This window comes from Schistocerca americana, chromosome 11 (genome assembly GCF_021461395.2).
Source record: "Schistocerca americana isolate TAMUIC-IGC-003095 chromosome 11, iqSchAmer2.1, whole genome shotgun sequence".
Classification (NCBI taxonomy): Eukaryota; Metazoa; Arthropoda; class Insecta; order Orthoptera; family Acrididae; genus Schistocerca; species Schistocerca americana.
Window position 1 is genome coordinate 97,400,274 of NC_060129.1, and position 72,089 is coordinate 97,472,362.

The window sequence follows — 72,089 nt, forward strand, 5'->3', positions numbered from 1 at the left end:
GTATCAAGAGAATTCTATCAAGATCATGGAATATCAATTCGTATACAATTAACTGACTCTTTAACCGGATGGTAAATATGTTGGAACGCTATGCATTGCACTGCAAGAACTAAGAGATGCTTTGCGCCCCTTGATTCTTTCTCATGTGAGTGACCTTGGCAAGGGCAGTAGGGGATATTTACATCATAGCAAGCAAGAGTGGGAGAACGGGCGTTAGTTAACTGCAACTATGGTATGAACACTGCATTTGGCTAATAGCTCGTCAAAATAAGTCGCTTTTGTTTCATTCGTAGTCTGCGTATAAAAGTCATACTCCTCAAGAACAAACTATCGCTCCTGGAAAGTGTGTGACATTGCAGTTCATACCACCTGGAACCACCAGATGAATTCAACCTCCACATGTTTGTCTTTTCTGTGCATACAAATTATTGCACTATCTGCATCAACGCCTTAAAGGACAGCCAGTTTCACGGTAAGCTGTTTCGCATTCGGTTGCACGCCATCACTTTCCATCAGTTCTCGTCACCATGTTACTCCAATGTGATTTCTGTATGCATTCTTCAAGAGTGGATGCCTTGCACGCTTCGTAGCTGCCAAGGAGCTCGTCTTTGATCTCGATGGTGGGAATCTTTGTGATCATTGAGACGCGCCATTTTTATTCGGTTTCCATGGTCCAAGTTAATGGTTTGTTTCTAACATTTCTTGGATGTCGACGATGTCCATTTTGTGAGGTGTAATACATGCACCCCATAGAAGGTTGATCTCTGCGCATCCCAGACTCTCGTTTTCTGTGGACATGGTGCGTCATCACCAGTTAATATTTTTCTGGTCATAATTTTCACTTTCGAATAAGCCTTACTAAAGACTGTTCCTGCGACGTCGGACTTAACAGTTTCCTTGTAAGTCATCTAACAGAGAAGGTTAAGAAGCGTGGGGAATCTATTGGACATAAGAATGCTTTTTTAGCATTATCAGTCGTTGGAAAAACACAAATTATGCAACATCCTAGCTGTCAGGCAAAATACAGAAAGACAGAACGGCCATATAAGACAAACTCGCTATGTTCTTTCCAAGATAAAGTTCTGCAGTGAGTCTGAACTTGCGCTACGTGTACGTGATGAAACAGTACAATCTAACAGTCCTAGAATACTTAGGGAACGGGTAACCTTCACTTCCGCGTCAGCTGCGGATGTGAAAGAGCACGTGAACAATTCTGCTGTCTTTTAGGTGCACCCAGGGGTATACACAAGAATTTATTGGACTGTACGTTACATGTGTGTCAGGACGAAGACAGATTTTGTGTCTCTGTTAGCAGATGAAACATCTGATGTAGCTTCTAAATTTCAGTTACTGGTAGTATTTCGTTTTCTGTTATCTGCTGAAGAGCCGGTTGAAAGATTTTGCATGTTTTCAAATCAATCGCTTATCAGTGGTACCTCCTTGGCTGATTCAATTAAAGATGTATTCGCCCATGTTGTCCAAGAAACGAAAGAAAACGTAATATCTGAAATTTATGATGGCGCCAGCGTCATGCGTGACCATCATACAGAAATCCAATCAACTGTAATATAAGGACATAATTTCGTGTATTACGTACATTGTTATGAACACTCACTGAACTTAATTTTTGCGCAAGTGACAAGTCGAAACAAAAAAATGAAACTGTTTTTCAGAACTACTGCGGAGGTAGCAATACTTTTCTGTCATTCACCTCGAAAAGTGGCTGTTCCAGATGCAGTTGTGAAACAAAGAATCCCACATGGATCAGCTATTACATAGAACTTTAAATCGTGGAAAGTGCTCACAGTTAATGTGAATAGGGAGGACACTCCAGAATGTCTTAAACACGTTGAAGATACCAGCAGCCAGACAACAAATGTAAATCAAACATGTCGTCTAAGGATAAAACTCTATAACACAAAAATTTGCTTTCGGTTAGGGATATCTTATAAAAATAAATAGCTGACAAACCCAGCAATGTACAGCTATTCATTTGGCAATTTTCTATGAGAAATGAAAACAAAAATTGAACTGCGTTTTTCTGTAATATCGAAAAAAATTCATTTATATGTATTCATGAAAACACTTAAAATTACGAAACGAAATATGCATAATTTCCAGAAGTGTAAGCACAGCTTATTTTCATGTCTGGACCGCGATTCTGTAAACGTCTGCATAGACTCTTCACAGCCCTACAGGTGGCTGTTTTCGCCTACAGCCGTTTGCGCTTCGCAGCTGAAAGATGATGAAAGCTCTGCCAGGTATCGGGGACTTCTCTTGAGTGGACTCGACTCTGTGTGTGTCTCAGCTCTAACGAATAAATGTATTAAAAATTCATACATGACGCCACATCTCCTGGTCCCTGCGTCATGCAATGACACGACTTTGCAGGTACATTCGCTGGTGTACGACGGTACTGTGTGCAGAATGTGCTGCGAACAGAGGTGGTAGGGGAGAAGCAGTAAATTTAGACGTCATGCACTATGAGGCAATCTGTCGTGCATCTCACTGTTTACGACGTTATGTGTCCTGAACTATGATAGGTGAGTAGTTATTAGCCCCACAGCAATTCATTTTTGGCGGTAAGAGATGTGTGTAGGAAGTTTGGTTGAAATCGGTTCAGGAGGGGATGTGGTACATCTGCAAACCACACACACACACACACACACACACACACACACACACACACACACACATCCATTTTTATAATATGTATGTATGCCCTACGTGAACATCTAGTACAGCCAATTCCAAAAATATACCACTGGTCGCGTCTCAATAAAGCAAGCAGCAGCATCATTCCGAAACGAAATTTTTAAAATTAGAGACAATGTTAATGATATCACAGAAGAAACAGAGGTTTGAATTCTGCAGCCACTTGTTGCCCTCTAATTTACTCAAACACCGCTTCTTTCTTTCATTGAAAAATTAGTGTCCTGAAAATGTGCTATCTGCTGTTACGCAGTCCTATCAATTTTTTAAGTAAAGCTGAGTTAAAAACAGAGCTACAGACCATTTATTCTCGAAATAGGTTTCAAGAAAAAAAGGAGCCCTTATAAAGTTTGTCATTGAAAATATTCTGCAAGAACCTTTTGGCGACGTCAGGAATCTGCTGAAATTAGCGGCTGCTGTCCCATGAGAAGCTGTGAAGCCGAGACGTGTTTCCGCACGTTGTCGCGGATCAAACAGTTTCTTAGAAGTACCAGAGATGAAGATAGGCTGTCTCATCTTTCCATGCTATCTATTGCAAAGAAAACGATTCACAGGTTTCCAAATTTCAACGACAGAGTCATAGATCCATCACGAAAAAGGAAAGGAGGATGGTCTTTTTCTATACGTCTACAGGCGATTCAACCCTACGAACGTTGTCAGGCTCATTCTAAGGTAATTTTAGAATTACAAAAATATTTTACTTAATTTAGGAAATTAAACAGTACAGTGAAGGAAGTGAACTCCGTCCCAGCCACTTCAGGCATCAGCCACCGATGTCTGTGCTGTACCGCTAGGGATACGTCCTCTGCACCGCGATGACACAACGGCGAATGTTAATTTCTGAAACGCAGAATGCAGCCCACCATTTTCTCTTATCACTCGGAACTTTCCACTCCTCATTGTGCTTAGCAACGATCGAAATTTTGTTCTTAGTTTGTATTTCATTTTCTTTCTTAGCGATGTATCGCTGTACGTTAAGTAGTTAAGATCCGTTTGACATCACTATATTCATTGTGAATAGTTTTTTATTGTAATATCAATGTCCACGATTATGTAGAATACAGAACTATGGAAAATACGTAAAGGGTGCTATTATGACGAGGTACAGCAGAAATTATGCAAGAAGGTGCTTTGGTTTTAAAGAATCTACTCGTTGTATTTCACAACATCTTACTTCTATCTATTCTCACACATATGAAAAACGTTTTGGGCTCAATTCACAAATATAGATGCTTATTTTACCGTCTTTCCAAATCGTACTTTATGGTATTTTTCACATGCAAAAGGTTATTACAAAGTACATTGACCGAAAAGGGTGAAAATGAAGTGCAATTTGTCCCCAAGGCGGTCCTTCACTGGCAGGGAGAAAACGTATAACCTTTGATAAGAGCATATCAAAGCCAAGGCGCCTGTGCGTGAGTGAAAACTGCCCTGTGCATAACGTCTTGTCAGTCTGTACTGCACGAAAAAGCACTTACTTTTATCAAGACAGTAGTTCCATCGCAACAAATCTTCAGCGGGGCTGAATTGATAGATTCTGCCAGAGTCTTTAACATTGTTGAGGTGCCAGGAGACGTTATCCAGCACCGATGTCCTGTTTGCTGCAAGCAGAGCTGCCACTGTGGCAATTACGCCCGCCGGCTGCATTGTCCGCTATCGACACTGGGGAGCAAACAGAAGCAGTGCGCGCCGCAGGGAGCGCGCGCTCAATATGACGGCGGGCGCAGCGGAAGTCTGCCGCAGGACGGCCAAACCACGGGAAGCGTGGCGTGACGCCTCTCATCCGGATGACCGCCGTATTCCTGTCTGCCTGGTGAGAGTAAAACAAAGGTGGTAGCTGCCCCCCCAAACGAAGTGTTGTAGGCATTGTGCTGTTCCTAATCTATAAAAACGATTTAGGAGGCAATCTGAGCAGCCATTGTTTGCAGATGATGCTCTCTTTTACCATCTAGTAAAGTCATCAGAAGATCAAAGCAATAGCAAAATGATTTAGAGAATTTATCGGTGTGGTACGCAAAGAGGCAATTGAACATTAATTTTTTTAAATTAAATTTGTGGTAAGAACTTGTGCGATCAAACTGCTGATGTCATCGGTCCCTAAGTTTACAAACTACTTAACCCAACTTAAACTTACTTATGATAAGGACAACACACACATCAATGCCCGAGGGAGGACTCGAACCTCCGACAGGGGGAGCCGCGCGAACCGTGACAAGATGCCACAGACCGTGCAGCAACCCCGCGCGGCAGTGGCAGCTGATTCTAAACAATGAAAAGTCTTGTGTCACCCACATACGAACTAGAAGGACTCCGTTATATTTCTTTTGCTCGATGAGTCACACAAATTCAAAGGGAGCCATTTCAGCTAATGCCAAGGGATTAGAATTAGGGCCAACTTAAATAGGAACGATCAAACAGAAAGTCTTGAGTGGAAGACGAGCCAAAGTCTGTGTTTTGTTTGCAGGACACGTAGAAGATGCAACAAGTCCACTAAAGAGACTGTCAGCTAGGGGTGCTAGAAGCACGCTCCGTCACACACCGCTTGCTGGCATGCTGAGCATTGTTGTAGATGTACATGAACATCTCCCTATACTCGCAATAAGTCACATTATGGTGCATGGCGGAAGCTGCCTTCCACCACTAGTAGTCATTTCCTCTCCTGTTACGCTCTTAAATACGGCAAGGGAAAAACGACTGTATATTTGCCCCCACGGACACCCTAATTTCTCTGTATTAGTGCTTCTTGCGCCAAATGGACGTTGATGCCCGTGAAATCATTCTGCAGTCAGCTACGAATATCGGTTCTCTAATTTTTTTCTGCAGTGTTCCTCGAAAATAACATTGTCTTCCTTACAGGGGTCCCTATTTGGGTTCACAAACCATCTCTACAACATGTGAGTGTTGTTGGAATCTACAGGTAACAAATCTAGCTGCACACCTCTCAATTGCTTCGATGTCTTTCTGTAATAGGACCTGGTGCGAATCCAAAACACTCAAGAATGGGTTGTACTATTGTCCTGTATTCTGTCTTCTACAGATTAACCCTACGTTTCTAAAATTCTCCCACTCGAAGTCGTGCATTCACCTTCTCTGCTCCATTCTTAAATGCTAATTCCATTTCATATCGCTTTGCAACCTTACACACAGATATTTCATCGATGTGACTGCTAATGCTGTATTCCACTATTTCTACGCTTAGATCCAACTACCATTCATCTCACCATCTAGAAATTTTGTGTAAGTCAACTTGTACCGTCCCACAGTCACTCAAGAATTACATCTCCCCGTACACCACAGCATCATCAGTTAATCCCGTCTGTCAGATTATGTTCTGCAGCACGCCATGCTCTCTCGAGTGCAATGTAAGAGGTTCTGTTATTAAGAAATTTTTCTACCACTCACAATTCTAGAAACCTATTGTATACGGTCGTCCATTCGTTAAGACTGTGCTGAGCCACCTTAGCACTTAATCACTGTGGACTGCGAGCCAAATCGCTGCCTCAGGATCTGTCAGTACTTTTCTTCCGGTGTCGTATTACAGCAGACGTGCGCTCACCCTTCCCTCCCCACCCCAATCCCCCTCCATTCCCCTCCGCCACACTGCTCTCGCCCCATTAAGGATCGCTTCAGGTCTGTATACAGTAGTGAAAAGAACGTTGCGAAGTGCTATCATGAGGGATGGGCCAAAAACCAAATATATTCGATTACACCTATGTGTTTTTTCAGCAGGGTAACAAACTCCAGCTGAATTGTATCAGCAGGCCACAGACTACCTTCCAGATTTATCAGACCTGCAGTCTTTCTATTCAAAATGGTTCAAATGGCTCTGGGTACTATGGGACTTAACATCTGAGGTCATCAATCCCCTAGAACTTAAAATCACTGAAACCTAACTAACCTAAGGAGATCACACACATCCATGCCCGAGGCAGGATTCGAACCTGCGACCGTAGCGGCCGCGCGATTCCAGACTGAAGCAATTATTCAAAAACAGTCTTAATAGCATTTATTATTATTATATCGCCAATCGGTTTCAAGCTGACGTAGGGGTCATCTTCTGGGCGTCTACACTGTGAAATTATAGATATCCGTCAGAAAGACTCCATTATACAACAACTGAAATTACGTAAATTTTAACACGTTACCCATTGGTCGACTGCTGGTGGTGTCACTCCTGTCTACATAACTGAGGGAACTATGCGAGACTAACCCTTCGTATGGGCTTAAATAGCGTGCTGAGGTCACGTGAATAGATGGTAACACCCCCAGCGGCGACCAACGGCAATAAATACAGTTTATTATATGTAAATACTAGTCACCTTGGTTTAACATAAATGTGACAGTAAATAACAGAAAACGGAACCATTGCATTTAAAAAGAGTTACAATTATACTGTTAATCATAAAATAATAACATATGTTCAGTAGTCAACTCGTAAAATTCGTAAAACTATATTACATTATGTGCCATAATATAAAGTAAAACAATTTATGACACACAAAAACTGGTGTCGTCTTGTATTATAATATATCTATTCGTAGATGTGCGTAGAAAACATTTGAGTCAATTACTAAAACGGCTAATACGGATGGACTACAGAGCCCTCTACTCTTTGTGGTGAGGACGCCGTTGCCATGGATTACAAAGCGTATATCAGGCGCCCTCTAGTCTGTGCAGCGAGGACGCCGTCGTCATGGTAGCAGCTCTGAGCACTATGGGACTCAACTGCTGTGGTCATTAGTCCATGGTAGCAGCGGGTGTGCATATATGGTGTTATCTTCGCCCTGGTCACGGCGTCCGTTGCCATGGTAGAGGTATGTCATGGCTCTTCATTCACAGAGAAGTTGTCACCTATTTGAGATTATGGAAATATCGACAATCAAGGATAACCTAAAAAATCTAAAGATAGGATAAAAGTTTATGGTACGTTTGTAGTACCGATCAAAGGAATGAAATTATTGAAATAATAAAAGGAAAAGTATCATCATTGTGTACAAATACTATTTTAGAATAGCTCGAAATTTTTTTTATCGTGGCTCTATTTTTTCTTTCAGCATCGCTGCCGGATTCCGTTTATTATGTATAAAAATTTCCAGGCTCTTTAGAATATCCTTCATAGGTCCATTTTGAGTTACATGCAGTATCTCCAGATTATCCCTTATATTGATTTCTGCATATTGATTTTTCCATATCTAAATGCTGTCCACAGAGTGATTTATTACGTGCTGTTCCAGTAGTATGTTCTTTAAATCTGGTATTAAAACTTCTCCCTGTTTGCCCGATGTAAATTTTGCTACAGTCTTTACAAGTCAATTTATAAATTCCAGATTTAGGAAGCATCTTGTTTTTAACATTTCCTATACTATGCCTAAGACTATTAGCTAGAACCGCTGGGCCACAGCAGCCGGCAGTCTTACTATTATTATACTCAGATATCAGAGCTTCCTCAACTCACCAAGTCTCGGTTAAGTTGTAGAAGTGTATCGCTTTTCACCAACACATATAATTTGAGTGTTAGTCTATCTAAACCCGTGAATGTAGATCCAGAACCCGGCAGTGACTTTGGGACGGCTGTAGAAGTAGAAAACTTTCGAAGTGTTTTTGGCACGAAAGGACTATCTGTGTAGCATGAGGGAGTATTCAGAGAAGTAGATGACAACAGAGTGTGGTGCATTTAAATCACCAACCGACATTGAAATGTATGGGAGGAGAGTTTCAATAGTGGATATATAATAGGAACCTATGATTGAATTAACTTCAGGGGATATGCGAATTTAAATAAAACATTTGGGTGCTTTATAATACGTGTTAGCGACTGCTGCAGACGGGCTAACATGCTGGTATCTGAATGTGGGAGGAGCAGGTTATAACTTCATGTATTCTCCCTGTGCCAGGAGAGGCCATTAGTATCAAGTCCACTGAAGCAGAGTTTAGGGATGGTATATCTACTCATATATGTGCTACTTTCTGGACTGAACACTGTACAAGCTGAATTTAACGCTAATATAAAGCAATTTCCCGGAAAACAATGCTCAACACAACGAGTATGGAATGTATAAATGTAAATAAAGAAAATACAAAATAAATTGTTCTCTCTGTCCCACCGCATCCCAGTCCTCACCATTGTACTGCACATAAACATGCGATGAGCCAGTGATTACTCGGAAGTCTCCAGCACTGTGCGCGAGACGTCTCTGTGGGGCACGTGTCGGCCAGGCAGTGCTGTGGCGAGCTGCCGCCGCGGGCCCCACGTGGCCACTGGCTGGGAGGGGAGCCGCCAGCCCGCCTCCACAGGAGACCTGCAGAGGCGGGGCCGCAGCCAGCAGCCAGCAGCCAGCAGCCAGCCCACCACCCAGCCAGCCAGCCAGCCACGGCCTCCACAGCAGTGCTGGCGCCGCAGCTGGTGAGGGCAGCCAGAGGGGTGGCACGCCACAGAGAGTGGCCGGCAGCAGTCAACCCTTTGATGTTAATAATGAATTATATATAGTTACTGTAACTCAGGGGTAATGTTTTGCGAAGCTGCTGTGACTGTACATAATTTCTTTAGTTCCTATTGTTTTACCTCGAAGTTTACTTTATGCTGATATGTAAGGTGTCTATTTTTGAAGAAAAGACATGTGTAATGCAGCACACTGTAAATAACTAGCCACATCTTACAATATTCATTTAAGGAAATCCTTCTTTTTCGTCATTTACTTCTGGCTAGGCATTTGTAGTGATTAGGTTCTTTTCTATGAAATAACAATGATATTGTTAAGAATCTATTTTTGTAAAAAAAAAAGATCGATGTGTATTTTTTACTATATTCAATTTCTATACCGTTTAAGCCAGCCGGTGTGGCCGAACGGTTCTGGCGCTTCAGTCTGAAACCGCGCGACCGCTATGGTCGCAGGTTCGAGTCCTGCCTCACGCATGGATGTGTGTGATGTCCTTAGGTTAGTTAGGTTTAGGTAGTTCTAAGTTCTAGGGGACTGACGTCTTCAGATGTTAAGTCCCATAGTGCTCAGAGCGATTTGAACCATTTATACCATTTAATCACATATGTAATTTCACATTTAATTCCATATACATTTTTAAATTAATAAACTATCTGCTTTTTCCGTTTAATTATGTGCCATATTTGCATTTAATTCCATGTGCAAATTGAAAACTAATAATAAGCACTCTGTTTTGCCAGTCAACCACTTTTTCGTTTCTAATTCGTTTTTGCCTGTACATAATATGCGTAGGTGAAAAAAGAACCACACATATACACATGCACACATGTAGGCACTGAAGAGTAAAAGAAATTGGTTCATGTGCCACAGACTTGACTAATGTCTGAAGTAGTGCTGGAGGGAGCTGACACCTTCAATCCTGCAGGACTGTCCGTAAATCCGTAAGAGAACCAGAGGGTGGACATCTCTTCTGAACAGCACGTTGCAAGGCGTCCTAGATATGCTCAATAATGGTCACGTCTGGGGAGTTTGGTGGCTAGCGGCAGTTTTTAAATTCAAAAGAAAGTTCCTGGAGTTACTCTGTAATAATTCTGGACATGTGGGTTGCCGCATTGCCCCGCTGGAATTGCCCGAATCAGTCGGACTTTACAATGGTCATGAATGGATGCAGATGATGAAACAGGATGCTTATGTACGTGTCATCTATCAGAATTGTATATAGACATATCAGGAGTCCCATGTCACTGCAACTGAAAACGCCCCACACCATTACTGAGCCTCCAGCCCCTTGAACGGTCGGTCCCCTGCTGACATGTATTCATAAGGTTGTCTCCATACCCTTAAATAGTCTTGTTTGAGGCACAGCTCAATGTCCTAACGGATTATCAGATGAAATTATATAACTTTTGGCGCCAGAGGTAACTCCATGTTAATGTCTCGTTTGCAATCTGTGTCTAGAAATAGGGCATGGAAAATCGCGGAAGTAGTTACAATGAAGAAAGTCCGATAGATCTACTTGCTTCCTGGATGTTCTGTAAAAAGCCTTTGAAAAGCTGGATGGCGCCAGAAGTCGTCTCACCGGCTTCTGAGCGGTACAAACTACTGGCAGCTCGCTTTCCGTGCAGGGAAGGCCACTAAGAATGCCGCAAATGCAGTACAACAACTTGTCTGTGCAGCCGCGTGAAAACACGTAGTGGGCGGCCGAGTGGGTGCCTCGGAGGCTGACGGCAGCTGACGGTGGCGGCCGGCGCTGTCCTCTCAGGCAGTGGGGGCTGAGCGCTCACTGCCGAGGTAGCCGCCACGGCTGCGGCATCGTGCTAAGCGTCCTGGAAAACAGGCGCGAGTGACTGCAGCAAAGGCTGCATTTTCTTCCTTTTCCGAGCCTGCATTTGCACAGCCAGGGTCCGCCGTCTGATAATTTTCTGCGGACCTCGGTGCTCTACTCGGTGCACTCGGCCCCCGCCTCACCGCGGCGTCTGGCTGCGCTGCTGACGTCACGGGCAGCGTTGCCCGTGCACTGCCGCGTGGAGGTCTTTTGTCATTTTTTGTGTAAGATACAGCTGTAATCACTTCTCGAAATTATAATACATCAAATTTCCAAATCGAAAATTATAAAATTTTTAACTTTTGAGAAGAGAGAAAAAGCAAAGTGGGAATGATTGGTAGTTGTGGCCTCAACAGCGCTGGTGAGGAACGCGGTCTCAGATCGTGTCCTCGAGCCCGACTTCCCTGGGCGGCGCCTCCCATTATTAGTTTATCACATGAGATATTTTGCAAAATGTCACGAGACCAGTCATCTCTGGCATAGCTGTTCTAATGTCTAAATGTAGTCCTGGGAAGATAGAAAAGACGATAGAAAGAAGCACAGAATGTGGCAAGGTATCCAGAATTACTTACCCTCCAAGGTCAGCTTGATGGTATTACTTGCAGTAATAAACATCCACCAGTTTACCCATTGCTCACAAGCCACACTGCAGAATGTAGTTCATGTTCTCGAATTGGACTGATCACACAGCAATACACAAACTTTGCCACATCCAACAACTCCCACTTGTTCCACAGGGTGTAAATAAACCAAAGAGTGTGGCTGAGGCTAAGGTTCAAAGATGTTGCATTTGGATGGAGCTTATCTTTCGTCAATAGCATTCTAGAAAACTGCACACTGATGACGCTAAAAATAAAGAGTGTGTCAAAAAGGACTTTGTAGCTTTGGAAATACAGAACTATACTGGCGTATCTTGCAGAGTCGATTGACGTGTTATTTTGTAGTAAAGAACCTCAAGTTTCTTATAAAAGTGTCATTTCGTTTCGATTCGAATACCAATTATGATGTGGGACACATCCCACTGGTACTCAATTTCCCCTTCCCACATTCCTTGCGGCAAATCGGGCGAAACTTGAGCAACAGCAGCGTAGATTAAATTTTTCAGGTCGGCCGAATTGTTTGCTACGGGAGGAACATACGCGCGGTCTTTAATGAAACCACAGGACAGTTATTCCAGAGTTCGTTTCATGGTACCAGGACACACAGCGGGCACGCTCCACACCAGTGAAAGCAGCCATCTTAACTGTGCACAACGGTGCCGTTGCTGCTGGTGGAATGGGGCACTGATGGACTGAAGTACATGCAGGTTGTTTGCTGCATAATCATACACCTACCGATTCTATAATTTATCTCAATACACTTCTATATCATTCTACAGTTGCAAATACCTTTTTGATTCGCCCTGTACATCTCTATTTGGATTACGTTCATTATAATTAAAGTCACATCTATTGGATTACCTGGCACAGAGAGAGTCTTGTAGAAGACTCTCTATAGCTTTAAATGATGAAGTGTTCTGATTCGAAAACTTTATTTGCCGAAATCGCAATTGACCGTACAGTGATGACTGGTTTCGGCAAATTTGAACTGCCATTTTTTAAATATTCTTCCTTAATACTTATTAATTATAACCTAGACGTCTGAGCTTGTAATCCCACACCCTATATGAGTTGCAAACCACATCAGTAGTAGAGCTATAACAAGCCTACAGGGCTTCCACGGACATTTCTTTGTGAAGTTATCTATTATAACTACAAGTTACTCGTGATTTAATGTGTATGGCGAGCGTGGACTAGAGGTGGAAGATGGACGCTGATGATCTCATAGTATAGAATTATTGTCTGCAAATGTTGCCGCTCTTGGTTGCTAATACACTGCCAGAAAAAAATGGTGCTTTTGGAGGTTAATAGGTCACTCAAGATTTATTGTTGCAATGGTGCATATGCAGTACGTGAAGTGGTAACACATACGGACGAATAGCACACACGGTTGGACGAACCAGGCATCGACCCAACCTGAGACATCCATATTAGCAAGTAGCGTAGCCACTACGGGCGGCAACACAGGCGCTGACTCTCTCATAGTGTCGATAGTATGGGTGGCGAATACAGCCCTGGGATACGTGATGTCACGTAGTTGTGTAAGAGTCCTCGCTTGACACGTCGCACCTGTCACTTGTCGTCCCATCATAGCCCACACCTGCTGCACTGGAGAGGAGTCCAGAGATCTTGCCAGCCAGGGAAGTTGCCACACGTCTTGCAGGGCCATTGAGTTTGATGAGCACTATGTGGACGAGCATTATCCTCTTGGAACAATGCAATATCTTTCTGTTACAAGAAAGGCAAAAGAACAGCTTTAACAACATTGTGCATGTCCTCTCCAGGAACGGCACAGGTGAACAGTAAGGCCAGTGTGATTCGGAAGAGCACACTCTTTGAGGTAGCACTCACCAGCTCTCCTTCGTATGCACAAACGACCGTCACTTGGATGCAGGCAGTATCTGCTGGCGTCGCTGAAGACCAGGGCGCGCCATTCCTTCTTCCAGGTGAAGGAAGCCCTGGCGGCACCAGTCGATGCTGTGGTGTGTGTGGGGGGGGGGGGGGGGGGGAGTGGAGAGGAGCTAGAAGTGTGGGTTCCCACAGTCTCTCACTGCTAATAGGTGGTTCACAACAGTTTGTGTTGAGGTGTCTGGTCTCACGAGCTCTGTTACCTGTGCTGCGGTAGCTGTACGCCCTGTCGCCGCTGCCCCTGAATAAGACGATTCTGGCGGGCGTCAGGGCTGCGTGGGCGTGCAGGAGCTCGTCTGTGAGTGCGAGAGTGATCACGTGACCACTGACACCAGAACGACTGGCGCAGCACGTTCAACTTATGAAGCTGATCTGTGGAAGGACGACAATTTGACCCCTTCCAGATCTACTAATATATGAAATAGTTATGAACATGATTAGGGATAATTTGAGTTTTGTGAAAAGAATATAAGATTTTTGGTTGGTTAATATTACGAAACATCCTGGTCTGGTAAAAAAAAAAGCAAGAGATTGTCAACAGACATTCAGGCAGAAATTATCTAGCTAACGTGTAGTTAGATTCAAGGCTGACTGTAGAGGAAATATTTGGACTCCACAACGAAAATATTTGACCTTGATTTGTCCTATGAACATTGTAATGAAAATATTCGTTTTGATTACTTGAAGAGCATTAGTCTGTCCTTTCTGTCTTTCATAGGTACTGAACTCGGTGTTGAGTAAGTTTCATCAAGTGAACAGCGTCGATACAATCTTGCAAAGTTTAAAAGTACGCGGCGGAAGGGCATTTATGTCTGACTGATTCTAAGTTCCAAAAGGAAAGTAATGATAGCTGTTCAGATATTTAGTCCGAATACGGGGTTAATGCCTCAATTCAGTATTATTTTCACCTTATTTCCTTACTGTATTAGTGAAGGAAGCAGTACAGAAAACGAAAAATGGAATTCAGAATTTCCATCGTTGTGCAGGAGCAGTGAATTGGAAGGTGCTGCACACTTTTGAATCGGCACCTTCCAAAACGCGGAATCCGTCGTCCTTGCCATGGCGCCACTGCGCTCTCTGCCATGTAGACCTAAATCTATGGCCGGCCGGTGTCGCCGAGCGGCTCTAGGCGCTTCAGTCTGGAACTGCGCGACTGCTGCGGTCGCAGGTTCGAATCCTGCCTCGGGCATGGATGTGTGTGATGTCCTTAGGTTAGTTAGGTTTAAGTAGTTCTAAGTTCTAGGGCACTGATGACCTCAAATGTTAAGTGCCATAGTGCTCAGAGCGATTTTGAACCTAAATGTATGGCGTGACACGCTTTGTCACTTACATGATGTGAGTCTCACCATGGGCTTCATGCCAAACACCAACAAATAATCTAAAATAAATTTCGTCTGTTCCGAATAGCTACACTTATTGGTAACCGCTTCATTAGGTTTTAACTGTATATCTACAGATATAAATAACTGATTTATAAATTTTATATAAGAATATAAGGAGAAGATTAAATCGATTAAGTAGACATATAGATATCAGAGTAGCAAATTTTACCTGTTGATTATCAGTGCAACGGAGAATACAGAGAATCTGTGGTACCCTCATGTCGTTTATGTACGAAGTAAAATATTCGACAATGTACACTAAGTTACTCCAATGCCTCCTCCACCTGCACTGTTTGGCGAAAAGACCCTCGCCGCCGTGGGGTGGCGTGCGTGCCTCAGTGATGCACACAGCCGTACTGCAGATCCAACAACGTGGAAGGGGCGTCTATGCAGGAGCCAGACCAACATATGTTTCCCGTAGAGGGGCAGCAGCTTATACAGAATAATGCTGAAGGTAAGATGGGTAAATTCAGTTCTTAACGAAAAGTTACATAATCGAATGGATGAAATATATAGAAGGAATCGACTGACAGCAAACGCCTTCAAGTATCAAGGAATCGTTAGTCAGGTAATGGAACAAAGTGTGCGGTAGTACAGAAAAAACAAAGAAGCTAAGCAGTGAATGGTTGGAGGTATCAGGAATTCTTTACGTCATTAGCTACAATTGAAAACACTACTAACAGATATTAGCATCCATAGGTTTAATATTGATTCGCAGGGCAATTTCAGACACCTTGCCCATGATATCCACTCCTTTAGATTACGAACGACTGTGCAAAGAGTGTTACTAAAATTATGGTCAACGTTTTGCTTCGAGATAGAGATTTTCTTCGGTCAGTCCTAAACTATTCTACCTGTGTTCTTCAGAAGTACAGTGCAATGTTCTTTCGGACATGTATGCATTTACGCACGCTTGCATGTCCGAAGGAACAACGCATCGTATTTCTGAACAACACAGGCACTGCAGCATCGCATTTATCCGCCGATACCGGGCAAGCGACTGTCAGTTAACATGTCTCCCCTGTACGGGGATATACACAACGTGTGTACGAGTGCAGGGATGGCAGACACACGGTTGAAGACATAGCCAAGTCAGGGTCCAGTGATGAAGAAAAGCAAGTGAATTTACGCTAATGGGAATGGTTTTATGCGCCATTTCGTCACATAAGTGTTTGATGTCAATTAAATAGGTGGTAGAACACTGGTATTTTTTCCTGTATTGGTTGATGAGTCAAACTTTACATTTTCTTTTCATTTCTTTCCCTGTTCCACTTTCTCCTCAGCGTGAATGTGGCGTTCCACGTTCGTTCGTTCAGATGACAACAGCAGACAGTAGAGCGGTCTACAGTCTGCATTTCGATAGAAGCACAACACAGCGACAAAGAAAAGAAGAGGGAATTATCTTCTCACTGCGTGATAACACAATGACTACTGCAGCGCTGAAAATTAATACGTCGCATAGGGTGAGAACAGTAACAAGTGCTAGTGTTCTGTCTATTTTATATGTTCATATTGTAACGATTGTTATCGGGTCTGTCTTTGTGACCGCCATTTGTGTTGTGTGTACATGTGTGACCGGTGGTAACATTTATGCTTCAGGTTTCACCATGCAAATTTAATGTGTGTAATGTATCGTCAAGAAATGTAAGTAGGACGTAAGTGTGTAATAAAATTTGATAGCAAGCTTTCTACAGCATAAACACAGTATGGTAGCAGTGGATGGATTATAATATTTGGGATCAATCTTTGAGATAAATTATCTTCTAACGCAATTCAAGAGTTCAGGACTCCTCATTCGGCGTTCATCTGAATGCGCTATTAGCCTAAAAATGTTGGCCGGGGAGTCTAGGTATGCCTGTAGATGTTGGTCTATTGAATTTCCTGTTAAAACGTGTCCGTTGAATTTTATATTGCTGTTAGACATTTCGGGGCTCAGATTCTACAGAAGCAGCGTCGCACTACCACATTTTTGTTAATGTGACGTGGAGGACTGACTTTATGGCAGCTGGTGAGCAGTCATCGCAGCAGTCTTCTTGAAAGACGGTGTTGCTTCGTCTTAGCCTTCCAGTTCTACGGTGGCGGTGGCGTCCTTGTGGTAGCACGCTGTGCATGGCCTTCTGTTCGCCGATGAGCGTCAATTTCGTAATGGATTTAGAGTCACTGACCAGGGCAGTCGCTTTCCTGCAGTAGACACGCTACAAGATAGATTCACCTGCTACGGTCACGAATCGAACTGGCTTGAAAAACTATAAGCATCTCCAACCTTATCTGGTGAGACTGCCTTTTTGGGTGATATTCCCTTGCATTCAGCCTCCTCCTACTTGCCAAGGGCAAAGTCAAACACACTATGTTCAGCACAGTGTAGATGAAGAGTTCGTGTGGAACCACTTGCGTTCTACCATTTCATGAGTACTGCATACTGGAAGTGTCTGCGCCCGCGCGGTGTAGCGACATACTTGCCAATATGTTGAGCCTTGCATTTTGTCGTCAAGGTATCGGTTGAGTTAGCCAGTCCTTGTTGTATTCTCGTCATGGCCCGTTTCCAGGTATATTAATTCACAGTTTATCAAATCTTTTGACATTATTGGTCTCGTTTCAATTTAAAGAAATAAGAAAAACGTCTGGAAACGGAGAGTGACAGTACCATGTCCAGTACCACTGCATTAAAGACACATAAAGTGTATCAACAGGAAATGTGGCATGTAACTGAAAAAGTGTCATGACTGTCTCTGCATTGCCAAAATATTTCAAACTAATCCGCCAAACTAAGAGACTGCTTATCCAGTGAAAGGGTAATGTTCTAGGAGTCGGTGTGTTGAACGTTAGAAGACTCAAAAATGAAATCCTAAGGCTCAGTACAGATATAGTGCGGGTGAGTGAAGTGACTTAGAGCCTTGGCATCCGACACTCAGCCAGCACCGTCTCTCTTCAAGCCCAGAAAAAGTTCTGTAAGGGTCTATGTAAACAACAACAACAAAAACCAAAGGCCAGACACGTGGAGAAAGAGAGGAGAGACTGCTCCTCTAGACTGGAGACAACCTAAAGAAGAACTACCTCCCGGTGATAATGAGAGCTGGTGTACCTGGAAGTCCCTCAACAGATTACGAGCTGGTGTTGGGCGGCGTAAAGAAACTCTTGAAAAATGGGGATACGCTAGAGGACCCTCACCTTGTGAGTGTGGAGAGGAGGAGATGATGTCTGCGAAACTGACGTCTGTACCCATCATCATGCACTGAAAAAGATTTTATGCTGGCCAATTCTAACGCTTTGGGCGAAGACAATTTAATTCATGTCTGTTATTCCATACTTAAGTATATTTTTCATTTATATACAATTACTTCTAACAGTATGCTAACTGTAATGCTTTGAACGTAGCTGACTTTTGGGCAAAAGCAAATTAGTTATACATCTCTTTGTCCTCTTCATGTTTACATGTTAATGTCCATGGTCTACGTATTTGTTTCATAACTATAAATTTCTGTTAATTCCCTTGTAATTCGTGCCCTTAACACGAACAAAAAAGTGAAGTGAAATGGAAGGAAAACAAGGGTTTACGGTCTGGCGAGTGTAGCAGTAGAGAAGTTGTATAACGGGTTATGAATAGGAAGACAGGCCACGGAGTGAGCTAGTGTGAATAGTTATTGATATGGTTTTCCTCGTCAGAATCGGCAGCAAACCAATACCTACGACGATAGTTCAGGTTAACTCGCCGATGTCGCAAGCAGAGGACGAAGATATAGAGCAAGTATGTGAATGTATTGAATGGGTAATTAAGTATGGAAGGGAGGTAAAAATCTAATAGTCATGAGGAACAGGTGAAAGGTAGCTACACTGAGCCACTGCGCCAGAGATTGCGCCTAAGAGTATTATTAAGCCGCCTCCACGGTGCTTGTCGAGAGTTCGTAGAAGACAGTGCTTGTCGAGAGCTCGTAGTAGTCAGTGCCTGTTAAGAACTCGTGGCAGTCAGTGCTTGTCGAGAGCTCGTAGAAGTCAGTGCTTGGAGAGAGCTCGTAGTAGTCAGTGCCTGTCGAGGTCTCGTGGTAGTCTGTGGTGAGATGTTGTGGCAGAGAGTGTTTGTTGAGATGTGTTATTAGGCAGTGCTTGCTGAGATGTGATAGTAGAGAGTTAGTGTGAGATATAATGTAAGGATTAGAGTGATTTTCATCAATATAAATGAGGTAATTAAATCCGTTTCTTTTTATTTCAGTATCCTAAGTAATGCGTCATTACAGGTTCAGTCAACAAAGCATCTGGCTTGTGTTCTTGTATTAGAGTGTAATTCTGCTTTTATTACGCGATTATAGTATTTGTAATTTTCTTTTATCACGTCAGTAAAATTGGTATTTGAAAATTCTTGTCTTGTTGAAGAAGAACCGTGCCAGATGTGCGTTGAGTCATACTTCCACATACAGAACAGTGATACTTGTGCTTGGTTTAGTAGGTTTTATAGTTGCTGAGGACTTAATTAATTAACTGTGTTTATGAAAATTTTCATTTCATTCTTTGTTGTTGTTCTTTGCAGTCAGATAGCGTAATAATACTAGTCAGGGCCAACCGTTTACGAAACAGCGTAATCGGACTTACAGCTACGAAAAACTAAAAGTATTTTCAATCATATTTAATTAAGCCCCCATGCACGTGGCGACCCTGCCAGGATCGTCCCTTGGAATCTTCTGATTGTAAAAATAGTAGACAGTAGTATTTTTGTAGTAATTTGTAGTTTAGTAATTGTAGTCTATTTTGTATGTGTAGATTTGGTAATTGTCATTCTTCTAATGGTATTTTTTCTCAGAATTAAATTTGTTGTCTTGTTTACGCGTTTGACAATCTAGTGCAATTATGTCAATTGTTTGTTAATCGTGTTTGAGGGAAACATCTCGTGTGTATGGTATTGTTGGAGATAAACAGTCATTGTGTGTAATTTTCATATAGTGACGAGTTTTGTATGTTTTGTAAATGATTACACGATCGATGAAAAAGGCAAAAATGATGAATAGTCAGAATAACGAAATTGTTGACATGGTGAACTCGCCAACACAGGACAACAGTATGATGAATAATGGTGTTGAAAACAATTTAATAAGCAGGGAAAATAGTCCGGAAACAGTTCAAAATTTTTCTCAATCAGAAAATTCACAGATTACGTGGTTAACGACAGAAGAAACGGAGCAGTTGATGAGTGCAATATTAAATTTGGGATCACGGTTAGAAACCAGGATGGAAACAATGATAACACGGATGGGAACTATGGAAACTCGGCTAAGATCTGAATTTAAAACAGAAATAGGAACAGTTAAAAACGAGATGAAAGCAGTGGGATCACAGTTACGATCTGAATTAGAAGCTGATATGGGAACAATGGAAACACAGTTAGGCTCACGAACAGGGACATGTTTCAAATACATGAAAGACGAATCAAATAAAGAGATTAGAGAAGAAGTACAACCGATTTTGAATGCTGACAATAATAGTTTAATTTCAACAGAAATTAGACAAGAGGAACAGGACAGAGAACAGGAAGAAAGAGATCGCGTGATAGTACAAAAATTTTCAGAATTAAATTTACAACGTGCATACGATAAGGAAGAAATAATAGAAAGTATCGAGGAATCCGTACCAAATGACAGAATAAATAACATAACACAACAATATGAACAGTTAATTACCAAATGTGTCAATACTGAAACCCGAGTCGCGACACTTACGGAAGACGTAAATAAACAGAAAGAACAATTAAGTGACTCATCGGAAAGAGTTGAGGAGATCTCAGATAAATTGACAAGTCTTAGTTTAGCAGAGGGGTTAGAAGAAAATAATTTGTTTCATTTACGGGACGCAACAAGAGAGCGCCAGGCGCGCGAACCTGACAATAATCAACATTGGGACTGGGACAGACGCGGTAGGTCTTTGTCGCCACGAGGCGAAAACTTTGACTATAAACACTTTTTGACTGTTCGGAAATTTAAGATCTTCCGCAACTCTAAGAATGACATACATCCATGTGCATGGTTAGATCAATTTATGTACGCACTTCCGCCAGATGTGCCACAAAGTCACAAACTGGAAATTATGTGCGGCTATTAATGTCCTCAGGGGATTCACTACACTAAGTGAATATGTGCCGTAGCGAGCATAGGGCCCCGAGCTGTAGTGGTGCTATTTCTCTTTTAGTTTTCTGCACCGCTGCCTACTCTTTTACTATTCTTTACATCTGTCAAACCAACTCTTCGACTATCAGTCTATCTAGACAGTAGATAAACAATAACCGGATATGACGATTTTACCCAAAAGAGATTTCGAAAATTACTGTTTGGACTTACTGTACCTTCAGCAGCATTCATCCCTAGTTTAAATGAAATTTTACCTGTTTATCTTCGTGACAATGTTGCTTCATATGTTGACGATATTCTTGTTGCTAAGCATTCTTGGAGTGAGCACAACAAAATTTTGGATTCATTATTACGTATTTTTGCAAGAGTTGGCATTACAGTGAACTTGGAAAAATCTGAATTTCGTCGTTCTCAGGTGAAATTTCTCGGTCACATTATTTCCACAGAAGGTATTCTTCCTGATCCAGAGAAACTAGATGCTATTCAGTTCGCAATGACATTCTTTTTAAACGAAAACCGGTCGACAACTCTGTTTGGTTAGTTTGTATTCCTGATGAGTGGGTTAATAAGCTGATTTGGTATACGCATTTCAGTTATGCACACTTTGGTCCCAGAAAATGCTTTCACAAATTACGAGAAAATTGCTACTTCAGTAATATGGAAAAACGTATTCGATCTGTTCTGGCCAAATGCAAATTATGTCAAAAGGCTAAGCCGCCAACAGTTTCTCACAGAGCACCGTTGTTTCCTATCATTCCAGCGAAATTAAAGGAGATGGCTGCAGTCGATTTGTTCGGTCCAGTGGTTCGTTCTACTAATAGTTTTGCGTACATTTTCGTAGCAGTGGAGTTGACGTCAAAATATGTGTGTCTTACACCTTTACGCAAAGCAACAGCTCGTTCAGTATCTAACGCTTTATCAAACATTTTCTTAAAGTAGTTGGTCATGTTGATAAGGTTATATCAGATAATGGATCACAGCTTCGTTCTAAAATTTGGCTTCGTACTCTACAGCGTCGTAAAATTAAACCAATTTTCATTTCACTTTTTCACCCTCAATCTAACGCTTCAGAGAGATGGATGAAGGAAATCAATAAATTGTGTCGACTTTATTGTCATCAGAATCACAGAACGTGGGATCAGTATCTTCATATTTTTCAAAACATTCTGAATGAACTCTCTAATGATTCAACTTCTTTACCGCCTATACTGGTATTAAAAAATAAAGCACCGACAAATCGCATATCTGAAATCGTTCCTTTTCCGCCTTCACGGAAACTGCGGCATTCTGAAGTTGTCAACCTGGCTCTGCAAAATATTGCATCTGCGGCTGCTAGAAGAGAGAAATCAGCTAAGCGTCCTGGTCGTTCAAAAATCTTGTCAGTTGGTCAGAAAGTGTTAATTAAGTCTCATCGTTTATCTCACAAAGGAAAGGGCTTGTGTCGCAAATTTTTTCTGCTTTATAACAGTCCCTATAGAGTTCGCAAAATTATACATGATAACACTGTTGAAGTAGAAACTCTTAAATCACGACGCTCTAAAGGAATACATCATACATCTAACGTAAAAATTTTTGTGGAATGATATACTTTAAAAAAAATATTTGTAGGAGGACATACTTGTGAGAAACTAACAGCTACATGTAAACATGCGGAGAGTACAAGGATACCGCGCTGTGTTTTGGCGGCGGCACATACTCAAAGCAACAGTCAAGTCTGCGCGCCGCAAAAGGCAGTCGTTGACCGAAAACAATTGCTTCCTACGTCACGCGCCTACAGCTGATCGAGCGCTCAGTGCGAATGCACTGACAGCCGTAAACAAATACACAGTTTAATTTCTCCGATTAAATTCAGTATAAAGCTATAGTGATTTGATGAATTATGTTATTAACATTCAGTATTTTTCAGGATACGGTTCTATAAAATATTTAAGAACTTCAGGTAAATTCTGTGTGTCTCCGACGTAAGAGGACTTGCTATCGAGAAATTTTCAGAAAGAATGTAATTTCCAAGAAGAAACTAATAAACTAAAAAGGTAACTATTAATTGAGTTCATTTTTCAGGTAACATATTTCCACTTAGGTACGTACTTTAGACGTAATTTGCTGCTCGCGATTACGTGATTCATACTTTGTGCTAATTTCATGTTCTATGAATTTACTTGTGAAGCGACGTGCTTGCGTACATTTGCTGATTTTTGTCAATGTTTTATTAATGAACAGGGTTGTAACTTGTGTATATTATGCATCGCTTGGCTGCACTGCTTTTTCACTGATGTCATATTTTTTTTTAATTATGTGCCTGCTGTGCTTATTTATTTAAATTATAATTGTCACTTGATTAGTTGTGCTGATAGGTATGTAAGTTATATTTTGTGATTTATCTGCTTGCGCCTTCATGTTTACTTATTAGGATGACATATGAACATTTATTTGCTTATGCTGATATGATGCTAATGACCTGTTTGCTGCTATGCGTATGGATTGCATATTTATACATTTCTGTTTGTTGTCATAACTACTCTTTAATTTGGTGTATAGAAATGCTGATATACTGTGTATAAACATAGAGTTTAGGTCACACTATTGTATTAATTATAGATTGTTTGCTTGGCAGAGCCTCGTTGTACGAATTGTGCTGCATACACTTGTTGACATTCTGTTGTCTACTGGTATATTTACTCGCTATTGCTTGTTTTGCTTACGCTCAGTGCCTTATATTTTTGAGATAAGAAAATGAACTGCTATAATTCGACGAACGACATTAGTACAAGAAACTTCATAGAAGTCACATGAGCTGATAAATTTATGCTAATAGGAAGGAAGCTAACGACATGACATACCAACACTAGGTTTAGACCATTGACAGTTATTACACTGCATTTTTCGTGAGCAATTGAAATAGGAAGTGACACTTGACACAAGAAATACTCCACATGTTTGCTTCTGCCATAATTCTTGAAGTGGTGTACACACTGTGAAATATTATGATCATTCACATTCCGTAATCGTACTTAATTACTGAGAGTTATTCGAACTAAGTCTGTTAGAGGTCATGTATGCATTTCTTTTGTTTATAATTCATAATGAGTAGAAGATTTGGCTCAGATGGATTACACAGAGGTTGTGTGTTGACAATGTGTCTTCGGATTGTATGGGATGATGAGGTTTGCATTAGGATTTTATCTGTACTTGTTCGAGGAGACTGACTAGAGGAAAGAGTTGTTATGGAAGTGAAATGATATTGGTAATAAGGTTTATATGTATCGACGCATTGAAGAGGTATTATTGAGGTATTATTGAGATTGTGTGAAGTTGATGATTATTGGAGTTTTGGTGGATAAGAGGTAAAGTAAGTGAGGAGCATATATTGGCAATAAGGTTTATATGTATCGACGTATTGAAGAGGTATTATTGAGATTGTGTGAAGTTGATGATTATTGGAGTTTTGGTGGATAAGAGGTAAAGTAAGTGAGATGCATATGTTTTTTGTTGGTCTTATGGAACAAGGAGGATGAAGATAGCAGACTAGAACACTAAAGTAGAAGGAAGATTGTCTATACACACACTTTGTTAAATCACTAAGCAGTATATACTTTTTTTTGAAGAGAGGAAGTATTTGCTTATCTTGACTCACTGACAGTTGTTCAACAACAGTCTATTTGATCTGGCTTGGCAAACATTGGTCTATGACGTTGACCTAACTATTATTGACTGTTATACATTGCTGCCACTACTACTTGATACACATGATGAACATCAGATTTTGACAGAATTACATTTACACAGTTAACACTATTCAATTACACAGTAGTACTTAATGTGGACGAAAGATGAATGAGTGTGTTTTGTGTGTTTTCCTTTCCTAATCTCGTAAATATTATTTTATTTCTTTGTAGTAGCTTGCACTGACACCCATAAATATTATAGGTTTACTGATATTTGAGTATTTGTAATAGTTAATATGAAAATTATCTGACATCATTTGTGTGTTTGTTATGATTTGTATGTTTAGTGTAAAAGCATTTGTATGTGCATTCAAACTATTGTTCATGCCTGAACTGTCTGATTAGTGAAGGTAAATATTGTGAACTGTTACCTGCACTTTTTCAATATAATGTGTGACACTTAGGAATGATTAATTTCTGCTGATGAACTGTGTGATCAGTGATAGTGAATATTATGGACTGTTACTTGTACTTTTTCTACATGATTGGTGCCATTAGGACATGTTTAATTTCTGCTGATGAACAGTGTGATCAGGGATAGTGAGTATTATGGACTGTTACTTGTACTTTTTCTACATGATTGGTGCCACTAGGACATGTTTAATTTCTGCTGATGAACAGTGTGATCAGGGATAGTGAATATTATGGACTGTTACTTGTACTTTTTCTACATGATTGGTGCCACTAGGACATGTTTAATTTGTGCTTATATACTCTGATGAACAGTGTGATCGGTGATAGTGAATATCATGAACTGCTCTCTGGACCTGTTCATCATTGCTAGGTGCAACTGATGGACTACTTGCATGGAAATGAAGTCACTTGTTGCTGTCTGCACCTACTCAACATTGCTGGGTGCCACTGATGGACTGCTTCTACTGAACTAATGTGACTTGTTGCTGTGTGTACCTCTTCAACTTTACTGGGTGCCACAGATGGAAATGCTTCTACTGAAATGATGTCACTTGTTAGTGTCTGCATCTGCTCAACATTGCTGGGTGCAACTGATGGACTGCTTCAACTGAAATAATGTCACTTGTTGCTGTCTGCACCTGCTCAACTTTGCTGGGTGCCACTGATGGACTGCTTCTACTGAAATGATGTCACTTGTTGGTGTCTGCACCTGCTCAACATTACTGGGTGCACAGATGGAGTTACTTCTATGGAAATGATGTCACTTGTTGGTGTCTGCACCTGCTCAACATTGCTGGGTGCATCTGATGGACTGCTTCTACTGAAATGATGTCACTTGTTGGTGTCTGCACCTGCTCAACATTGCTGGGTGCAACTGATGGACTGCTTCTACTGAAATGATGTCACTTGTTGGTGTCTGCACCTGCTCTCAACATTGCTGGGTGCAACTGATGGACTGTTTCTGCTGAAATGATGTCACTTGTTGGTGTTTGCACCTGTTGACCATTGCTGGGCTGGAATTATCAACTATTTGTTTTTTTTTTGAATAATTAAAAGAATTTGATGTGAACATTTGTATAAACTGATTTTTTATGTGTTGTGTAAACTATTATGTAAAGCCACATGTATGAAAAGAAAATGTATTGCCTACTGTATTTTATATATTAAGTTATTAAAAGGTCAGTGCAAAGCCAAAATTTTAACTAATTATGTGATATTTAGGTATTAATATTATCTTTTATTTTCGTCTGTATTTTCCTGGACGAATTTGGTGGTATTTTCACCACCAATGCTGGCAAAAATACCATCAAATTCTGGCCTGTGGAGGAGGGGCATATGAAAGGTGGCTACACTGAGCCACTGCGCCAGAGATTGCGCCAAAGAGTATTATTAAGCCGCCTCCACGGTGCTTGTCGAGAGCTCGTAGAAGACAGTGCTTGTCGGAAGCTCGTAGTAGTCAGTGCCTGTTAAGAACTCGTGACTGCCATATTCAGTTTAGGAGCAAGTGCGTTGCAACACAAAGTGGCAAATCAACAGAGGACGCAATAAATACTCGCCACATGGAGCTGGAGTGTCGACAAGCGGGGCAGACCGCTGCCACGGAAGGCAATCGTCGACAATTTGCGTGCAGAGGCAGGGTCAGTGTGCTATAAGCGGCTTTGGCCTGTAGTGCTGGAGCCATTACTGAAGGTACCACGCAAGTCCAGTAATGAAGTGGATTGGCGGAATTTAGATATGACCGACTGTAAATGGCGATACGTGAACTACAGAAGAGGCACGAAATGGTGCGCTGCCTGAACTAGGAGGGCGGTACCTAAGCTGCACCACTGCCGCTGGAGCTCTGTGACCCCTCATGCGTCTTAGGTTATCGCCTTTGTACTGACATCCAACAGAAGGTAAACACGCTGGGTCGTATGAATAAACAAGACGACGTTCTCTGGAGAAGATTCTCGGAGCAAAAGGGCATTCTCTGGGAAAGTTCTTACGAGCAAAACATTCGAAGCCATAATCTCTGACGAGAGTGTTCCTTTTTCTCACTACCTCTGCTCCCTGCTGAGTTCTCGGTGTGTGTGGTCTGCCGTGTCCGGCACAGAAAGCACGCGCAGTGTCACGTTTCATTCAGCTCGCTCAAACGGGCGACATGTCTGGAACCGGCATCAGTGTGTTCAGGCAGAGTTGCACTACGTTTCATTTTGTTTATTTTATGTGTAGCAACAAATTATTGCCGGTCGCGGTGGTCTAGCGGATCTAGGCGCTCAGTCTGGAACCGAGCGACCACTACGGTTGCAGGTTCGAATCCTGCCTCGGGCATGGATGTGTGTGATGTCCTTAGGTTAGTTAGGTTTAAGTAGTTTAAGTTCTAGGGGACTGATGATCATAGATGTTAAGTCCCATAGTGCTCAGAGCCATTAGCCAACAAATTATTGAGACAACTACGTACAGTTTACGAAAATGTATTTACTTGCGATGTTACCGAATTTACAACATGTGGAAAACTTTTCAGTTATAGATGTTAAGTGAACACATTATGCGAACGAAATCTTAAAATTAAATGACACCAAATCGGAACTCTGTCACAGTTCTCCAACACGAAATAATTTTGGTTAAATACGGCGCACAACTGTCCGCTCGCGTGGCAAGCACGTAAGCGCCCCACCATGCGTTGCTTACGAGTAACAAGTCGCTAGGTGTGCAATAAAGCAGTTATTAATTTTTCTGGTAACCCTACTTATTTCTAACATCACACTATATAAGACTTATGCTGTGAGAAGACATGAAGGTGAACGTCTCGAAACGTCAGCGACACGGTTGTTTGGTGTAGGCCTACAGCTAAATGTTCTCGTACGTCAGTCTGAAAAGTTCGGTCTACTAAATAGCAATAAAAATATTTTAATTTTCACTTCTTTTGAGAGGTAGTCCGCAGATAATGTTATTATTGCCAAAGCGATATAAACTTCTACAGCTCCTCAATTCAGCACTTCGTTCGGCTATATATTTCTTTTTTTGCCTCCCAAGCAATATGAATTCTGCCATCATTGCCAAAATGTAGGTAAAACTTAACTTACTCAGCCCGAAGAATGCTACAGATCTCGCATCAATATTTTCCGGTTGTGAGAAGCACCTCTAGTTTTGTTCACACGAAATCGGAGAACGTTCTTTGTTTTGAGCAACGTCCCTCACCTTTTTACTCGCGATGAGCACATTTTCGGCTGGAGTATATTCTCTGACTCGCTTTACTCATGTGAACCTCAAAATGTCCTCCCAAAATTTCCGGTACGAAGTATATCCTCCGTTTTACTGACACGCCCCACTATACTTCGCCAGCACCTCAGCTCTCACCTGGACTCTCCCAGTGGTTCTTCGCCGATCATCTCCCACCCTTCGTCGTCGTCCTCATTGCTTCACCACTCACAGAGAGCTGTAGCCTGGCAGCTCCTTCGCCACTGCCTCCGTCAATGCTCCACCACCGTCGCCGCCACCTGCGCCACCGTCGACTCCCACTCCAGCAGCCTCTGCCGCTGGCTCTGTCGCCAACACCGTCGCCAGCCCCAAACCGCGGCCCGCCCCATCGCCCCCACCACTGCCGGAGCCAGAAGTTCCAACCACATCCGCCACCACTGTAGTTTCGTCACCGCCGTCATAAACTCCTGTCAATGTCCTTATCTACACACAACTGGGGCCACCTATTACACCACAACCATCATGCATGCACTCATAAGACCAAACAAATGAAATAGAATAGATAAAACCTCACGATTCCAAATGAAACCAAGCCAAAAATGATTTCACTAAATTTACGGACATGAAACCAATAATTCCTCTCAACTATCGTCCTTTGTGTCTACATCTACATACATAATCCGCAAGCCACCGTGCAGTGCGTGGCGGAGGGTACCCTGTTCCACAACTAGTCGTTTCCTTTCCTGTTCCGCTCGCTGACAGAGCGAGGGACAGACGCCTGTCTATATGCCTCCTTAGGAACCGTAATTCCTCGTATCTTGTCTTCGTGGTCCCTACCAGAAATGTATGCTGGCGTCATTAGGATCGTTCTGCAGCCAGGTTCTCTACACTGCTAACTCGCAACTACAAGCTCTCGTGACTCGCTACGTACAACAACTTTCTCGGAACTGAACTCTCGCGCGGTCAAGCGCAGACTAGCAACGATAAATAACTCTCTGGTCAGAGATTCTGTTGCCTCGCAATCGCTGCTACTGAATACATACGTGTTTCAATCTCTACAAATCTTTCTGTCCTCATTTGCGCGTTCTCTTTTGAACCGAGAATGTAACAGCCTTTCGTTCCTCAGCATTTTCCGAATTTTGTTATTAAAGCACGATGAGTCTTTTCCGCCCTTGATCCACTTAGTAGGCGCATACGTTTCCGGATCACGATTTACAGTCTCTTTAAACTTTAGCCATAATTCCTCTATGGCCATAATTCTGGAATTAAATGATTGTATTTTATTGTCTACGTGAGACGCTGACAACTGCATATCAACTCTCCTAGCGTTCTCGACTGATTTACTGACTTTCGTAACCATAGTTGTTATGATAACATCATGATCACTAATCCTCATCACTATGCTGACGCCATCGATAAGGTCCTGCCTGTTTGTGCTGGCTGACGAACTAGCTGCTCAACGCAGTTTTCGGAAAATGTGTTCAAGAGTCCTTCACAAGACTGTCTGTCTGCACGACCTGCAGTGAATCCATAGACGTCCCAGTCTATACTCGGTAGGTTAAGGTCACCGCCAGCTAGTGTCGTGTGATCTGGATATTTATGCAATGCTGATTCTTTGAAAGGCTCCACATCTGTCCCAGCGGAGTCGGGTGGGTGGTAAAAACAGCCAACAACTAATATGGTTTCACCTAGTCCTGTCATGTGCGACCACGTAACCTCACTATTACACTCAAATTCAACCTCAGTAAAGAGAATAGTTTTTGTCAACTGCAATGAACACTTCCCCTCCTACGGCGTCGAATATGTCTTTCCGATAAACATTCCAAGACTCGCTAAATATCTCAGAGTTTTTTTACTTAGGGTCTTAGCCAGCTCTCAATTCAAGAATAATTTGAGGCTGAGAACGTACATGGAGGAGAGTAAATTTGGGAACTATGTTACAAATACTTCGACAGCTGACTGATAAAAGTTTCAGAGTCGAACTGACTTTACTCTGAAAGCTATCTGATTTCCGTAAATGTGTACCAACTGGCGAGTGTTCATGAGAGTACCTCAAACTACTGGCTAGCCTGAAACCCCCCATGTGCACTCCACAAGTACTCTGCTATCCGATCAGCTGCTTCCTTTGTGTAGTGCACCCCTGTCCTCAAATCTACCCATCTCCGATTTTCAGTTCACCTTCCCAACCACTGTTACCTTCATTCTCACTGCCTGACCGAATGTCGATAGTTTCATCCCGTCACACTATCTGCATGTGTCCGTACACAGTGAACCGGTAACCCACTCACAGTTCTGATGACAGATGTGGAGTAGCAAACCAAAAATCCCCACTCAATAAACATCGTGGAGTAACAATACCGTTCCTCGAAAACAGCTCCAGTTGGCTACAAGTCATGTTCAATCATCCTGCATAATACTTTATCCTGATTGTGTATTTTACCACCCTGGCCGTGATCTGTCCTACTGCCTGTCGCTGTCCGAGAAATCCTATAGCACATAATTTCGTTCCTCACACTAACCACTGCCACTCCACAGCTGTTTACCCACATCAGTTCCCATGATGAACTTAACTGTAGATGTCGGATGATCACCTTCGTTTCAAAAGACCTAGTCCATTTCCCAGACACACTCATCCCAAAGTAGCTCCCCTACCGACATCTTCAGATATAACTGCAAAAGTCTTTCATCTAATTTATAGCAATCACGACTGAGTCTAATTGTCCATCCTAATCCATGTTCTCCACCTCCATAGCTACCTCACAATAAGCCACCTAAAAGACTCCAACAACACCGCCACAAGACCTGGGGTGCCTGCTGGGAGCTTGCCCATTCCCACACAGGAAGCCACCTGGTCACCCTCCATAGTGCCAACGTATCTCCTACACTACTCCATTCCACGGCCCCATATGTCAAACACTCGAGAGACTATTCCGCTTTCCTCCCGCTCACAACCTCCACTATTTACGCTGTGTACTACGGACTGATTTAAACACACCAACCACAGGACAAAATATAAGAACGATGGCTATCCGCTTCCTTCCCTCATCGCTGCTTAAATTTTTCCTCCATCTATTGAGATGAACATGACTTGTGGCCTCTTTTCCTCACCGACTGGATGCCAGTATCTGGACTAGAGTCGCTACTACATGGTATTACCGTAATTTCTCCCGAAGTGTTTTTTTTTTTTTTTTTTTTTTGTCCCGAATAAGACGAGGACACGCTCACTTTTCGTGTTAGGTTCCACATCATTGTTTGCACAAATTATGAAAACTTCGGAAGTGTCTGTAACCATCAATACTTTCTCTAGTAAATGCAGTAACACCGTTTATTGTGTCAGTTTTCTCCGCTGGTCTGTTACATAATACGTGGCACATTTTAAGACACAATGCGAATCAAAAAATCGAGGGCTAAAGGAAGTCAAAAACCTTTGTAAATCACGAGTTTCTGTAACCATGTCCTTCACTACCGTCTGTTAGTGCTAGTTCTTTACTCCATTTTGAATTATATGATCCCTGTGTTTTCTATAACTTTAATGAATACTTCCATGGATAAAAGTGAGATAAACTCCAATAAACCATAGTGAGTACGACAGACATTTGAGTGTACACTGGTTTATACCTGATTGTCAAGTTCCCTGGCCCGTCCATGTCTTCTTCCACCTCGTAGTGCTCCACCTGTTTGCTGGAGAATTGCAAGTCCTGTAACCATCCGGTTAATTTCGTGCGCAGCATGTCTTTCACACGTTCCATGTCCTTAATCCAACCGTGGAGTTGCTGATCACTTGCGTTGTTACCCTGAGACACACAGAAAATAGTTCAAATTACTTTCATAACATCCACAAGCAGCAACCTTTCTTAGTACACAGTTACATGTAGCACTATTACATGACACTGAAATTACTGCCAGCGCATGAGTGTAGTACATTCAGTTTTGTACAGGCATAAAAACATTAATGCACAGCAGATGCCTAGTGGGGCTTTATTAAATAAATACATTTCTCAAACTGTGACATCAGATTAGACAGGTGCAGATATTTCTTGGTAGTTGACATTACAGACGTCTGAATGTATGAATGTATACTCCCGTGACGATGTATCCAACTGAAATGTTCTGGAGCTGCCAGCAGCGTCGAGTTCCTACGTGTAAAGCCACATGGCGTGGCTGGAACTCTGACGAGATTCTATTCAAACTTTTGAACGATTTTCGAAAATAGAATGGCCAGACTGTTGACAAATCCGTAAAAAACCTACTCGTTACCAACGCTGTGAGAAACCTGAACACATGTTATGACCGTCTACAAACGCAACGATAGACATCAGCCGCTCCATATCTGAAACATTGTCTGCACACACGAAATGTCAGTTTGACTCAAAATTTTGTAGCGTTTGTCTGTTGCCTGGCTGATCGCTTTTGCCGAAAATTTGCGTTTGTTGCTCGTCATCTAACACGATGTCGTCTTTATCTGAACACGTCTCGAATATTGCAGATTTGAAGGAATGTATTGACTGTCCGAGCGTTAAGATCGTTTTTTCTGGACCATTTTCGGGTACGAAGTTCACATTTGTGTCACATATTAAGGTCTATGTTACTTTGGCGTTGTAAAATTCGTAAGCTTCTAAGTCAATGCAATAAAGATACGGCCATTTAAATTATATATTTTGATACTCGAAACATCACTCATAAAATCAATATGGTGCTCCCTGTTGATTTAGAATCATGACATTTTGAAAGAAGCCAGATTTCACAGTGCAAATAAATGAAAAAAAATCTAAAAATCCATAATTGGTAACTATATAACTCTAGAAAATACTTTTCGTATTATTTTTTATCAATCTGCCTATTTGTCTGTCCATCTGTTAGGAATCTTTTTCTCTGGATACGTTCTGGGTATCATGTTCAAATTATGTCACATACAAAGGTATACGGACCCTTGGCGGCGTAAAAACTGTAAGCTTATAACTGACTCCAGTCAACAGATACGGCCGTTTATGTCTCGTGTTTTGATAATCGAAAACTCAGTCATCGAAACCTATAGGGTGCTCTCCATTGACTTGGAATCGTGAGATTTGGCAACAACTAAGTTTTCCGGTACAAGTAAAGCAAAAAATCGGAAACTTGTCAACTTGTAATTATATCACATAAAAATGTCGTTTTCGATTTTGACATACATTGTATTCATCACCTGTTGAAAGTATAACATACGAACATTACTGCATCCAAACATAAAATGTATATTGTATTCATGATTTAGTACGTAAACGGAAATATGTTATTAAATCTTCTCTCCCTACATCCATAAATTTAAGTCCTCTGCTTGCTTGTTCTTGTTTGTTTGGGCTGGGCTGAGGAAATAACGAAGAATTTCTGGACCGATCTTGGTATTGCTGGGAGCAGTATCTTGCCAGTAAAGTTACAGAGTCTCGATAACAGGCAAAAATCATTGGGAATCTCGATTCCCAGGACGGGGAGTTTGTACAGAACCCTTAGTGCGTGAGTCCCTCTCGCACTTGCCCATTCTGTTTTCCTTTCTTCTGTCTACCATAGCATCACCCAGTATGTTGTTGTGGAAGGTGAGTGCTCACCACAGACATGGGTGCCGTGGGGAGAGTCTGAGGGAAGTGGGACAGAACTGCTCTTGTTCTCTGTACGTGGGGTGCCCAATCCTTTTGGGTCACACTGAAACAGGTGACAGTGGTTCCACAATAGATTATATTGAGATAGGGAACCAATACTAGAAAGTGCATATTTATTATGTTAAGGACATACACAGCATACACCACCTAACAACAATGTAGCTCACAGCAATTCTTCAAAGCAACCACTGTCAGTCTGAATCAATGCATGTATTACAATGATGCCTGCAGTTCTTCACACCCTTGCAAAGATCTCGGGTGTCCGTTGTGCACTCGAACAGTAGCAGCTGATAAACAGTGTACACACCTGACCACCAAACGGACCTACTGTGCACAACTAGGCTCGTAGCACTCAAGCATCGCAGTGGAGCATTGAGCTCTATGTCTGCTTGTGTCAATCCAGTATCGTTCACTGCGCTGTAGTGTCCAACTTCATACAGTTTGTATTGTTTGTGGATGAGGCCTCATTCATGCGTGATGTTGTTTTCAAAAGCCAAACAGGCAGATCTAGAATGAGGACAACACCCACGCCACCCATATCGTAGGCCAACAGCAAAGATTCTGTCAAAGTATTTTCGGGCATTATCCAAGATCATTCCACTTTGATGTTAATGTTTGCAAGCACCTGAAGAATACTCACACTCATTGTAGGACTGGAAAGGGGGGGGGGGTCCTCTCTGACGGCCATTGCGATCGCTGTATCTTACAACGCTAGACTTCATTCTCTGAGGTTATGTACGAAACACCTGTAGATACAGCTGAAGACCTGCTTGCCAGGGTCCAAGCTGCCTGTCTCCTGGTACAACATTGTTGCTCACGGGCGAGGCCTCCACGACGAGTGCGGCCGCTTCATGTTTAAAGATGATTAAAGGTGCGGCTGTTGTCACACGCATCGACTCAGTCTGTGTCTCGACAAGTTTCTACACAGTTGTCACTTCCGCCCAGCTGCTCAGAAGAATAAAGTGTGACATGTCTTGGAAGACAGTAGCGTGATTCACTCGATTCCACCATCGCAGTAGCCGCCACGATACAGGAATGACCTGTGGGGATATGCTGACATCACTCCGAAACTGTGATCACAGAGAGAGCGTCATGCACGTCAAAGGTCGTGAGGTGGTGGTGGTGGTGTGAATGTGGGATATTTTCAAGCACTCTGCCATCCTGAATTTGGAATCATTCAATTGTATGTCAGTCAGACACCTTAGGCAAGCGTACGGTGGTGGAGAGAAAAACGGATTTATTTGTGTTGCAGATATGTGCAAATATATTCTTAATAAAATTTTTGTACTTATTTAAATACTCCCGAGCTCATTTTTTACAGTTCTTTTGTCAGCTATGTTTATTTACCAGGCGACATCTACACTCTTTTTGGAGAACTGTCGAGATGATTTCCCAAGTTTCTGCAATGTGTCGCTGAAAACGTAGCCGATCAGCAGCTACTTGCAGCCAGCATATTCCATTTCGTGCGTTTCTGTCACAGCACAAACCCACTCGTTTAATATGTGGAAGTTCTTTTCTTACGAGAAATAAACCCGTTCGTGCTGCCTTGCGTCCCCGCTTGGTAAGTAATGAGAGCAGTTGCAAGTTGAGAGAGGCGTGTTCAAATGTGTACCAACACGCTGGGCACTGTCGCAATGCGCTATGTGTAAGTAATGTTAGTGGGGAGAGAAGAAGCGTGATGGATTGCGACTTGAATTGCAGATCAGCGCACGCTGCGTGGCTGAAGGGGTTTGTAAACAGCCCTGCGGAGGGCGACCCGAGTCTCTCTCTCTCTCTCCGACTGCCAGCCAGCCCTGATATCGGAGTCAAGCGCTCGTGCGGTATGCGTGACGACGATGGTGACTGCAGTCATGGCCACGCACGTTGGACAACAATGATGACGCCGCACTGTTGTCACTGTTTACCGACGACGGTGTGATGTCATTCATCATGGTCACCTTGGCTGAGGATGAAAGCAAGTATACGTATTTTCTATACTGTTTTTGTGTATACACTACTGGCCATTAAAATTGCTACACCACGAAGATGACGTGCTACAGACGCGAAATTTAACCGACTCGAAGAAGATGCTGTGATATGCATGATTAGCTTTTCAGAGCATTCACAGAATGTTGGCGCCGGTGGTGACACCCACAACGTGCTGACATGAGGAAAGTTTCCAACCGATTTCTCATACACAAACAGCAGTTGACTGGCGGTGCCTGGTGAAACGTTGCCTCGTGTAAGGAGGAGAAATGCACACCATCACGTTTCCGACTTTGATAAAGGTCCGATTGTAGCCTATCGCGATTGCGGTTTATGGTATCGCGACATTGGTGCTCGCGTTGGTCGAGATACAATGACAGTTAGCAGAATATTTTATTTATTTTATTTATTTATTGATTTATTTAACCTGGCAAGATTAGGGCCATGAGGCCCTCTTTTACTTCTAACCAGGCATTCTACTTATTTTACATTCATATGTTTTAGTAGGTATGTTAAACTACATCTAGTACAAAAAGTGAAATAAACAATTAGAAAGGTACACCTGGAAAAATACATACATATAGGGTTTATATTCGTAGATCATAAGTACTGTTATAGTTAGACATTATCGAAGAGACAGATTTTATATAGGAGTGCTGGCAGCAGGGAGTACCGACGACAAATACATGCCGCTTCAAAGAGGATCACACCACTTCCTGGATTCACAACGCTTCATGCTCACGTCTCTTTAGAAATTTGCCGAACCAACGCGTCCTGGAGATATTCTTAGCAAAGGGAGCCACATATCTCGATGATGTAGAGTTTGAAGAGTTTCAACTTGTGACGGAGAAGGGGTCTTTCCATACGAATATCTGGATTCTCTAGTAAACTAAGAGGCATTTCCATAATGAATGCAAAGAACGGGCAGTTGGTGAATGAACGGCAGGACTTCGGCATCTCTGATTTATCAGAACATGTAAAATGATGAACACGAATGTACATCTGACCGGCAGCATCTTCGAGAAGTTCTGTAGCATATGGCTGAGATTTCGTGGGATGCCATGTTAAGAAAGACACAAGCCAGCAGCGAGTTCTTGACCAACTTTGAGATGCATGTCTTCCTGGAACATGCGGTCCACAAGTGACTTTGCCAATGTGTGCGCAGGTATGCCAAGGCAAATAGCTTGCAAATAATCGAGGGGGAGTACAGGTTGTCTGACGATTTCAGTTTCATCCTTTACCTGGATGTAAACTGTCTCTCAAAGCAAACCATGCAACAAAGTCTCCCTTTTCAAGGGCTCTCATGGATGTCCAAAGGGGAAATCACCAGACTGAGGAAAGAGATCAAATATGTGGCTGCTGGTGCTGGTGAGGGATATGTCCTAGAGGTAGAGCTGGACTATCCCACAAGTCTGCATGACAGACACGGTGATTTGCACAGCCTGAAAGACTTTCACGTTCAGGGACTTCAACAGGTGCCTCCTCTAGGACATTGGCGCTGCACCACAAATGCTTATCAGGAGACATTTCGATTGAGGTTATATACTGAGGTATATACTGCAATTCCAGCTGGAAGCAGGGGTGTCCTATCACGATCACAAGTGGTTCATCGGGGGGCATAGGTGTGGAAATCTGCTGCACCCAGACTATTTACTGATGTGTCTGGGTGGGTTTATTTGTTAGTAAAAAGGTAAAAAGGTGTTCCATTTGACTGGGTGTGTGTGGAATACTTTGAAGAGCTGTTTCTCACAGTTCTGAGTGTATGTTTGAGATTATGAATGTTTCATTGCACATTGCGTGCGTGTGTGTGTGTGTGTGTGTGTGTGTGTGTGTGTGTGTGTGTGTGTGTGTATTGTTTTTGAGCTGCCATTGCTGTTGCTGTTGCTGTTCTAAGTACAGGGTGTTTCAAAAATGACCGGTATATTTGAAACGGCAATAAAAACTAAACGAGCAGCGATAGAAATACACCGTTTGTTGCAAAATGCTTGGGACAACAGTACATTTTCAGGCAGACAAACTTTCGAAATTACAGTAGTTACAATTTTCAACAACAGATGGCGTTGCGGTCTGGGAAACTCTATAGTACGATATTTTCCACATATCCACCATGCGTAGCAATAATATGGCGTAGTCTCTGAATGAAATTACCCGAAACCTTTGACAACGTGTCTGGTGGAATGGCTTCACATGCAGATGAGATGTACCTCTTCAGCTGTTCAATTGTTTCTGGACTCTGGCGGTACACCTGGTCTTTCAAGTGTCCCCACAGAAAGAAGTCACAGGGGTTCATGTCTGGCGAATAGGGAGGCCAATCCACGCCGCCTCCTGTATGTTTTGGATAGCCCAAAGCAATCACACGATCATCGAAATATTCATTCAGGAAATTAAAGACGTCGGCCGTGCGATGTGGCCGGGCACCATCTTGCATAAACCACGAGGTGTTCGCAGTGTCGTCTAAGGCAGTTTGTACCGCCACAAATTCACGAAGAATGTCCAGACAGCGTGATGCAGTACTCGTTTCAGATCTGAAAAATGGGCCAATGATTCCTTTGGAAGAAATGGCGGCCCAGACCAGTACTTTTTGAGGATGCAGGGACGATGGGACTGCAGCATGGGGCTTTTCGGTTCCCCATATGCGCCAGATCTGTTTATTGACGAAGCCGTCCAGGTAAAAATAAGCTTTGTCAGTAAACCAAATGCTGCCCACATGCATATCGCCGTCATCAATCCTGTGCACTATACCGTTAGCGAATGTCTCTCATGCAGCAATGGTAGCGGCGCTGAGGGGTTGCCGCATTTGAATTTTGTAGGGATAGAGGTGTAAACTCTGGCGCATGAGACGATACGTGGACGTTGGCGTCATTTGGACTGCAGCTGCAGCACGGCGAACGGAAACCCGAGGCCGCTGTTGGATCACCTGCTGCACTAGCTGCGCGTTGCCCTCTGTGGTTGCCGTACGCGGTCGCCCTACCTTTCCAGCACGTTCATCCGTCACGTTCCCAGTCCGTTGAAATTTTTCAAACATCCTTTATTGTATCGCTTTTCGGTCCTTTGATTACATTAAACCTCCGTTGAAAACTTCGTCTTGTTGCAACAACACTGTGTTCTAGGTGGTGGAATTCCAACACCAGAAAAATCCTCTGTTCTAAGGAATAAACCATGTTGTCTACAGCACACTTGCACGTTGTGAACAGCACACGCTTACAGCAGAAAGACGACGTACAGAATGGCGCACCCACAGACTGCGTTGTCTTCTATATCTTTCACATCACTTGCAGCGCCATCTGTTGTTGAAAATTGTAACCACTGTAATTTCGAAAGTTTGTCCGCCTGAAAATGTACTGTTGTCCCAAGCATATTGCAACAAACGGTGTATTTCTATCGCTGCTCGTTTAGTTTTTATTGCCGTTTCAAATATACCGGTCATTTTTGAAACACCCTGTATGTACACACTGAAAACTTCTCTCTCTCTCTCTCTCTCTCTCTCTCTCTCTCTCTCTCTCTATGAGTTACTAATAAGTGTTTAATAGACATTGGAAATTAAAAAATTACCTTATTCACAAAAGAATGTGTATGTTGTAATGAATCAATTACGAAATAACGAAACTGTTACGTATATAACAAATACGAGAAAAAATGGAAATTAAAAAGCTTTCAGTTGTTTTCACAATACATTTGTTCTTCTTTTTCATATTTTTTGAATGAAATACCTATCAGTTTTATATTGATGGCAGGAGCCAGAGAAAAATAAATCCTTTTCGAATACAATATTTTTTAAATTTACACACATACATACATGGCCGACCGGTTCTAGACGGGATCGCGATTTATCGCCTCCAATTCGTATTTGCGTAAGTAGAGCTTTGCGGATGTGCGCCAGGAATACTGCACGCGTTTACGTGTGTGTGTGTGTGTGTGTGTGTGGGACGTGCGTCACGTCCTCGCTGTGACAGCGTGCGGGTATCGATCAGCGGGCAGCTAACATCCCGTTTGCGGTCTGAGCCGCTTCGCGCTTCCGACAGCCCGGCTGTGGGCGTCACAACAACACAGGGCGAGGGAGGCCAGCGAGCGACACGGGCCGAGTCCACACAGTAGGGGGCCCGGCGCACGGTCAAACCCAAAATCACTGTAGTGGTGACACGTGGCTGCAGTCGACTCTTACCCGTACGTCGATAAGCAGTATAGAAAACGAAAAATAAAATTCAGAATTTCCCTCGTTGTGCAGGAGCAGTGAACTGGAAGGTGCTGCACACTTTTGTATCGGCACCTTCCAAAACGTTGAATCCGTCGTCCTTGCTATAGCGCCACTGCGCTTTCTGCCATCTAGACCTAATCTATGCCGGCCAGTGTGGCCGAGCGGTTCTAAACGCTTCAGTCTGGAACCGCGCGACTGCTACGGTCGCAGGTTCGAATCCTGCCTCTGGCATGGATGTGTGTCATGTCCTTAGGTTAGTTAGGTTTAAGTAGTTCTAAGTTCTAGGGGACTGATGACCTCAGAAGTTAAGTTCCATAGTGCTCAGAGACATTTGAACTATTCTGACCATACATACATACATATTTGTGCACAGTATTATGTGAGAGCCCAGTTACCGGGGGCACAGGGTCAAAATCGTGAGCTGCGTCGTTACCTGGGCCACAGCACACCCTGCCGTACTACTCTGCAGGGCTGTAGTGAAGAACCACGAGAGGAATTATCTCGAATACGAATACCTCAAGACTGCTGCAGCTGTCTGAAGACTCAAGTTTCATTCAGAAAGCAAAGTGTGTCTTTAAATTGAAACTATCTGTACAACATTGGTTTCACGGAATAACTTTTCGCAATTACACTTTTCCTAAGCAGGTGCAGTGTATGATCAACGAAGCGTAGCCGCACCGCAAATGTAATAAAGAAGAAGTCCTTTAAACATTCTCGCAAGCTGTGAGGTACTAACTCTACAAAATATTGGATACGTATCAGGTAAATTGCCTTTCCTGCAGTGAAATGCATAGATGATGGTAACGAAAACAAGATGCAATGACAGGACATGACACGATGTCAGCAGAAACCATTCTTAAATGCGGAACCCGCAACTATCAATCTTTGAAATTACCATCCAGCAAACATCCGTAATATTTATAGGAAAAGGATTTAATCTACTCAGAACCTTTTCAGTTGACTAAAACAGGTATCGCCTAATTCTCTTCTCAAACGATCGAAATTGAGACTCACACGATACTTTAGGGACTGGCACGTTGCTACATACGCCACCAAAAGTTACACAAAGACACAGATCATACTGCGTCCTTTTGCTTTCCATGTATACTACTGTCAGAATCCAAACAGTCATAATGTGCAGTGGCCATTCTATGTGTTAAGGTTGGGTTGTTTGGGGAAGGAGACCAGACAGCGAGGTCATCGGCCTCATCGGATTAGGGAAAGATGGGGAAAGAAGTCGGCCGTGCCCTAAATCAGAATGGCCGGACACGGGATTGAACCGTCGTCCTCACGAAATGCGAGTCCAGTGTATGTGTTCACATAGCTTTTATTCTCGGTAGTGGGAAAATCACTGGTGGTAGTGTTCATAAGTCATAGACAGAGAATTCAGACTCGATAATGGTTCGAGTTAGGCCACGAGACACTTGCAGAAAGGCTAACGACTAAGATGAATGCTCTCAGAAAGCAGCATCCGGTTTCAGGTTAGTCTGACAGAGATTTTCATTGGCCTTGACGCATTCACTAGATATTCCGCTTGTGACTGTAGTAGCACAGTGCCTTTAACAAAGCCACTCGCAGACGCAACACGCGCTAACTGGTGGACCTTCATTATAGTTGCGCGTCCTCTGTGGCTGCGGCGGCTGGGGCATTGCCGTGTCACACGGACAGTGCTGGCTGGCAGTGGTGAGCACAGGGGGCCACCAATGGCGTCGAGCCACAAGTGTCAGCTGCGCTATCGTCTGGCCATGGAGTCGTGGGAAATGGTCACGTGAATGTTAAGGTGGAAGACGTTGAACAGTTGTGTCGAAATGTATGAATTATGTGGTATGTATACAGGTTCATTACGAGATTTGAAGTTGACGAACCTCCATGTTGAGCATAAGTAATTTTATAGGCCTTCCATATGGAGTAGAAATTCTTAGGAAGAGAAGACGCCGATGGAGACTTGAAATGCCACATTGAGACTCTAGACCACTCTCCACTAAATATGAAGCTAACATGCTTCAGCTTGTAAAGCAGGATTGGGTGCAAAGTTATCTGGATCTGTTAAAGAAGTAGCTAGCGCATACGAGAAAAGAAAGATACAGACGATTTTCTTCGATCTCTAACCATTCCGAGCTTAGCCTCCCTGTATCATAGCCCCAAAAGGCTCACAGAAGTAGAGGTTGGTTCAGAATTTTTCCAGAAGGTTAGTATTAGAACTGTAGAGCCAAAGATAGCTACAGTGTGAAGAAGGTAATCTGGGAAACAGTCTCCAAGAACTGGCCAGATGGTGTGTGTCATTTTCTCACCCCCTGTAGGTAGTTTATAAGAGGAGGAAAAAACCCCACTTACCATTCGTTCAAATGCGAGGGGAACCAACAGCTGCGAGGTGTGCGTCGCACCGAGTGAGAGCAGCTGCGCCAAGTCCCGCCAGTAGCTGGAGAGTCGTTCCCGGAAAACAGCCGCCTGGGCCTGCAGCTCTGCACAAGACGGGAGACGACGGACTGGTGAACAAGCCAGTGGATCAGACTTCTGTAGAAGCACAGCTTTCACTTTCTCCCACACAAAGTCTATGCAGGTAGCATTTACCATTTGAAACTAGATGAATATACAATGTCAGTAATCGTATGAGTTACAGCATGGACACCTTGACCGGACGTTACAAAGCTCATATTCCAGCGACAAATTTAAAGAGCACTTCAAGCAAAGAGAGAGGAGTACCATCACCTAACGTAGATCCAGTAATAAAAATTAACCTAAGGGTAGAAGTATCAAAATACCTGAAGAAGTGGAAATATACAACTATTTCAAAAATCACCCACACAGCTTGCCCAACAATAAGACAGATTTAAGAAAGAAGAGACCTCGAGATAAATTCCAGTCAGTTTTACGTGCTAATAATAGAAAGTAACATAAATGAGAATGCTTAGTTTGGCTATTTGACTTTGACTTACTGACAAGCATAGGACGTAACGATTTGCACAGAATCGTGTCTATGCTGGTTTTATAATATGAGTAGTCTTTACTATGTTTCCCGTGAGTTGTATGATATGTATGGAAATGAGGAAGAATTATGTCCACTCATAAACGTTTTTATATTTAGGATGTATTTATTTTAATATAAGTAATATATTTTAGTAATTCAGTAAAAAATTGAATAAGGTGTTTTGCAAGTGTAGCTGAAAAAGCCATTCTCGGCCTAAACTTTCTAAGGAGCATGGAAATGTATGACTACATTTGTACTGGTACAGTACGTTACATATTAACAGTACATTTTACAATTACATGATGATACACATAATGTTCTGTAATGTGTGACATGTATCCCATCACATGTTTTTATCTATTTTTTTGTACTCCTTTTTCTTTTTATTTGTCCACCGGATCAATTCATGTACGAAAGTTGTTCTGAATGCGATTTATGCCTTTGTGATGTTAATATGGTACAAAGAATACATATGTAAAATGATATATATATATGATTATTACTGGCATGGTTTCATGAGCAGCCAAGCTACTGTAAGCCTTTGACGATGGATACCATACGTACTATTACGCCCTATCATGATAAAGAAATGTCTTATCTTATTTCTTTACATCAAATGATTGTATCGCAAACAGAATGGCAAATTCCGTTAACGAATGTACACACGATATTAAGATACTCTGGTATAAAACGTTTACTGTGGGATGTACAATCACTGCTAAGAGCAAAGAAGAAACGACTTGTGAATATGTTCCCCACCAACCGCCTCAGTTGTCGTATAAACGTTATGAACAGTGATTTGAGGAGATTCATGTTAGTGATGTTAACATCAGTAACAATAAATTTACCTTATGCCATTGCTATGATCCTTACGCTCATCTAAAGTTGATGTACAGTCGCAGTTAGGAGACTCAACATACAGACACAACAGTGAGATATACACACGTCAGAAGATTTGTAAATTTTGACACCTCCAGTGGGCCGATACAAGTGATGTGCTGTTTTTAGCATTTTTTGTAATATAACTGCCTCATGTATAGGATGATGGTGGCGTTCTATACATGCCATCTGCACTTCACGTTTCGGTTATTGCCGTATACCTGTATAAAGGGCACAGGACCGAAAATATAGTCGTGAAAACAAATAATGTTATAGTTAATGGCAGACACAACGTCTTTAAGAAAAATACTGCATTATTTTTATGCCCGTGCCAGATTTTTGGCATTTCGTTCTTATGCGAGCCTATTTTCAGTACAGAAAAGACATTGCTAAAGATGGAGAATGATGTGTGTACACGATGTTTATTGCGTTCCTAATGCTATTGGAATTACTCAGCGGCAAATCGCAAAAGAGAAAGTCCAAGGAACGTGCATCTTTATGTCTCTGTAAAAAAACGAATCTTCGGCATGAGGGACTTGAGAGCATCGTACCGACACATTACACAGGCATCTGGCTGTAGGGCAACGACTGCAGAATGTGTAGCCACGGGTTGGGAGAAGTTCACCAGCCATCACAGACAGACCGATGTAACCTGGGTTGAGATCTGTGGCTACCACTGATACCACACCACAAGCAGCATAGTGTAGGGCGTTCTGTGGTGTTCAGCGGCGGGAGTCGCTTTTGCCTGTGGCGGTCAGGTCGACGCTGCTCTGTCCTCAGGTGGCCTCGTGAGACGTCACGGGAAGCAGCGGTCGTCGAGGGGCCTACCTCCCCAGCCCACAGAAACAAACGGGGGTTAGGAAGGCTCGCCATCAAATCATGTGGAAGGCATGTGGAAGAGCTCTTAGGAATTTCGAAAATTGTTCAGAAATTTGGAAGCCAAATTATTATTCAAACTGGTTCTCCAGATAAACAATCAGTATCTCTTGAAAATATCATTCACATAGTTCTTTATGTTCAAGGACACATAGGTGCTAGGACATCCGCACAATTACCTAAAGAGCTCTCACACTCAAGTTGCTCACAAGAATATGTATATAAGAGGAAAAAGTAGATTGAGAAAGTGCTAGATGACGATCAATTTGGTTTTAGGAAAGATAAAGGCATCAGCGAAGGACTTCTCAGTTGGCGATTGATGATTAAAGCGAGGCTTAAGGAAAATCTAGGCATGTCCGTAGGATTTGTAGTTAGATAAAAATCGTACGATAATTTAAAATGTTGCAGGATTTCCGAAACTCTAAGGAAAATGGGTGTAACCTCTAGGGAAAGAAGGGTTACGTGCAATTTGTACATCAAACAAGAGGATAAAGTAGGAAGACCAATAACAAACAGATTAGGTTAGGAAAGGTAAAAGACATACATCTAATCGCCCCTACGATTCAATCTGTACATCGAAGAAGCAATGACGGAATTAAAAATGGGGTTCAGAAATGGAATTAAAATTCATGTTGAAAGGTTATCAGTGACAGGAATAGCTGATGTCATTGCTGTTCTCAATCGAAGTCAGAGGTAACAGTAGGAGATGTTCAGTAGAATGAACAATCTAATGGATAGACTCTATGAATTAAGACTAAACCAAAAAAAGATTAAATTAATGAAGTCTAGCAGAAATTAGATCAGTGTTCAACTTGTCAGAATTGTAGACGAGGATCAAGACGAACTGAAAGAATTCTGCTACCTTGAGGACAAAGTAGCCAGCTGAAGTGGCCGTGCGGTTCTAGGCAGTGCAGTCTGGAACCGCGAAACTGCTACGGTCGCAGGTTCGAATCCTGCCTTGGGCGTGGATGTGTGTGATGTCCTTAGGTTAGTTAGGTTTAACTAGTTCTAGTTTCTAGGGGACTAATGACCTCAGAAGTTGAGTCCCATAGTGCTCAGAGCCATTTTAACCAAGGACAAACCAACTCATAATGGAAAAATGAAAGAGAACATGAAGAGTAGAGAAGAACATTCAAAGAGGATGTTCACGGCCAAACGAAGTCAACTAACATCAACTGTCAGTTTTGTCACAACGAAATCAATCAATCATTGATAAAATTATTTAATAGGATAGATAAAAGAATCGACTCACGAAGCAGCGGCAGAACACACATAGAAACTGTTGTGATTGGCAAGCTTTCGGAGCCAGTGGCTCCTTCTGCAGGTAAAAGGGTTGAAACGGAAGGAAGAAGGGTTAAGGAAAAGGACTGGCCAGGTCTAGGAAAAGGGGGAAAAGGGGTAGATTTTGGGAAAGTCACCCAGAACCGCGGGTATGAGGAGACTTACCGTACAAGATGAGAAGGAATGTTGGGGACCGCATCCAGGGAGCTTAAAGGTGGAAGATAGGTTAATATACAAGACAGAGGTTACTGCTAAAACATTGATCTCGAGTTAACAAGAGTGTGTCCTCCTATAATAGCCCTGTAACTGGCAAAACATATTCTATCAAAGGGAGAGCCAGCTGCGAAAAGATACAAGTCATATTCCAGCTACTGCGTAAACACTGTTTAGCCTTCTACATAGGCATGACTACCATCACATTATCAATTAGGATGAATGGGCATAGGCTGAGGGTATATACTGGTAACTCACAATATCCTGTTGCAGAGCGTGCTCTACAGCATGACATTCGTGATCTCGGCGCCTGTTTCACCATCTGGATCTTCCCCCAGACACCAGTTTTCCAGAACTCAGTAGGTGGGAACTAGCTCTACAACATGTCCTTGGTTCTTGCCACCCAGCTTTTTATCACTGTTACTACTCTTTGCTTCACTCCGTTTCAGTTTCCTGCATCTTTCATTGTCTTTCCCATCTATTTTTCACCGCCCCATCCCACCTCTGTTATGTACAATGCACTTAGCTTCTCACTCTTTATAACTTGTGATAAATGTCTTAGCAGTAATCTCTGTCGTACATATCACCTTTAAACTCTTAGGTTTTCAGTCCGCAGCTCGTGGTCGTGCGGTAGCGTTCTCGCTTCCCGCGCCCGGGTTCCCGGGTTCGATTCCCGGCGGGGTCAGGGATTTTCTCTGCCTCGTGATGACTAGGTGTTGTGTGCTGTCCTTAGGTTAGTTAGGTTCAAGTAGTTCTAAGTTCTAGGGGACTGATGACCATAGATGTTAAGTCCCAGAGCGCTCAAAGCCATTTGAACCATTGAAATCTCGTCCGATGCAGTCCCCAACAATTAGTCTACCCTTCTCATACCGTACGGTAAGTCTCCCCTGACCTGCGGTTCTGGGTGACTTTCCCAAAATCTACCCCTTTTCCTAGACCTCTCCAGTCCTTTTCCTTCACCCTTCTTCCTTCCCTTTCAACCCTCCTACCTAAAGAAGGAGCCACTGGCCAGAAAGCTTGTCAATCACAACAGTCTTTTATGTGTGTGCGCTGCTGCCGCTTGGTGAGTAGTTTTTTTTGTTTATCTATCCAATTAAATGTCGGTTTTATTTGGAGGACGAGTAACTCATAGTGTAAGTCTGGAGCACAGTATTCTATGAAAGTGGTTCATGGACAGTGGGAAAACCGGGACAGAAGAGAACTGAAGCGTTTGATATATGGTGCTAGAGAAGAATGTCGAAAATTAGATTGACTGATAAGAAAAGAAATGATGAGGTTCTCAGCAGAATCGGTGAAGAATGGAACTTACCAAATATGGGACAGTATTTTGTTCTTGGTCATGCAACCTTATTGTTTCCTCTTGGTTCTTGTACGTATTACCCGTCTTTCTTTGCAACTTACTCTTATTTTTCTCAATATTCCGAACATTTTGCAGAATTTTACATTTCCGGATGCTTTTCCTTTCAGGGCCTATGAATGTGTCCATTTTATTTTCCAAGTTTTGCTTCCCGCATCAGTTACAATGTCAGACGTGCCGCCCTCTTGTGCTATTAGCCTTCTGACAGTCAAAATGATCGTCATCTATCATATCCTCTATCATCTTTTCCATTCCTCTGTATATATTATTCCTGTCGACAAATTCCATACATGAGGTGTTACGCTCATTGTGCGGTAGGCCTCGCAAGTATCTGCTTATATCTTCAGGGTTGTATCTAATGCTATAGCGCCATTCTCGTATATTCTAGACGCCAACTTCAATAATTCTTGGTTGACACTTTCGCCAATGATTTGCTGATCAATTGCTGTGTTTTTTTCTGTTTCCCAAGGTTTCTTTTCCGTTAGCTCCTTATATCTATCTTTGTTTGTCCAATTTCTACGATGCCCTTTTCACAGGTGTCCATTTCTGTTCAAATGAACTGCCTGTGTGGTATTCATCAACGTAATATCTACAGCCCAAGAGAAATTCAAATGAATTTCGTGATTGCTTTGCACTTTAGTGTTCCACTCCTTTCCGCATTTTGTTCTTCCAGACCATTCTCTTAAACTTCAATCCACTCTTCATCGCAATTCAACTGACATCTGAGCTTATGTCTGGCCCTAGGTGTGCCACACAATCGAAGAGCAGGATTTAGAAAACGATAGATTTCGACTTCTAGACATAGATAATCGGACAATTCTTCCCATAAATACAGATGTACGAGTATTAAGAAGAGTCTCGCCAGGACGTAACCTCACATGGAACTTTCCTGTTCCTCCATCCTTTTCGAAGCATACCTCCCGTGGGGAAGCGAGAGTTTTCTGTAGCTACCGACGGTTGCGAGTTAAAACAAAGAGCGACAGAGGGAGAGAGAAAGCGACTCCCCTCTCTTCCACTCCGCTCCAAGGCCAAACCTCGTGTGCAATCATGACTGTTTGTACTGAAGCCATAATGTTGTGTAATTGCAGTACGTGAAGTTTTGATATTTTTATCATTATGTAATTTGTTAAAAGAAAGGCGAACAAACATGTAAAAGTAATGCATCCACAGTTTGAAACAGTTACACTGTTTTACATCTAAGTCAACTTAAAGATGTAGAGCTACAATTTTTGTAGTATGTGTATTCTGATATAAAGCATAACATGCTACAGTTGCAAAATTGTACATCAGCAGTTGATTTTATCACTGGGATGTGTATCAACAGTTGTGCATGTCCCATCAAGAGAAACGTGTGTTCTTATGTGTCTCCATTGTTGTTGTTGTTGTTGTTATTAGCAGAAGTAGTATAATTATCACTACCGTAAGCTGCTCGTGTACTTCGCATGTCGTAATGTTGACCCATTGAGATGTCAGGTTATATATAAGAGAGTGCACTAATGCCTTAATTTTATCAGGTGGAATAGACGCATTAAGAAGTAAATAAATGTACACAATGTGCCAAATTCCGCTACTTCTTATAACGCACATTACATTATTTCTAAGGACACGGGCTCTGTCGTTTCTTGCGACTCTTAGTGTCTGTTCTGCTGGGGTTGGCATCGTGTAGTGGATCCCCGTACGCTCTGTAGCGTATGGCATTAAAGGTCTAAAAATTTCGGAAAAGTTACTGTACCTTCCTGCATTGTCACTTTTATCGCAACGACAATGAACGAGAGTCTTAAAACGTCACGTGTCAGAGATCTGTGCTGAAGTTTAGTGAGCGAGCAGTCTATATCGCATCACATCGCATAGTGATTTTTTAATCCGGACCTGTGCGCTACCTTCATGCTGAGTGCCCTGGGGACGCTCCCAAGACAGCAGCTGTGTTCACAGACTGCGTGGACACGCTCCTGGCTGGACGGCCGAACACTCAGCCGTCCTGCCGCATCCCGACATGCCCGCTAAGCCATCCGGTCTCAGCCTCACAGCAGATGTCTGGCACCAGCGTGTGGGCAGCGGCGGTCTCAACGTCGCTGCGGTCTGGCGGCTCTACGGGACCTGTTGAGTGACGTCAGCTGAACACGACACAGCTGGAGAGACTCGTGGACTCTCCTTGTCGGCGAACTCAGGCCCTTGTCGACGCTAGAGGCGGTGTGCTCTACTCCTGTGTCAGCATGATCTCTCTTTATCTGACATCGAATGAAATCTGTCCTCAACCTTCATGTTTATTACTTGTAACCTTCCACATAAACATAACTAACTCGACCTTCTTTCGTAAGGAGAAAAACGTACACTTGCGAGATCTCAACCTTACATACCAAACACCCGCCCTGTCTTAAAATAAATGGCCATGCTTATGATAATAATTTTAGACGTTTTCAATGCAGAGTTTTTAAAGTTCTGTAGGTGCAGGTTGCCTGCCACTGGCTCCGCCCCACTGCAGCTGCCTGATCTACATCTACATCTACATTCATACTCCGCAATCCACCTGACGGTGTGTGGCGGAGGGTACCGTGAGTACCTCTATCGGTTCTCCCTTCTATTCCAGTCTCGTATTGTTCGTGGAAAGAAGGATTGTCGGTATGCGTCTGTGTGGGCTGTAATCTCTCTGATTTTATCCTCACGATCTCTTCGCGAGATATACATAGGAGGGAGCAATATACTGCTCGACTCTTCAGTGAAGGTATGTTCTCGAAACTTCGACAAAAGCCCGTACCGAGCTACTGAGCGTCTCTCCTGCAGAGTCTTCCACTGGAGTTTATCTATCATCTCCGTAACCCTTTCGCGATTACCAAATGATCCTGTAACGAAGCGCGCTGCCCTCCGTTGGATCTTCTCTGTCTCTTCTATCAACCCTATCTGAGCAGAGTAGGCCTACTGTGCAGCGGGGTGACGTCCAGAGCCCTCAGACCCGCTTCATGTCGCAAGTGTGGGAAGACGTGCGTGGAGCCGGTTACGTCTGCCCCATGTGCTTCGAAACTTTGTTCTTCAACTAGAACACATGTTATTTAACATGAAAAACGGGTAAGCAATATGAGCAGATAGTATTTCAATGCCATGCGCATATATGGTCAACACTGTTTAGCAATATTTTAGGACATATTCTACAGCAGTTTTTTATAAAACACACGCACGCAGACACACACACACACACACACACACACACACACACACACACACACACACACACACACACAGATCTCTGTTACAAAGGCAAGGTGAAATCTGACAATATTACTTCTTCAAAGCAAGCTTCCTAAACAGTCAGTTGGGGATTTTACGTCTCCGTCGCGTTGTGCCAATGAAGTTGTTTGACGAAAATGATCGTGGTGAAAGGGTATCGTCATCATTGTCACCACCATCCTCTCATAAAGAATAGTCTAACGTCAATCAACTATTCTCTCCATTTAACGGGTCTTCTGTATGACTGCCGCAACTAAATCGCAAGGTACAAATAGTAGCACAAAGAAACGCTCATAGAGTTTCTTTTGCCTCGTGTAAGAGTTAGTCGAATAGCCACATATAAAGACGCTTACCGGTCACAACTGTCGCGAGCTTTGACGTTTAAACGTGGCAATTTGACCGTCACTGTATACTGCTCCTGGAGCTGCCACACTGTCGCTTGTCGGTTCACCGGCACTATAAACGCGAACCTCTTACTCACCGTACCGTACAGCAGTTCGAGCTCCGACAATGGGCGAACGCAGTGGAGCGTGCCAGAAACAAGTGGTACACGAGCGTTGAAAAGCTATGTGTTCAGAAGGTTTTAACTGCGTACAGTCATAATCGTGGCGCAAATCTCCGCGCGACATAGACAGCTGGGGCTCACACCTGGCAAGTGTGCGTTTTGTATATCAGACCAGGTTGGTGATCTTCTCTTGTTAGATGCAATCGGTTGTGATTAGATAACTGTTTCTTTTCTTCAGTGTGATTATTATTTAGTTCTGATGTTTTTATTTCTGTGCACTTTAATTAGGACAGAATTTCCAAATGTGGTGCAGCTCCATCACCATGCGTTGATTAACTCCGACGAGAGTTTTTATAGAAAACCTAAATGAGCACATTACGCTTTATTTAACAATAACGAACTTCCAAATAATATACTCACCAGGTTTATCCAACCACACTAACTGAACACGACGCCGCCCCTCACAATTCATCCTGCTGACCGTGGCTCTTGTGATGCGCCGAACAGCACGCGCTGACTGGGACAGGATATGATGCCTGAGATCAGCCGCTTGCAGCGCTGTCACGTTCCATTCCATGTTGTTCAACCTTTCAAAATAAAATGGAGTCAGCTTATGTGACAGATGATACTCTGAAACTTGACTGTATTTTGTAGACTAGAATAGTGAAAACTAAACTGAACTTGCCCTTCTCCAGGTTTTACGTTTCCCATTGATAGAGGTCGCCAGCCCCTTAGAGACGAATCGAGGTGTCAGACAGGAATTCTGGCGTAAATTACGGCTGGTATGCGAGTCTGCTAACATATTCTGGCGAACTGATCATTTCTGATGAAGTACAAGAATTCACATACAAACATGCAGCCAGAAGTATGATTGGACAAGCACGGCAGACCGCCTTCAAAGGCATGGAGTGGGCGCTCCCCCACAACATGGCTCACCGTCTGCTCCTTGGCGCCATAATCACGAGCAGCACTTCCACTATAATACCACGTTTTCAAGACGTTGCCATGTCTCTCCTGTGCCATTTGGATGAGGTTGAATCTTGATCTTTCTTGACAAGAAAGACCATACTGCGCTACCTTACTCAGTTGGACTGAATTATTATAGCACTCTGTCTTAGGAATTAGCACCTTGGCATCCTTGATTGTGAGATTAGCAGGGACAAAATTGGACAGAACATGCAACCCCTAAGTGGGAGCTGTTGTAGCAATGTCATTAATAGTCAACATGGCTCCTTACGTCTTAACTGTGTGAGTGCCATTCTCCCACGCTTTAGCACAATATGCGACAGCTCAATAACCAACAGAAATTGCAGCGTTGTTTTGTTTGTCTACATTTGCTCCCCAGCTTTTTTGCAGGAATTAGAATAGAACCAAACGACTTTCACAGGTCCGCGCAGTGCTGCATAAATAACAGTGACAGGAAGAGGGAGACACCAAGGTAATTAAGGAAGTAGCTGCAGGAAATTTTGGTCCTATCCGGGGGCACATATGACTTCATGTGTGCCTCTGTATCATGGAGGTAGAACTCTGTGGGATCAGTTCCGCTTGTGTTTTGCTCGAGTCTCTATTTTTAAAAGTACTCCATCTGTTTGGTGTCAACTCGGAGGCTCGTCGACACAGTCAGTAAGTAGCCAGTTCCACTAGATGAATGTGGTCACTAGGCGACCACTACGAACAACAATAAAAAACTACCAGGGACCTTGGAGTGCGAAGAAATTGCCTAAGGGGACACGTGAAACGGAACCTGGATCAGTGGAGTGGGCTTGTGTTCACCGGCGAGTACAGGTTTCGAACGTCGACTGGGGATCGTCGTACAAGGCTGTGTAGGTGACCAGGCACCGATGCAGATCTCTATCCATGGGTTCTGCTGCGGGGCGGGACTGTCGTATTTTGGGTTCCCATTATGGTTATATCAACAGTAGCAGGAAACAGTATAACGGGAGTCGGATTCTTTAGGAAGGTAGAGCAGAGAGTGTGTTACAGTGAGCAGTTCAGTGATACAGTTAAGCTTATCACAATCGACAGCAAACCAATACCCACAACGATAGTTCAGATAGTACACGCCGACGTCTGAAGCTTAAGATGACCGAAAAAGTATATGAAGGTATTGAAAGGGTAATACAGTACGTAAAGGGAGATGAAACTCCATTACTCGTGGGAGACTGGAATGCAGTTGTAGGAGAAAACGTGGAAGAAATGGTTACTGGAGAATATGGGGTTGGGATAGGGAATGAGAGAGAAGAAAGACTAACTCAGTCCTGTAATAAATTTCGGCAAGTAATAGCGAATACTCTTAATCACAAGAGGAGGACGTATAATTGGAAAAGGCTGGGTGATATGGGGAACAACAGTTAGATTACATCATGGTCCGAAGGAGATTCTGAAATGATGTAGTGGATTGTAAGGCATACGCAGGAGCAGATATAGACTCATATCACAATGTAGTAATGATAAACAGTACGTTGAAGGTTAAGAGATAAGTCAGAAAGAATCGATACGCTAATGTGTCAGATACAGAAGTACTAAGGAATGACGAGATACTCTTGAAGATCTGCAAGGCCATGGATACAGCAATAAGGAATAATCCAGTAGGCAGTCCACTTCAAGAGGAATGGATATCTCTGAAACGGACAATAATAGAAGTTGGAAAGAAAAATATAGATACAAAGAAAGTAACTGCAAAGAAACCATGGGAATTAAAATAAATAACTGAAGTATTTCTTTTATTACCCATGATGAAAGAAAGAAGTTCAAAAATGTTCAGGGAAATTCAGGAATACAGAAATGCTAGTCACTGAGGGATGAAGTAGACAGGATGTGTAGGAAAGCTAAGACGAAATAGCTGCCTGAAAAATGTGAAGAAATCGAAAAAGAAATTATTGTTGGAAGGACTGAGTCAACGCATAAGAAAGTCAAAGCAACCTAGAGTGAAATTGTTAGCAAAGGGTGGTAGTATTAAGAGTGCAGTGGGAATTTCACCGTCAAAAAAGGAGGAGGAAGTGGATATATGGAATGAGTACATTGAAGGCCTCCATGAGGAGGGAAGATTTGTCTGATGTGATAGAAGAAGAAAGAAAAGTCGATTTGGAAGAGATAGGAGATCCAGTAATAGAATTTAAAAGAGCTTTGGAGGACTTAAGATCAAATAAGGCAGAAGGGGTAGATAACTTTCCATCAGGATGTCTAAAACCATTGGGGGGAACTGGCGACAAAGCGACTATTCATGTTGGTGTGTAAAATATATGAGTCCGCCGACATACCATCTAGCTTTCGAAAAAATGTCATCCACACAATTCCTAAGACTGCAAGAACTGACAAGTGCGACAATTATCGAACAGTCTGCTTAACATCTCATGCATCCAAATTGCTGACAAGAATAACATATTGGAGAATGGAAAAGAAAATTGAGGATGAGTTAGATGACTATCAATTTGGCCTTAGGAAAGGTAGATGCAACAGAGAGGCAATTCCGACGTTGCTGTCCGTGATAGAAGCAAGACTAAAGAACAATAAAGTTCCGTTTATAGGATTTGTCGACCTGGACAAGATGTTGAGCAATGTAAAATGGCGCAAAGTGTTAGAAATTCTGAGACAAACAGGGGTAAGCTGTAGAAAGAGACAGGTAATACACAATATGTACAAAAGCCAAGAGGGAAACAATAAGAGTGGATGACCAAGAATGAAGTGCTCGGATTAAAAAGGATGTGGGCAGGGATGTAGTGTTTCGCCCGTATTTTCAGTATGTACATCGATGAAGCAATGATGGAAATACAAGAAAGGTTCAGGAGTGGGATTACAATTGAAGGTGAAAGGGCATGAATGATGCGATTCGCTGATGACATTGCTATCCTGAAAGTGAAAGTGAAGAAGAATTACATGATGGGCTGAATGGAATGGACAGTCTAATGAGTACAAAATATGGGTTGAGAATAAATCGAAGAAAGACGAAAGGAATTGGAAGTAGGAGAAATGAGAACAGAGATAAACATAACATCAGGATTAATTGTCACGAAGTATATCAAATTAAGGAATTCTACTGCCTAGGCATCAAAATAACCAATGACAGATGGAGCAAGGAGGACATCGAAAGCAGATTTGCACCGGCAAAAAAGGCATTCCTGACCAAGAGAAGTCCATTAGTATCAAAGATAGGCCTTAATTTTAGGAAGAATGTTCTGAGAATGTACGTTTGGAGCAGAACCTAGAATGGTAGTGAAACATGGATTGTGGGAAAACCGGAAAAGGAGAGAATCAACGCATTTGAGATGATGTACTACAGACGAATGCTGAAAATTAGGTCAACTTACAAAGTAAGGAATGAGGAGGTTCTGCGCAGAATGGAAGAGGAAAGGAATATGTGGAAGGGACACGATGATAGGACATCTGCTAAGACATCAGGGAATGACTTCCATGGTACGAAATTGGAGAATACATCCAGCAAATAATTGAGGACGTAGGTCGCAAGTGCTGCTCTGAGGTGAAGAGGTTGGCATAGGAGAGGAATTTGTAGTGGACCACATCAAACGAATGAGAAGACACATGACTCAAAAAAAAAAAAAAAGAAACACATGGAAAGGTCTCTACCGTTTCGTCTCCAAATGCTGGAGACATCTTCAGAGGCTAAAAAGGCTCAGGCAGCAGTTTGAAACTTCTATAAACTGTACAAGCTGAACTGTTTGTTCGGATCCCTATGATGTCATCAGACGGCTGCGTAAGAGTGCAGAGTCACGAGTGCGTGTGTTGTCGAGCTTCTGCCGGGGAACACTTGGCGCTGGTTTCAGTATTCAGCACTGAGGTCAGCAACTAGTCTAATTTCTCTCATTCTTCTTTCCGTTAAAGTTGCTTTCGTGCTTTGGAATTTGAATGCCCTCTCTGTAAATTCAAGCACAGTAATATTGGTTCCGTATTGCAGAGACGAATTTTTAGTTTCCCTGGTCCCAGTGGATGTTGTGCAACTGCCGATTTATTGCTATTTCGCAAATGACAACTGCTCTTCTGTTCCTTAAGCAAGAAATGAGTACTACACATGTGTGCTTCACTGTGTGTGCAAGACAATTTATATATTCCTCCTGTGGCAAGTGCTGGCCGTACATTCTTTACAGTGTTCGAAACATTCACGCTCCTTCATAATTGGTATAAACACTGCATCAATACTATGTATTCCTCGTACTCTGATCATGTGAACCATGACTGCTTTTACGAATGGGAGTAAATCTTTGTTTCTTCTTCATGAGAAGCTCCATACCTTTATGGACTTATTGCCCTATTAAACTCTTTCTCAGATTAATCATTTCTTCTGAATGTAGTGTTTAAATGGTCGGAGCGTTCCTCCAACTCCTCTGGTGCACATTATTTAAGCCAAGCCCACCAATGTTCTCATTACCGCTCTTTTCAGTTTGTGACAATGACTGGAATTTTTGTGAATGTATCCACATGTGTGAGTGAGTTTTTTGAAGACCTTCTGTGCCTAACATCTGTGGATTTTCTAAGTAGCCGTACATTTTAAAATATTTCAACTTCTTTCTCTTTTTCTATACTGGATTTTATATTATAACTAATATCATTCGGAAAGTTTAGAAAGTCTGAGTTCTTTTTGTCCATGAGGCTATATAACGAAGTATGAGTGTCATCAATATAACAAAACCAACGATAGTAATTTTTCTTGCTGGGCTGATGAGCTGTTCCTTCCAGTTTTACATATAGAACTCCGTTGTAACTGTGCTGAGTGTGTTTCCTGTAATGAATACAGTTTCAGAAAACTGGATGATTTATTCCAGAGCCTCACAAACTGAGCGAAGTCAGTAACACTTTGGTCCGCCTCAGTTATTCGGCTTCGCATTTACTGGCAGAGCTGTTGAATGTCCTCCTGAAGGACATCGTCCGAAATCATGTCCAGCTGGCAGCTTAAGTCATGAAAACCCCGAGATGGTTCGAGTGCCCTGCCCGGTATGTCCCAAACGTTGTCAGCTGGGGAGAGGTTTGGCGCCCTTCCTAGTCAAGGTATGTTTGGCGAGCAATAGAAACACTCGTTGTGTGTGTGGGCGGGCATTACCTTGCTGATATGTAATGTCAGTATGGCTTGCCATGAAGGACAACAAAACTGGACGTGGAACATCGAATATCGTCGACGTACCGCTCTGCTGTGTGGGTGACTGCTAAAGTGGTCCTGCTATGAAAGTGAACGGCACCCCAGACCATCACTCTCGGTTGTTGGGCTTCATGGCGGGCGACAGTCAGGTTGGAACCCCCCCCCCCCCCCCCCCCCAAGTCTCCAAGGCGTTTCCAGACACATCTTTGCTGGACATTGGGGCTCAATTAGAAGCGAGGCTCATCATAGAAGACTGTTCCAGTCAATGAGATTCCTGGCCGAAGTCGCATCTGGAGATGCCCCAGATGGTTGTGGTATACCAATCTTACTATCGTCCGCCATATGGTCTGACAACCTCGAGTGATGGTGTGGGGTGTCATTTTTTTTCACAGCATGCCCTCTTGCATATGGGGAGAGTTTTTACTATTTGTTTTTAGACTTGCCAAACCCTACCTTGGCCAGCAAGGTTGTCAGACTTCTTCCCAATAGAGAATAATTGGAGCGATATAGGCAGGGACGTCCTACCAGGTCGGGATTTTGACGATCTACCGCAGAATTTGGACAAAATATGGCATGATGTTCCTCAGGGAGCCATCCAACAACTCTGTCAATCAATGTCAAGATGAAAAATTGCTTACGTAAGGACGCAGTATTGACTTACTTAACTTGTTAAGCTTCCCTCTTGAAGAAGTCATCCACTTGTTTGTCTGCTCATGTAAAGTACAACTACTACTTGCTGTATCTTTCGGATATTTCCTTCACGGAGTGTTCCTTTTTTTGTCTAAGAGTGTAAATTCCATATGTGACATCGTTTTATCAAGAGCTACTATAGTAAGCAGTAATAGAACGTCTAAATGGGCTAATATCTGATGGACATGAAGGATTCTATTTTTTGTTTAATGAACTGAACCTTTTATACGTCTTTTTTTGCTACAGAGGTCTGTTGAAGACTGGCCAGGTATTTGGCAGTCACGCTTGTCGAGCAGTCCATAGCGCTAACAACTGGTCTTAATGGAATGACAGGTTTGTGAATTTTTGGTATACCACACAATCTTGATGGGACCAGTTCTGATGTAGTAAGACATTTCTAGTTGGTGAGAGAAATCGAAGAGGCTTTTACTAGCTGATGCGTTACCCTGAGTACTGATCTTGAGAGATTGCTTTTAATCTCACTGTACCTTCGTGGTTGTAATACAACGCAAGTTTTTCTGCAGTAGGTTCATTATTTCATGAGCATTGTAGCGTTGTCCTTATCTGCTGGAAGCTCTAGAATACATCAGAATTGAAATCTCGGATAGGTCTCTCTCCACAAGTTAAGTGTTGTGTCATTGTTTATTGACTCTTGTGGTGCCTCCACATTTAGGAGACGAAGTCTTAGGCACACAAATATGCCATGGACAGTGGCCGAATACCTATTAAGCAAAATTCACCAGTAGGTTGTATTTAAATTAGTTATCAGTACGAATACAGGTGTTAGTGTTTGCTGGAATTACAAAAGAAACGAGGAGTGTAGAAATGGGGTGGCCAAGACATCAGCTCACGGGCCATGCCCGGGCACAAGTGCATTTGGCTCGTTATACACATCTCACATTTCTTAAATTTTCTCTGAAGTGCTCAATAAACACTGGGCTGAGCAACCTTACAGTTTTATTTCATGGTTTCTGAACTGTACACCTTGCTGTGATTTCTAATTTAATCAATTGTACATCATGGGCTGATAATCCATTTATCAATGGGAAAGCATGTGTTAGTTTTACACCCTCTTGCTGTACAAATACATTATCTATTAGAGCGCTACTGCCTTGAGCTATACGTGTAGGGAAATTGATAGCTGATTCTATGTTATATGCAATTAATAACACTTACACTTTTCCGATCTGAACTGGTTAGAAAGTTTACTTAGAAATCATCACAGATTAACAACTTCCTGTTTTTGGCTGACAGACAGCGCAATAGGTAGTCAAACTTTTTTACTAGCTCCCAATCTCCTAATGGGGACCTGTACACTGTTGCTAGCATCAACACTACATTATCTAGCTGTAGTTTATATGCACAAACTTCAAAGTGCTGATCAATGCAGAATTTGCGTACTTCTACAGTTTTGTACTTATATCCTTTTTTTTTTTTGTTTTGTAAACGGCAACCCCTCCTTTGTCCATGCTATATCTGGAAGTGTAAGAGGCTAAATTATACTAATTTATACTGACACTATCCATCACCACAGTTACATGGTGTTCAGACAAAGTATATCAATCCCACTGTTATTTGTGAGGTCATCTACAAAGAGAGCTTCACTCCAAGGTTAAACGCAGCGAAAACCTCTCAGACAAACAGAACCTAAACGATGTCAAACTTAGCGTAAGGAGGGCTATGCGTGAAGCGTTCAGTGAATTCGAAAGTAAAATTCTATGTACCGACTTGACAGAAAATCCTAGGAAGTTCTGGTCTTACGTTAAATCAGTAAGTGGCTGAAAACAGCATATCCAGACACTCCGGGGTGATGATGGCATTGAAACAGAGGATGACACGCGTAAAGCTGAAATACTAAACACCTTTTTCCAAAGCTGTTTCACAGAGGAAGACCGCATTGCAGTTCGTTCTCTAAATCCTCGCACAAACGAAAAAATGGCTGGCATCGAAATAAGTGTCCAAGGAATAGAAAAGCAACTGGAATCACTCAACAGAGGAAAGTCCACTGGACCTGACGGGATACCAGTTCGTTTCTACACACAGTACGCGAAAGAACTGGCCCCCCCCTGACAGCCGTGTACCGCAAGTCTCTAGAGGAACGGAAGGTTCCAAATGATTGGAAAAGAGCACAGGTAGTCCCTGTTTTCACGAAGGGTCGTCGAGCAGATGCGCAAAACTGTAGACCTATATCTCTGACGTCGATCTGTTGTAGAATTTTAGAACATGTTTTTTGCTCGCGTGTCATGTCGTTTTTGGAAACCCAGAATGTAATCTGTAGGAATCAACATGGATTCCGGAAACAGCGATCGTGTTAGACCCAACTCGCTTTATTTGTTCGTGAGATCCAGAAAATATTAGATACAGGCTCCCAGGTAGATGCTGTTTTCCTTGACTTCCGGAAGGCGTTCGATACAGTTCCGCACTGTCGCCTGATAAACGAAGTAAGAGCCTACGGAAAATCAGACCAGCTGTGTCGCTGGATTGAAGAGTTTTTAGCAAACAGAACACAGCATGTTGTTATCAATGGAGAGACGTCTACAGACGTTCAAGTAACCTCTGGCGTGCCACAGGGGAGTGTTATGGGACCATTGCTTTTCACAATATATATAAATGACCTAGTAGATAGTGTAGGAAGTTCCATGCGGCTTTTCGCGGATGATGCTGTAGTATACAGAGAAGTTGTAGCATTAGAAAATAGTAGCGAAATGCAGGAAGATCTGCAGCGGATAGGCACTTGGTGCTGGGAGTGGCAACTGACCCTTAACACAGACAAATGTAATGTATTGCGAATACATAGAAAGAAGGATCCTTTATTGTAGGATTATATGACAGCGGAACAAACACTGGTAGCAGTTACTTCTGTAAAATATCTCGGAGTATGCGTGCGGAACGATTTGAAGTGGAATGATCATATAAAGTTAATTGTTGGTAAGGCGGGTGCCAGGTTGAGATTCATTGGGAGAGTCCTTACAAAATGTAGTCCATGAACAAAGGAGGTGGCTTACAAAACACTCGTTCGAACTATACTTGAGTATTGCTCAACAGTGTGGGATCCGTACCAGGTCGGGTTGACGGAGGAGATAGAGAAGATCCAAAGAAGAGCGGCGCGTTTCGTCACAGGGTTATTTGGTAACCGTGATAGCGTTACGGAGATGTTTAGCAAACTCAAGTGGCAGACTCTGCAAGAGAGGCGCTCTGCATCGCGGTGTAGCTTGCTCGCCAGGTTTCGAGAGGGTGCGTTTCTGGATGAGGTATCGAATATGTTGGTTCCCCCTACTTATACCTCCCAAGGAGATCACGAATGTAAAATTAGAGAGATTAGAGCGCGCACGGAGGCTTTCAGACAGTCGTTCTTCCCGCGAACCATAAGCGACTGGAACAGAAAAGGGAGGTAATGACAGTGGCACGTAAAGTGCCCTCCGCCACACACCGTTGGGTGGCTTGCGGAGTATAAATGTAGATGCTAACAGATCATCTACTTTATTTTTTATTCACCTGATATTCTGCTGAAGTGAGTTGATACTACCCTTAGCTTCATCCCTATTTACTGTACATGAAGCTTCTGTTATTCTGTTTTTCTTGAGTGTTGCCTGTTTGGACTTTGACCTTGACATAAAAAACGTGTCTGCCTGGTGCCATTAACCACAGGGGTCACCCTCGTGTGACTGAGGCTCCCCCTTACAGTGTCAGCTGACTTATCTTTCCCCTTCCTATTTAGGTGCAGGCCATGCGTAGTGTATCCTCACCTACCAGTAGTGTCAACAGGAACATCGCGTGTGTGAGGTTTTGGGGGTATCTGGAACATCCCGTTCCTCCACTACTTCAGATAGCAAACCAGAGTGTTAACACGCCTTGCAGCAGTGTTTACGCAGGACCGAACATGGCGCTGAAAGACCTCCACAGACACCACATTTGTGTGGTTTGTGTGGCCAGTTCATGTTCCTATTTCATCCAAGTCTCTCGCAATAGTACAGCTTGGATTCATACCGCAGGCTGTTTCCTGCTGCCCCAACTATAATTTCCTGGTCTCCCTAGCATTTGTTTTCACAAAACTTGTGAGCTGGTGCGCTGCACCTAATTCCTGCTGACGCTCCTGGCCTTGACTGTTAACTAGAAGCAATATTCTTCTTTTCCTATTCTGATTTGATCCCTACGTGTCTTTTTTTCTTGAAGCTAATATTCTGCTTCAAAATACATTCAACTACATCTGGATGAGGGCCTTCCTCCACTACTTCAGATAGCAAGCCAAACTGATATACTAACTGAATTTCGAAGTTTTTTCAAGTTTCTCGTTTTGCTTCTACCTTTCCTGTCCCTGTTTCTTCCCTTAGCCTACATAATTCCAAGTCCTCATTTTCTAATTCAGCCTCAATGGCACAAATTTTTACCTCCTTTTCAGCGACTTTTCTGTCCTTTCTACATAACGTACGTTGCCATGGAGAGCGTCTTATCTACCCAGTTTCCTCGCCGCTACATTCGCCCCACTAAACCATAACCTACACAGTCTTCACACCCCCGCCTTCAGATTTCTACAGTAAACATCACATTTGCTAGACATGTTTTGACAGAAAAATTTACACAAAGGAAGAGGATAACTTGGCACAAGAGCACTGATGTTACGTAACCTGTATTAATATGCAATGAAGCGCTAATGCAAACAAACTTTTAAAAATCTCAAAAACTTCATAAAACTACCCTTGTAATTCTTTCTAGGCCACAACGTATTCTTCAAACTTCGTATTTTGTTTAACACCAGTGATTTTAGGGAACTTCACTGTCTTTGTCAGAATGTGTGCGTTCCATAAACGCGATTCTCCTTTTAAATGCATCCCCATCAAATGAGGAAAAAGTTACCTTGCAGTGCATTACTGTGGGCAGTGTACAGTCAAGTCCAGTTAAAATGTGAAATCTGCACTAGATTACACATGTTTTCATTTTTGTTCCTGCATTGCTTTTTTTGTCAAAAAATTAAACGGTAGCAAGTTTTAAGTCGTTCCAGGTATGTGTTTCGACATAACCTACGTACTTTGCAGTACTATATGAAGTCTCCATAGGAATCGTTCAGTTTCACTGAAAACCGTTGCAGCTGAAAACGGAAGATGCGTGTGACTTCAGCAATTATACTATGCTTTCTTCCAATTTCGCCATGTGCCAAAGGCCTGCAAGTTTAGCACAAAGTGCTTTTTGATGTACAAAACAAGGAATCTCGTCCGTCGACATTCGTGATTTAATCCTGTTTCATTGTCAATCAAATCTTTAAACTCTTTCTGCATATTCCAGAATCCGAATCAAGAACAGTTCTCGACATGAGTAACCTAGAGGCAGGTATCCTCCGATTTGTGAGGCAACTTAAATCACTTAATAACAGCAAGTCTTCCGGTCCGTACTGCATACCAATTACGTTTCCTTGAGAGTATGCTGATGCAACAGCTCCATGCATAACAACCTCACACAACCGTCCGCTGGACGAAAGATCCGTATGAAAAGATTGGAAAGCTGGACAGGTTACACCAATATTGAAGAACGGTGGAAGGAGTAATCCAGTAAATTACAGGTCCATATTATTAACGTCGATATCCAGTAGGATTTTGGAACATATATTGCGTGTGAGGACTATGAATTACCTCGAAGAAAACGGTCTATTGACACACAGTAAAGACGGATTCAGAAAACATCATTCTTGTGAAGCACGAAGTGTTGAGTGCTATTGACCAGATCGGGTTAATGGAATACATTGAGAAAGTTCAAAGAAGAGCTACACGTTCTGTGTTACCCCGAAATAGGGGAAACAGTGTTACTGACATGATACAGAATTTGGGGTGGACATCAAAAAGGCGTTTTTCATTGTGGCAGAATCATCTCACGAAATTTCAGTCACCAACTTTCTCCATCGAATGCGAAAATATTTTGCTAACGCAGACATACTTAGGGAGAAACGATCGTCGTGATAAAATAAAGAAAACGGGAGCTATCAGAGAAAGGTATAGCCATTCGTTTTTTCCTCGCACTGTTCGATACTGGAATAATCGAGAATCGTTGTGAAGGTCATTCGATGAACCCTCCGCCAGGCACTTAAGTGTGATCTGCAGAGCATCCGTGTACATGTACATCTAATGTCGTTTCACAGTTGGTATGCACTACCTGTAACGTATATTAATTGAGAAACCTCTTTGCTCTCTTCTGTCACTGCCACTCATTTTAAAGAATCGCGACGGTAGACCGCTCGACTGCCTCCTTCGTGCAAACAGCCACTGGCCCAGTGAACCTCCATCATACCGAGATCACACAGCGAAGGGTAAACATCGCTGACAGCGCGAGTCTGCCGAACTCGAGAGACTCCTGCCGGCCGGAAGACGCCGCACCGCGACGCCGGGTGAAGCGCCGCGCTCTTCCGGGCGCCTCCGAGAAGGACCGAGCGGAGCCGAGCGGCAGGCAGGCCGGGCCCGTGGCCCAGACACGCTGCACGCGTGACTTGTGGCACGGCGCGGCCGGCCGTCATTATGAGCCCCTACCCAGCTGCGGCGAAGTCACTCAGTCAACTCCTGAGGCGTCACCGGTGGCCACAGGTTGGATGTAAGATCACATATGTTCGTTTCATATTTTACAGGAAAAAGATGTCCATTTTTAAAAGTGACAAACAGCAAGCGTGTAAAACACAACGCATCAGAATAACACATATTAAAAGCATAATATTACCAAGGAATACAGCAGTATCAAGAGCCATCAACTAGAGATAATTACAGAGAACACTGCAATATTTTGAGAAATGTCATTAGACCAGCTGATAGTATCAGCTTCGTGAGTAGTATGTACAAATCTGAGAATAACATCAAATTACGCTGGTATACAACGAGTACAATGCCAGGCGAGCAGCGGAAATCTTCGGTTATCTGTTTACTGAATGTCGTAGTGTGAAGACGTTACTAACGTTAACGGGATTTGCAAACGTTTAAATAATAAAGTCTCGTACATCGAAAAAAGGTCAAACTCCTGCGCCTCACTCACTCAAATTGCTTGTAACACCATTTTTAATGTGGGCAATTAAAGGCAAAGCTGAAGGATGCAAACTGTAAGGAAATGGAAGCAGTAATTACAGAATAAATAAGAGTGCATGTGGTTGAGATCATATATTATTTGGGACAGTATATTTTTCTATATCATGCACTACCGCTTTTGCGTCAGTCACCTAGCTCATGAAATTAATTTTTTCCTGTACGAAAGTAAATATTCAGTCATAAGGCTGTAAAAATAACATGCTGGTAATATCTAAATTAACTTCCACTTCCATACTCTACAAACCCCTGCGAAGTGCGTGGTAGAGGGTTTTTCCTGCAGTAGCACATACTGGACCGTCTCCCCGGCCACTTCGCTCCTGTGCGCCCTGTAATTAGTGTGACCTCGTCTTTGCCGGCCCTACGAGAGTGACAGCCAGGCGTCCGTCTTGTATCCTCAGGTTCTTCGCTTCATACAGCTTCTTGGAATGTTGTGAGTAGGTATTCATCTTGAGGTGATTTCTCGACATGAAATCTCACTTTTTTTTATCTCGTCTTTGATTTAAGAACAAAAATTTGAAAAGATTCAACCTTGAACAAACACGGTTTCTTCTCTTTTTACCGATATGTATTTCGGCCATATTTCATTATCACCAGCGGGTTTCCTTTATTATTTTGCAGAGTAAAGAGTAATCTATCGCAATGTGATATGCATATTTTTGGGAATGTGTTATTTTTGCTCAGAACGTTATAACAGACATGTAAACCATAGTAGCACATGCCGTTGTTCATGTCGCTGCATGTCATCTGCAATACCGGGATACCAGCCAAACTGGAAATAGCAGACACGGACATCAGCAACAGCATGTGCCATTAACGCATACATCTTTCTGAGAGCGTTTTGAATGCAAATGTACAATTCTAAAATTATACGTTTCCCAGTGTAACAATATATTCTTTCTAGTATGAAATTTTCTCTCTACAGCGGAGTGTGCGCTGATATGAAACTTCCTGGCAGATTAAAACTGTGTGCCGCACCGAGACTCGAACTCAAGACTTTTTCCTTTTGCGGGCAAGTGCTCTACCAACATTTTTTATTTTTCTTTTTTTATGAAGAGGAAAAGAAAATTTTTCGCATCCACCCACGCGTGAACCCATGAGCTTCCGTATCCTATTCCCGCGCGCTAACTACATTTTTTTTTTTTTAAGGAAGGCCACAGGGCGTGGTACACGCCGCACTAGCAGTGGGGTCTCTTCACGGCACTGCCGGTGCGTCGAGGCCCAAACCCCTCCCACCCCTTTTCTCATGTCCCCAGTTGGGTCATAGCACTAAGTGTGCAGAAATCTTAACACAAAATTCCCATTCTCCGATGTAAGAAACACAAAGAAACCTTTTCTCTGAGTAGAAACTGAACACTTATAAAAACTTAACAATTCTTCTTGAATCACACAAATACTTTGGAAGTCGAACACGAGTAATTCTGAACAAAATGTTTTGAGAAAACTCTTCGTGTAACATAGAAGATTCGGAAGCAAGGTAATAGTAAATAATAATAACACAACTGACTTTTAATTTTCTTCTGTTCGTTCTCGTCCAAGGTGTTGTAGTGGTTCCACATATTTAACCGACACCCATTCTTTCAAAAATGATCTCCAGCATGTTGCCGTAGTGCTTCTTGTGGTTGCGATACGTGGTGATTTTTGCGTATTCACACTTCATGTAAACGCGGAATTCTATCTCGTTGTCCGACCCAAGTTTGCTGATGACATAACTAACATATTTTCCCGGTAAGCAGCTAATGGCGTTGGTTTTTAATTTCGGAAAGTATGTCATGTCTGGTCTCAGGAGGAGCGATTGCGTTATATATTCGGCCGAGGATCTGGCGACAAAGGCGATTTGTTGCCTGATCCAATTCCAGTTATTCACACTGCCGCCACAGGTGAATATGTGGATGAGTGTATCCACCAGACTGCATTTTCCACAAAGGTGTGTCTGGTTTAAACCGATCCCATACAGTGTCTCGTTGGTGCTGATGACATTGTTAACTGTTTTGTACCATGCGGAAATAGCGTCTGCAGAGAGCCCGGCATAGTTGATGTTCCGCCATACAGCTTTCCAGTCACAATTAGGGAATTTCTTTTCAGTTTTGTTTCTGCTCTCATTTAACTTCCTTTCATGTATGATGTCGAGCGTTGTGATACATGTGTTGCTTCTGATTTCGTCACTAAGGTAACTTGCTTCGAGGAAAAAGTTCCTCACATACTGCAGACGGGCATTAATTCTTCGCACATCAATCGGTGCTTGCAGGCTATGGGGTGTCACAGCCTCAATGAGCTTTGAGGTTATACATTGTGTAAGTTCTCGGAGTACATGGAAAGTCCGTTTGAGGAACAGAGCAGACGCTTTATTTCGAATGTCCACCAAACCGAGGCCCCCGTTTCTGACATCCAGTATAACGGTAGTCGCACCGAGCCTGAATATATCTCCTCGTCATAAATAATTGGTAACAGTGGACATGATCCCTTTCGATACTAGTTTGGGGATTGGAAATACCTGTGCAGTGAAATACGCTTTAGACAAAATGCAGGAGTTCATGAATCTGACTTTTCGCACCTGGTCCACAGTTCGATGGATGTTCTCCATTACAGCACCATGAACTTTCCTCCTAGCTTCCGTCCAGTTAAAAGCAGCCATCCTCATCGGACATGTCATTAAGGTTATTCCCAAAGTTTTGTGTTTGTTGTCTTGTTTTGCCCATGACAGTCAGAGGTGATCTAGGCCCCGCTGATTCAATATTTTACTTTTGTTTTCATTGGTTGTCGCTCCCGACGCTAGACAATACTTTTGGATTTCTCTTTCCAGTGTAACTGTCTCCTCCTTATTCCTTATTACAACACCCACGTCATCGGCATAAGCTCGTATGACGGTTTTCTCACCACTCAATGTTATGCCTGTTAGTCTTGCGTGGACACTGCGGAGAAAGGGCTCTAAAGGTACGGATAATAAAAACATAGATAAGGGACTGCCCTGTGGAACCCCTCGCCCTATCTGTATGGGTTTAGATGTTTGGCCATTGATTGCTATTTTCGCATTTATACCTGTTGCAATATTTCTTAGCATGTTGACAATCTGAGGGTGGAAAGCCATTCTTGACAGCGTCGCAAAGAGGTATCTATGACTAACGCGGTCAAAAGCTTTGTTGAAATCTATAAAGATTAAAGCACATTTTATACTTGCCACTGACGTAATTGCAATGACGTCTCTGTATGCAGATAGACTTTCGAATATCGTTCTGGTTGGAGAACAAGATTAATGATGACTCAATATTTTGTTGGAAAAGGCAGGGAATCTTTTGTTGATAATACGCGAAATTATTTTGTAATTAGAATTTAGTAGCGAAAGAGGCCGAAAATTGTTTAAGTTGGTTTTGCCTTTACTCTTAGGAATCAGTACTATTTTACTTTCCTTAAACTCTGCAGGGACCGCTTTTCCGGTCAGGACCACATTCGCCATGGAAGTGATCTTGTCCCCAATTACAGACCAGTAGCGGGCATAAAAATCCACAGGGAGGCCACCAAGTCCCGGAGATTTTTTGAGAGGTGAGTTACACACTGCCTCATGCACTTCATCTTTAGTAATAGGTGACAGGATGTCAGCGTTTTCTGTTCCCGACAACTGTGGACCTAAACTAGTGAGAAAGTCCTCGAAAGCTGCATCGTCCACTGTGGTAGGGGCATATAAGTTGTCATAGTACCTGTGGACTTGGTCCAGTATTTCTTTCTGGTATGTGAACCTAGTACCAGTGTGCGTCTGGACTTCATCAACAAAAGTTTGACGTCTGTTTTCAGCATGCCGCACCAAGTGATACAGAGGAGCAGTTTCACCAGCTGCTACTGATGTGGCTTTCTATTTAATTTTTAGTCCCTCCATCTGCTGCTGTTTAATGCTTAATAACTTGGCTTTTGTTTTTTGATATCATTCAGACGAATTACGTCATCATTTGCCTCTTGATAAAAGTCTCTTAAAACTTTATAATAAAACTCCATTGTATTCCTCAACTCCCTGCGCCTCGCTACACTATACTGCACGACAACTTTCAGCAACCTTGGTTTAGCCCTCCTAGTCCACCAGTCAGTGACTGTTGTGTGCTTGTCTGCTGTGCGGAGGCACATAGTCCACGCTACTCTTATTTTCTGTTCCAGTTCTTCGTCAGTTAAAACAGACATATTCAAATTCCATTGCCCTCTGAATCGAGGGTTGGCTGTACACTTAAATTAAAGCAAGTTAAAAGTGTACTGTGATCGCTAAAATACACGGGAACAGTTTCAACGTTTAATAAAAAATTTTGCAAATTTGGTGACCCGTAAATTCTATCTAGCCTGCTGCGGGAGTGGCTGGTTATATACGTGAAGTCGACTGATGTCGGGTGTTCAAGTTCCTATACATCTTTGAGTTGTAGATCACTTACTAACTTTTTTAACTGTGGCGAGTAGTTGAAATTGGGTTGTTGATCTTTCTGGTTTAAAACATAGTTAATATGTCCACCTAATATAAGAGAACACGGATTTTTCCTCAATAAATAAATTAGTTCATCTTGAAAAATCATCGCACCATCCAATTTATGGGAATTTCCTGATGGGGCGTAAAGGTTAAGCACGGTCATATCGAAAATTTTTATGCCTACGGCTCTTCCTGATTCTAGTCGTTCGATTTCAGTCACCGGAATGCCTTCCCTTATAAGAATGGCTGTACCGATATGGCTTCTGTAGAAACACTAACAATTCCAAAAAAGCCTGGGATCCGAAATGCCGTCATCGCAACTTCTTGTAGCAACGCGATATCTGTCCCAGACTAGTACAAGAATTCTTCTGATCCTGCCAATTTGAAGGGTGACTGTATTTTATTAATGTTAATAGTAGTAGTGCTATAAACTTGCATCACAGACATACCAGAAGAAGCTATTTGGGATGAGGATCGGTATGATTATAGCAGCAACGACCTTCTCTCCAAGTCACGATACTTACAAGCTGTGTGCCCATTACATCTACATCTACATCTACATCTATACTCCGCGAGCCACCTTACGGTGTGTGGCGGAGGGTACTTATTGTACCACTATCTGATCCCCCCTTCCCTGTTCCATTCACGAATTGTGCGTGGGAAGAACGACTGCTTGTAAGTCTCCGTATTTGCTCTAATTTCTCGGATCTTTTCGTTGTGATCATTACGCGAGATATATGTGGGCGGTAGTAATATGTTGCCCATCTCTTCCCGGAATGTGCTCTCTCGTAATTTCGATAATAAACCTCTCCGTATTGCGTAACGCCTTTCTTGAAGTGTCCGCCACTGGAGCTTGTTCAGCATCTCCGTAACGCTCTCGCGCTGACTAAATGTCCCCATGACGAATCGCGCTGCTTTTCGCTGGATCATGTCTATCTCTTCTATTAATCCAACCTGGTAAGGGTCCCATACTGATGAGCAATACTCAAGAATCGGACGAACAAGCGTTTTGTAAGCTACTTCTTTCGTCGATGAGTCACATTTTCTTAGAATTCTTCCTATGAATCTCAACCTGGCACCTGCTTTTCCCACTATTTGTTTTATGTGATCATTCCACTTCAGATCGCTCCGGATAGTAACTCCTAAGTATTTTACGGTCATTACCGCTTCCAATGATTTACCACCTATGGCATAATCGTACTGGAATGGATTTCTGTCCCTATGTATGCGCATTATATTACATTTATCTACGTTTAGGGAAAGCTGCCAGCTGTCGCACCATGCATTAATCCTCTGCAGGTCCTCCTGGAGTACGTACGAGTCTTCTGATGTTGCTACTTTCTTGTAGACAACCGTGTCATCTGCAAATAGCCTCACGGAGCTACCGATGTTGTCAACTAAGTCATTTATGTATATTGTAAACAATAAAGGTCCTATCACGCTTCCCTGCGGTACTCCCGAAATTACCTCTACATCTGCAGATTTTGAACCGTTAAGAATGACATGTTGTGTTCTTTCTTCTAGGAAATCCTGAATCCAATCACAAACCTGGTCCGATATTCCGTAAGCTCGTATTTTTTTCACTAAACGTAAGTGCGGAACCGTATCAAATGCCTTCCTGAAGTCCAGGAATACGGCATCAATCTGCTCGCCAGTGTCTACGGCACTGTGAATTTCTTGGGCAAATAGGGCGAGCTGAGTTTCACATGATCTCTGTTTGCGGAATCCATGTTGGTTATGATGAAGGAGATTTGCATTATCTAAGAACGTCATAATACGAGAACACAAAACATGTTCCATTATTCTACAACAGATTGACGTAAGCGAAATAGGCCTATAATTATTCGCATCTGATTTATGACCCTTCTTGAAAATGGGAACGACCTGCGCTTTCTTCCAGTCGCTAGGTACTTTACGTTCTTCCAGCGATCTACGATAAATTGCTGATAGAAAGGGGGCAAGTTCTTTAGCATAAACACTGTAGAATCTTCATAGAAATCTTCATAGAAAAAATTTTACTGCTTTTAAACAAAGTGCTTGAAAAGAAAATTATCCTGAAATCCTGACAATGCATTGCTATAAGTCACTGTGGTCTTTCTCTTTCTCCTCGTCAGTGTAGGCCCTGATGACTTCATATTTAATATTCTTTTTCTTGACGTCTTTCTTCTGTGGTGTGGTTTTCGCTCGATGACGCGTGACAGCAAGACCTTGTTTCCGTCGCAGCCTCCGACGGTGGCCGCCTTGCGCAACGGCTGTGGCTTGCGAGTCGTCAATATTTGGCTCCGGGGTCTTGTCAGTTGCGTTGTCTTGCTGGCGAGGCGGTGATGCTTGTTTATTTCCTCCTTCGGCGCGGTGTTGCGCTTCGGAGCCAGCAGGCTGTTTACTTGGTACTTCCTCGTACTGTTCGCACTGTATGGGCTGTGCACTCGATG